The sequence below is a fragment of the Chenopodium quinoa genome, unplaced genomic scaffold (assembly GCF_001683475.1).
Source record: "Chenopodium quinoa cultivar QQ74 unplaced genomic scaffold, ASM168347v1, whole genome shotgun sequence".
NCBI classification, from domain to species: Eukaryota; Viridiplantae; Streptophyta; class Magnoliopsida; order Caryophyllales; family Amaranthaceae; genus Chenopodium; species Chenopodium quinoa.
In genome coordinates this window covers 789,906-861,994 of record NW_018744904.1, presented here as the reverse complement: position 1 = coordinate 861,994, position 72,089 = coordinate 789,906, and the positions used below count along the sequence as shown (strand labels likewise).

At 37.4% G+C, this 72,089-nt stretch overlaps 2 protein-coding genes across 3 annotated transcripts; one reads left to right on the top strand and one right to left on the bottom strand.

Moving 5' to 3' along the window:
- Positions 1–20,747: 20,747 nt before the first annotated feature.
- LOC110706139 (ERAD-associated E3 ubiquitin-protein ligase component HRD3A-like) lies at positions 20,748–26,937 on the bottom strand. Its single transcript, XM_021884047.1, has 6 exons — positions 26,292–26,937; positions 25,333–25,824; positions 23,592–23,807; positions 22,027–22,350; positions 21,656–21,898; positions 20,748–21,275 (listed from the first exon to the last, which is right to left on the bottom strand). Exons 1-6 carry the CDS (start codon positions 26,829–26,831, stop codon positions 21,057–21,059), a joined length of 2,034 nt encoding a protein of 677 aa, XP_021739739.1. The 5' UTR covers positions 26,832–26,937; the 3' UTR covers positions 20,748–21,056.
- A 17,271-nt stretch (positions 26,938–44,208) lies between these two features.
- On the top strand, positions 44,209–71,308 carry LOC110706138 (transforming growth factor-beta receptor-associated protein 1-like). 2 transcript variants are annotated; one of them, XM_021884046.1, is made up of 14 exons: positions 44,209–45,632; positions 48,527–48,802; positions 50,832–51,028; positions 54,090–54,231; positions 56,527–56,799; positions 56,872–56,944; positions 61,220–61,268; positions 62,011–62,296; positions 62,911–62,966; positions 64,745–64,813; positions 64,925–65,036; positions 65,546–65,635; positions 67,393–67,563; positions 70,995–71,308. In XM_021884046.1, exons 1-14 carry the CDS (start codon positions 44,400–44,402, stop codon positions 71,085–71,087), a joined length of 3,120 nt encoding a protein of 1,039 aa, XP_021739738.1. In that variant the 5' UTR covers positions 44,209–44,399; the 3' UTR covers positions 71,088–71,308. The 2 variants fall into 2 exon arrangements, with proteins under 2 accessions (XP_021739738.1, XP_021739737.1); XM_021884045.1 differs by having other exon boundaries at positions 62,011–62,344.
- Positions 71,309–72,089: the final 781 nt, after the last annotated feature.

Here is a 72,089-nt window from a genome sequence, read left to right as displayed (position 1 = left end):
ACACGATTCATGCACCGAAAGCCTGCCTAATTGAGTCCATAGACCTGCAAAACATGGACAAACACAAACCAAGAGGGGGGGAAAGCCGAGACAAAACATTTTCATTCAAAATTGGGTTAGAAAGAGGGGAAATGATCGCAAAATCGGGTTTAAATTTACACAATAAGTGGTCAAATAAACCACTTATCAAAACACAAATCAATTCCATGGACCTTGTGAGTCTATGATGTTAGAGAAATGTTTGTATATAATCAAGCATCCTTGACTCATGGCTTAAACAATCATGCCATTCAAAAAACCAACAACTATTGCTATTTTACTTTGAATGTGAGTCTTTCTATGTGTAAACGAATCGTTTGCTGATTAAGGAACACAATAACCATTATTTGTTCCAGCCTTAGCTTCAAAAGTTCTTTAAACAAAGAAGATGACCTTACAGCTGATGTAGCACCACTTGCTTCATTCCAAGCTCGTAAGTCAATTACTTACCTTAACTTCAATTGTTTGAGGTCACTTTACAGTGGAACGCTCAAGCAGTATTTGATACTTGCGAAGATAAATTTCTATGTTAACCATGATAACATGAACTCTTAGGTAGAATTGGAATCTCTTATTCCTCTTATATGTTCCTAGTTTCCTATATTTCTTATCATACATCATCTCGCAACTTTAAGAACTATTTCTTTAAGTATTTGACTTTTATACTTTGTTAGGCATATTTAAGCACCTAATGCGCCATTTTACAAAGTTCTTTTCCTTTACTTCTTACTTGAATTACTACATCAATAATGAGTCCTACTCATTAGTGTATGAAGCGAAAAGATATGTTGGTTGTCCACCACTACTAGAAAAAGGCCGATTTCCGACAGAATCTTTTCGACGGACCTCAAATTCCGTCGGAAAATTCAAGTTGATGAGTTGTTTCCCCAACAACATCACATATTCCACCATTCATCCTCAGCATCGACACCCCAGGGACGACCCGGGTAGTGGCGGAGCAGGTTAGGGTACCTCGGCGATTGTTTAGCATAACTTTTGTTTATGTAATATGGACATGTACTTAATTTGGATTATGTTTTATGCCTGCACACAATCTATAAAAATATTTTCGTAATTCAATCATGAATTAAGTGCAGGAGGTATAGGTTTCGAATGATGTTAATTCAAAAAAAAAACACAAAATTTGTTAAATCAGCAGGAAAATTTCAGACGGAATTTCTGATGCAATTATCCGTTGGAGAAAGGAACTTTGCGACGGAAATTAAATACGTTGGAAGATTGCAACAAAATTTCCCTTACACAAATCCGTCGGAAATACATAAATTCTGAGGGAATAAATATCCGTCAAAAATTTGCGATGGAAAAATGCATCGCAAATTTGCGACGGAATACTTATCCTTTAGAAAATTACTTCTTTACGATGGAATATGTCCGTAGGAAACTGGTTCATTTACGACGGATTATTTCGTCGGAAGAGGTATATAACGATGGAATTAAATCCGTTGGAACTTTTGCCAGAAATTCAATTTAAGTCCATCTAAACTACGACAGATGTAATTTTGTCGGAAATCACCTTTCCGATGGATTTTCCCTCGGAAATCACCTTTCTGACGGAATTTCCCTTAGAAAATGTCAAATTTCCTATAAAATGATTTGCGACGGATTTTTGTCGGCAAAGTGATTTCCGACGGATTTCCATATGTTTCCGATGAATTTTTTCCGTCGGAAAAAGGTTGTTTTCTTGTAGTGAACCTTTGACAAATTGAGTTTTCAACTCAATAATTCATGTTTATCAAAACTACCTAGTATTTTGAATACATGATGTCCAACCGTCCTTTCGGACTTAGCTATAAAAGTCATTTATTAATATTTATATTTTAGAAATGCCTTTTCTTTTCTTTGAGAACCATTCTCAAAATATTTCCTTTTACCAATCATTGGAAACAGTATAATTAGAATACTACAAATATAAGTGCAAAGTATAACCATTTATTAAGACAACATAATAAGTTTGAAATACATGCAAAAATAGTAATTTCAATCACGTTTTATTAACACACATTTAAAGTTTGTCCCATTTAAGCGAGAATAAAACAATTCCAAGATCGCAAAAATCAATAAATGATTAAGCACGCTTTATCTTGTCTTAATACTTAATATTTTAAGATAAGCAATCTAATTGCTAATAGCTCTAAGCTATTCTTGGTTCGATAAATCGTCGCATCTAGTACTTTCTTGACTATTATCTCCTTTGCCACGACGTCTAAGGACTCCTTTTAGCAAACCCATCAACATACCTTACCCCTAGGAAAGTATTAATGTCTTGCTTTGGCATAGCCCATTACAATTCTCATTAGTTCGGTAAGTGTCATTTTGGAGTGACAATTTTAACTCAATATTCTTTTGGACTTAGGGTTTCTATGTTAGTTGATTTATGTAAACTAAATTAATCATTCAACATTCGAAATCTTAAACATGCATCTAATATCGCAATTATATATAAGTAAAATATAAGAGGCATAAATAAAGATGCTTTGGAAAACTAGCATGACCCCTTGAAACTTGAATCTTCAAATCTTCAAGGGCCTTCATTGCATCTTCTTGGCTTTGTCTTCTTTAGAAACTCCGTCTTTGAGACATCACCACCAATTATGCAACTACTTAAAATACTAGGACTAATCTTAATGATTATAGTACAAAAATACTTAACGGCACGCAGCTCATATTTAGATTTACAAAAATACTAAACGGAACGCAGTCCGTATTTACTATCCTAGTCGGGCCTTAATAATTGCCATTTTGTAAAAACTGTATTTGAACATCTATTCCATTCATCCATTCACTTCTAAAGTGAATGGGCCATGCATATTACAAAAATTCAAGCAACAATACAATACATTGTATCAAAAAAAGCGCATACTAGTTACTAACTTAGGTGAATAATCCGAATAACTCGCCTAACTAAAACTAGTCAAGTGTTTATCCGATTATGTGAATTAATGCAATAAAAGCACAATCAAGTCTAAATAAAGCTCAAAACGGTTAACGAAGCTCCCACTAAATTCCACATCCAACTTAATTAAAATTAATCCAATTAAAATTAATTAAGCTGATTAAACAAAATTTTGTCAAAAATTGCAAGTATGTGAAAAACCGAGGCCTAGCCTCGCAAAAATTTCAAGCACAAAATAATGTCAAACACCCAAGCCATCGAAGGCCTGGTGTTGCTAGGCCGCCTAGCCAAGCACCCATGCTGGCGCAAGGGCAAGAGCTGCCTAGCAGCCCCAAGGCTTTGGTGTTGGGTGCTTAGCAATCCAGCCACGCCGCACTAAACAAGGGCCATATCGCAACATAGCCCCGCAGCGTTTGCTTGTGTGCAGGGGTTTGCCTAGCAGCCCCGCACCGTGGCCCTACGCATGTGCTGCTGGTGCTGGGCACTGCCTAGCAGCCCTAAGCCACGCAGCACGCGCTGGCTATGTGCGCACTCCCAGTGCTTCGGCAGCACATGGCCGAGCATGGTGCTTGAGGTTGCAAGCCTCAATTTTTGCGTGTTCTTGGGATTAAAAAAAATTTATGTGTGACATTTATTAATTCCAAACTGATTTTAGAATTAATACTTGAGCAATTTTGAATTAAAACAAGTCTAACTTTATTAGATTCAATTTTAGTGTACAAACAAAAATTAATTCAAGAACCATTCTTTTAATTATTTTTGCCTCAACTTGATGCAACAAAAATTGAGGGCTAGTCTCACAATTAATTTAACCAACGTAAATTAATAATGAGATTTGACAAAAATAGTTGAACAAATAAACAATCATCTAATGAAACAATTTATCCAACTCTTACTTATGCGTATTTGAATATTACAACCTTCCAATATGAAGAACAATAATATTTGAAGCACAAGTATGAACATTTAAGATTTTAATCAACTTCCAAAATGGTTAAACCAAAATTTGTTCATTATGGATTTTAGTAAGTTTAAGATTCAACTATTTAAACCATTAAAGATTGAATCTTTAACATTTTCAATGGCTTCAAAAATCATATTCACCATAAACTTTCACACTGCAAGCAATTTATTTGCAAAAATGAGAAATTCCAAGTTTATGTGAAATTAAGATCTAATCAAAGTAAGCAACCATTATACATCATAAACATGCTTAATAAGGAGTTAAATTGTAGAATATTAATGGTATAATCAAACACATGCTCCAAAAATTGCATGCCATAATTAATCAAGGTTTAAAGATTTAAAATTTTTTGTTCCAAACAAAAAACCCCTCGAAAAACGACTTTCTAGAAGGATTTTGGCTTCTAGAAGGTCATTTTTAACCACTTGTGACTTTATGGATAAAGAATGATTTAGAAAATTGATTCAACCCAAAAAAAACACTATTTTTGGGTCAAAATCAGGGTTTGTAGGCCAAAATTAGCAAAATACAATTTAAATCTAATTAAAAACGAGGTCCTAATCTAATTAGGTTGCTAATCTAGAAATTTAAATCCATTTAAATCACCTTAATTAATTTTAAGCTGTAAAAATTAAATGCAAGAGGCTCTGATACCACTGTTGGGTTTAGCGGTGTTCGACACTATGCGGAAACAAAACCCGCAAAATGGATCACATGCATAATAATTACAACATAACAAAATAGCATGCAATTAAGGAAAGCATAAACACATATAGAGAAGAGAGATAAAGAAGCTCACTCTTGACGCATGTTTCGCTCGTAGCTCGAGCTAGGACTTGGAAAACTTCAAGCCCCGCGAATGTAAGACCTCCAACGTCTCACACCCTCGAATACCGAACCGGCCCCTACCCCGTAGCTTAGACGGGGCTAGACCAAAATACAAGAGTTTTACAAACTTAAGGCTTTCTGACATATTAGGAGATTCCTTTTGAGTTCTACTCAAGTGAGTATTCCCATTCCCCAAGGTGGGTATTTATAGGGAAATGCTCCCAAGAGTTTCCATCAACTTCCCATGTGGGATAGTTGGTGAAATGAGAAAATGAATGAATTGATTTAATTCTAAATAAAATTAAAAGGCATGTACAACAATCAAATGACAAGTGTCAACACATAAGAGAGAGTAGGTGGGATGACCACCTTGACCTTGGAGAACAAGGCAAAGGGCTACCCCCAACCTACTCGGTCAGCAAGGGCAGCAAGGCTTGCCACGATGCCAGCCTTGCGCCATAAGGCTAGGCCTGCTGGCCCCTTGCCGCAAGCCCAGCAGTAGAAGCGTGGCCCTAGCACCGCAAGCGCCAGCCTTGCTGCTGGCCCAGCTAGGGTAGCGTTGGTGCCCAGGCCACTAGGCCGCCCTAGCCAGGCCGCACGCAAAGTCAGCCTAGCTGGACCTTGCGATGGCTGCTGTGGCTCGGTGGTTTAGTGCTTGCGACCCCTACGAGGCGTCACTAGGCCTCGTGCTATGCTTGTAATTTTTTAGCACGATATGTCCTTTGATTATTTTCTCATCTTGTCAACTCCTAGAGTCGTCTCTACTTTCGACGCTCGGCTTCGATGCTCTGAGCTCGATATCCGACGTCTTAGTTCATAAAATCTCTATCGACTTATTTAATTTTTCGGATTAGTTCGTCGTCTTAGTTCGATTACGCAATAGGGGGTGACCAGAAGGGGTTTTGTAATACCCTAGAAATTCCTTTCCTTTAATAATCTTGTTTTTCCCTTTTTGAAATACAAAATAGGAAAATCTAAGACATTACCGCCACCGTGAAAATGGCTAAGGCAAATATCAAAGACACACAGCGGAAGACTTTCATTAAAACCATTCAAAATAAGCCAACTTAAAAGTCAAACCAAACGAAATTAAAGTCAAACAAAGTCAACCTATAGTTTGGAACCATTTTAGGCCCTTAAAACCAAACAATACTGAAAAAACCTTTACGTTACTCTCATGAGCATTATAAAATAAATAATATTCAAAGCAAAAAAAACACATCATATTCCTATGGAAACTAAGTATGATTCGCTCTTCACTCATGCCCATCATGAAAATGCTTCATAACCTGAAAAACTTCTCTCTACTTGTCCCCACTACTCGCCATTAAAAATGAGTCGTCGTAGGGCCAAGGTAAAGACAAGGCCAAACAAACATACAACACACAATCAGCAATGCTGAGTACATAAGCGTAATAACACACTATCGTGCTTTCATACTATCATCACACAACTTACCTTGTTACACCTGTAAACAAGCATAAAAGACATTCAACACTTAACTAGACAAATACCAATGTCCATTTAGTTTGATTACGCATCGAATGGGTTTCCCCCCTAACCTGCCCCAATAAAGGGGTACTAGCACGGGAGCTAACCGTGACAGTATAAAAGAACCACTCGTAAGTGGCGGAATTCCTGCACATAATAAGTGGCTGTATTCCAAGTAAAAGTTATGGTCAAATATAAAGTCGCATAATTCCCCCCCCCCCCCCATATGTTCATGCTCAAGGTATATACGTTCCAAGAGTTTTGGTGCGTAATCTCTTTCACTTTACGTTGCTTTACATATTATTATACTTGGTGATGACTCTCAAATCATAACACAATCAAACATTATAATTCATTTCAAGCAACCCAGCATAACAATTTCATTCTTGAATAATTAGTAACCACATAAATTTAATGTTTAATCCTTTTTAAACTATTTCGGTGTTAAATAACACCTTAAGAGCATAAAGCACCACAAATCCTAATCCTCGGTGTTTAGAACACCTTAAGTGCACGTAGGCACCACAATATAATTTAATCCTCGTGTACATAGACACTTAAATAGCTCCTTCCTTATGCTTATAGCATCAATAAAAATTATATAAATCATAATAAAAATTTCTTTCAATATTCCAAACTCAATTAAACATTTAGTTTAATTATACATGCTCTCTATCATGCCAACAATAAAAGTGTGGTTCATAATCATCATTCCAACATAATTAATTCCAATCACCAATTCATCATAAATAATTCATACATCACAAATCATTCACCAACATCAATCATACAACAAATTCCAACCAACATCTATCGTGATACTAGTTGGAATTAATTAAACAAAGCCTAGCATGCTTCTACATATTCAAATAATTACCAAGTACGTGAACATACCATGAATATGATCTCAAATTCGCCACGACTAAATAAAATCACTTACTTGGAAACCTCCTACAAACCAAAATTACGAAAAGGCATTAATACCTATTCCACACAAATTTCAAACAATGTATACACTCTTTAAATCACTCATAAACCCTCTAAAATAAGCTACAATTTAATTTAAAACCCTTACTTTTATTCCCAATTAATGGGTAATTAAAAATCCTTTCAAGAAACATAATTATAGTTTATATATAAAAATTTCAGCTTTATTAAATCATCTAAAATTGTTGTAATTGTGTTTTAAAACACTTATTTCAATAATTTAAATCACCCATAAACAATTTCCATCAATATACATAAACTTAGGGTTTATAATTTAGGGCTTTTTAATTCAAAACCAAATCTGAAAATTTATATACATCAAACTTAAAATCAAACATCATAAAAATCATTTCAAAACTCAAAAACAATAATTAGATTAAGGGTGGATTTAATTTAAAATCAAAAGAAGAATTTTTTTTAATTTTTTTCACAAAACACACGCACGCACAAAGAGGGAAGGGAGGGTGGTTGGCTCCACCACCCACGGCTGATGTTGCTGCCGGCCCTATGCTGGTTGCGGCCGGCCGGCTGTGGTGGTTGTGGCAGTCGACCACCGTAGTCTGTGTGGTGGTGGTGGTGGTGAAAAAAACTAAAATTAAAATAAAGGGGAAGGGGAAAAATTAAGGGGAAAAAAATAAGAGAGAGAGAGTGAGTGTTTACCTTTCGGTATTCTCCACCTTGGGTAAAGTTTGATTTTGCTCATATAATGGGTATTTAAACCCTCTCTCAATAACCCTCCTACTTAAAACTCCTTTACTGCCCTTAATGATCCCTTTATTCAAACTAGTATCTTGACTTTCCTTAAATACCATTGACCTTAAAAATTACCTTTTTATAAAATAATATGCCCCAATATTTCCAAATCATGAAATAAAATATTTTCAAGATTGTTAAATAATTAATAATAAACTTTTAATTAAAATAATTCTTTTTAAATTAATGAAACATCATAAATAATTCATTTTGAATTATGTAAATATTTTAAGAAATACTTATTTAAGTTAATATATGTATTAAAATACGGGGTATTACAGTCTACCCCCCTTAAAAGAAGTTTCATCCCGAAACTTGGGTAACAAAATTCAAAAAATTTCCTCACTTTGTATAATATTGTTGTACACTTTTGTCATACTTTAGCCTTTAATGTCTCTTTGAAATAAAAATTACTCAAAATAACTGTTAAAAATGTGCAAAAAGCACAAAAATAACTGAAAATATAAAAATACAAAAATGTGCAAATCTCGATACTCGAAACTCAATGCGTAATCTTAGCATTCAATGTGTATTCCTGGATAATCTCATTTTTCAATTATTCAACTATTTCATTTTACCAAGTTCAATGTTAGCCCGATTAGTCAACATTATATGTTTCGATACAACAACAAGATGCTATTTGTAACAAGTAGTTTTGTTGGTTGGTTAATTGGTCATATTTTATTCATGAAATGGGTTGGATTGGTATTAGTCTGGATACAACATCATTCTATTAGATCTAATAAGTACCTTGTGTCAGAATTGAGAAATTCTATGGCTCGAATCTTTAGTATTCTCTTCTTTATTACATGTGTCTACTATTTAGGCAGAATGTCGTCACCTATTTTTACTAAGAAACTGAACGAAACTCCAGAAACGAAAGAAAGTGAGGAAGAAACAGATGTAGAAATAGAAAATACTTCCGAAACGAAGGAGACTAAACAGGAAGAAGAGGGATTCATCGAAGAAGATCCTTCTCCTTCCCTTTTTTCGGAAGAAAAGAAGGATCCGGACAAAATCAAAATGGATGAAATGGGAAAGATTCGAGTGAATGTAAAGGACAAAACAAAGGATGAATTTCACTTGCACTAAAAAGAAGCATACTATTAAAATAACCCAACTTCTTATTCTGGGAATCAAGATATTTCAAAGTTCGAAATACTTAAAGAAGAAAATAAAAACCTATTCTAGTTTAAAAAACCCCTTCTTTTTCTTCTTTTCGACTATAAACGTTGGAATCGTCCAACGCAATATATAAAAATCAATCGGTTTGAAAATGCGGTAAGAAATGAAATGTCACTATATTTTTTTTATACATGTCAATATGATGGAAAACAAAGAATTTCTTTTACATATCCACCTAGTTTATCCATTTTCTGGGAAATGATAAAAAGAAAGATTTCTTTGGCTACAACAGAAAAATTCTTATATGATGATGAACTATACAATTATTGGATTTATACTAACAAACAAAAAAAAAAAAAAAAAAAAAAAAAAAAAAAAAAAAACAGCTTAAGCAATGAATCTGCTAATAGAATTACAGTTCTAGACAAAGGACTTTTTTATATAGATGTACTCGATAAAAAAAACTAGATTATGCAATGATAAAACTAAAAATAAAATTGAATATTTGCAAAAAAAAAAAAAAAAAAAAACAAAATTGATACATAAAAAAATACCAAAAAAGATAAGAGGAGATTCGCCCACCCCTTACATATTTGATACCCTCACCTACAAAAAAGCTTGTAACACCAAAACCATTCGGAATTCCATCAATTATTCGTTTATCAAAAAATGAAACTAGTTTAGCCAAACCTCTTACACCCTAAATTAAAAATTTTGCGTAAAAAGCATCGATATAACCACGGTTAGCAGACCAATTATATGTAATATTTATCAGCTTGTCCCCCAAAATTCTTTTTTGCCCTCTTTTATCAAATAAATTTATTAAGTCAAAATTTTTTAACGATGAATAAGCGAGTTTATAAAAGAAAAATGCTATAAATATTCCAAAAAAAGCTATACTAACAGACAAAGTTGCATTTATCAAAAATTCATACCAGTCAACAGAATTTTCAGAATTTGAATCTAAAAGATTCATAAATGAGGTTAACCATTTCGTTAATATATCCAAAGCTATTCCTTCTTGATTGAATGGAATTCCTATGATTCCAATGAAGAAAGTAAACAGAATCAATAAAATCAGAGGAAATAACATAGTATTATCAGATTCATGAGGATAGGCAGAAATATTCTTATTGTCAAAATCAATAATAGTAATAAAAGATCGAAGCTTTTTTCTTAAATTTCCATTAATTTGATTTTGATATGGTTTTTTTCGAAAAAAAAAAAAAAAAAGATACCCTTTCCTTCTTATTCATTGTTAATAAGGTTATAAAAGAAATTTTTGATTAATGCTTTTCAATCCTTCTTGACCCCATAAAGATATTGAATAAAAAGAACTGCTTCTTTTTCCACTATAATTTTTTTTAAAAAGCGTTTAAATGTCCTTCAAACGTAAGTAAATAGATTTTAAACATATAAAAAGCGGTTAATCCGGCTGTGAAATAAGCTAATATTGCAAAAATTGGTGAATATATCCAACTATCATTAAGAATTTCGTCTTTGGACCAAAAACAAGCAAGAGACAGAATACCACAAAGCAAAAGTGTACCTATTAAAAAAGAGGTTTTTGTAATTGGTACATGTTTTGTTAAACCCCCCATAAGAACCATATTCTGACTTTTATTCGGAGAATATCCAACAACAGTTTCCATTGAATGAATAAGAGATCCAGATCCTAAAAACAATAATGCTTCTGAATAAGCATGAGTAATCAAATGAAATAAAGCAGCTTGATAAGAACCCATACCTAGAGCTAACATCATATAACCCAATAGAGACATTGTAGAATAAACTAAACTTATCTTAATGTCTTTTTGATAAAGAGCTAAGGTTCCTCCTAGTAGTACTGTTATTATACCTATAAAAGAAATTCCATACATTATGGAAGGTAGAATTAGGAAAAGAGGCAGCAGTCGAGCAACTAAAAAATTCCTGCGGCGACCATGGTAGCAGCATGGATGAGAGCTAAAATAGAAGTAGGCTCCTCCATAGCATCAAATAACCATACATGAAGGGGAAATTGGGTCGATTTAGCAACTGCACCGGCAAATAACAAGAAAGCACATAAAATACAAAATAAGGAATTCACCTCGTTAATATTAATTAAATTTTTAAATATTTCAAACAAATCTCAAAACTCGAAACTGCCTGTTATCAGTTTCGAGTTCACAAACAAGAGAACATCTGAACCGCCTGGGTATTTTTCAGATAACTGCCTCCTTTTTCAAGTAGATATAGTCGGTCTACCGTCTGTGCATCTCATAAATAGGAGAACATCTGAACCGCCTGGGTACCTTCCAGACAATTCTCTTGCTTTCCTAGTGGTTACATCCGGTCAACGCTTGACTCTTTCAGAAGCATCTTAGAGGTATCGCCTCTCCCTTTCGTAACTCTTTCAAGCTTTTTACCGTCTGTATATATTGCATTGAATAATGGACTCACCCACAACACACACGGCACAGTCTAGGACAGTAGTCAGCCGGTCTCCTGGTACGAATGAGTCTAGAACTGGGGGTGCTGCCTGGGGGTGTTTGGACCACCCTTGCTCCTCCTCGAATCCGACTGTCTCTGTGCATGTGCAGGACAATATGGCTCGGACGAAGCAGACGGCATTTGACCAAGATTATAGATCAGACGGCTCAGCTGAGGCGCCACCTGACAGAGAATATGACTATCCTCTAGGTGCCCCCAGCACTCCGAGTGACGACATTTTAGAGGACTCTGATCAAGGAGACGGTGTTGAGGCCTTCCAACGATCCGACTGAGAGAAGTCGACCTCACAGCAGGCGGATGCCGTTAGTGAGGAGGATGAGGCGCACAAGTGGTCGTCTATAACCAACCCCACTGAGGCGCATATGTCCGCCAGGGATATAGTCACCCTATCAGCAAGCTTCCCCGCCTTTGTAGAGAAATTCCTAGTGGGAGATAGGTGGGAAATAATTGTGCCGCTTGCTGATGCGTCAGTCATCGTGGATGACGATATTGAATATGCTGACAATTATTTCGGCTGTTATGAGGCGGCATTCAAAGCTGGCCTCCGGTTCCCCCTTCATGACGCAATCAAAGCCATCTTAAGAGGCTATGATCTTGGCGTATGGCAACTCACCCCCAATTCCTGGGTGAACATCATTAGCTATATCGTCGCCTGCGAGATGCTGGACATAACGCCCAGCTAGGAGGCGTTTGCACATATGCACTACTTAAGTCGTGCCCCAAGCGGCTGAAAGGCGTGGTGCACTTTAACCACGCATCCGGAGTACATGATGACGCTAGATAAACCGTCTAAGTGGAGCAACTGGAAAAGCAAGTTCTACTTGGTTTCTTGTCCATCCAAACGTCTAAACCGTCTCCTCTACCAGTACAATAAGAAGCCGACTCTCTTGGGGAAAAAGTGTGCCCTTCCGCGTATCCCTAAGGAGCTGATTCTTGGGCACAGATTATAGAGCCAGGGCTTTTCAAGACGACCAACCTTCCTCTGGATGATGGCACTAAGATAATTGTACCCAAGAACTGGGTACCCCATCCGGATTGGCTCAAGGATGAGGCTTTCCTCTCCGCCTGTGGTCTTAGTACCTTTTTTGATAGGGTACGTTGACCACTTATCGGCACTTTTGTGCCGCCTCTATGGTTCTATGATTTGTTTTATATTTAACCAACCGGTTTTCCTTTTGCCGAAAAAGGTCTAGATATGATTGACTCTGCAAAGAAGCCTGTCAGGTCAGCAGCCCAGATCCGGAAGGATCAACTTGAAAATAAAAGGGCCCAACTGGCGTCCAAGGATGATAGGGTAAGCTCTGGTTGTGTTATTTAACTTGTAAACATTTATTGGCATCAGACGGCTTTTAACCGGCTGTGACCCTTGTGTTTGACTTTCAGGATGGAAGTAAGATCGTTCCATGTTCCATCTCCAAGATGCTCAAACGGAAGGCTGGTGAACCTTCCAAAGCTCCCTCCAAGGTAGGAAAGCCCCGCCTGCCCAGACGACATCATCAAGGCCGCCTGTACAGGGCAAACCAACTTCTGCAGGCAAAAGCTTAAAGGATCTTGGTCTAAGTACTGAGCCAGCTGGCAAAGAGTCGGGCGTCACTAAGACGCCGAAGGGTGGCATGCCACTCGATGCTGCATCCGGTTCTGTAGCGGCTGGGGGGTGGGGTGACCCCTTAGTCAGAACCTTAAGGTATGACTTACAGCTTTGATTCCCCATGGCCGCTTGGGCCTACGCGAGTCAAATCTCAGGTTACCCAATCAGGGGATTCCTCTAGCAGCCGGCACGATATAGGTGTCGCCTATGCTGCTATCTCACCACATCATTCTATTGGTGCAGATGCCTATCCAAGGTGGCCTGACCTCCAGCAATATTCTAGGCGGACGCTAAGGTGCCTCACCCGGTCTGAGAAGGACTCGATCCCGAGGGTGGATCAGGTCAACATGGACCGCATCAACACCTTGCTTGCTGAGGTAACTTAACTTTTTACCGGATGTGTTAACTGAGCTAAATTAACTTTTTGCCGGCTGAGGTAACTGAGATAAATTAACTTTTTGCCGACTGTGTTAACTAAGCTAAATTAACTTTTTGCCGGTTAAGTTTTGCAGGTAATGCTGAGAGTAGATGGACTCAAAGCCCCATTTAAAAATAAACAAGAGGAGGTAAGAGACGCCAATAAATGGGTGGCTGATACCCTTGATGTTGCTCAATACCAACATACTATGAATGATATTAAGTCTAAAGCCCAAGAGATGAAACAGGAGGAGCTGGTTAAGTAGCTCACGGCTGATGTGGAGACAGCCAATAATAAGGTTTCTAACCTTGAGCTTGAGCTTAATGATGCCGAGTCAGATCTCAAGGCACTGGAAGACGCCGACAAAGAGAATACCCAGCTTAAGGCAGACGTCTCTCGGCTAAAGGATGAGATGGTCCAGATACAAATGATAAGGAAAGAAACACATCGTCAGTTTCCCTAAATCAAATACAATTTATAACACTCAACTAACCTAATACAAGTATATGGCAAGAAGAGGAGTCAAACCACAGGGAGAAGCTAAGCACTACGATCACAACCAACAATTAAGCTATCTCGAAAAGGGAGAACGAAGTAGTCTTAGATATTAAAACTAAGAGTGAAATGAATTAGAAACAATTCAATGAAAACACCAAGGGAAGTGGGTAGATGTAGGCTTCACTTGAACACACATAGACATGGAAATAAAAAATTAATTATGAACTAAACATGCTTGAATATCGATATAAGGTCCAATCTAGCCACCTATCGGGGTCAATTGGCTTGTCCTAACATAGTCTCTATGTTATCACATTAGAACCATATATTGGGAGGTTGAATCAAGTAACAATTGATATAAATGAATCTGGCTAGCTTAACTATCGCATCACTTAGCATAAATTCACCCTCAATCAACTAGCAACGTGCACTTTGCAAGAGGATCAAAGAACGTCAAGCAAATAAAGGCTTTAATCACAATCAACTTGAATTCAAAACCAAAGCATGAACAAAATCCAACTACGTCATCCCCATACCCTTAGCTAAAGAACTACTCATTATCCATGGCAATTAACAAGTTAATCATGAAATCAACAAACAAAGGCATGATTAATGAGTAATCAACAAAACAAATGCCGACTAAAGCAAAATCAAATAGCAAGATAAAGAGAAAAGAGTAAGGAAATGCTCATTGATTGAAGTTGGAGGTCTACAAAGAGGTTGATTAAGCTTCTTATTCAAAATCCAAGCTCAACAATGGAGAAATCCACACTTTCTCTCTTTAAAAAGCTAAACTAAGGGTGTTTTGTTGGGTTTCGTAGTGTCCGACACTACGGAGAAGAGAAACCCGCCCAAGACCCGCCCACTAATTAAAGCAACTAAACATGCAATCACGTAATTAACATCATAAGAGAGAGAAAAAGAAAAGAAATTCTTACCCTCGACGCGTGCTTCGCTCGTTTCACGAGCTCTTACTTGAAAGCTTAACCTCGCAAGTGCGAAGGCCTCCTATGGTTCGCACCCTCGACCCGACCCGAGCGATCTTAATCCCGAAGGTTAGTCGGGACTTGACCAAATAAAACTAGAGTATTACGAACTTAAAGGTTTTCTCACTAATGATGAGATGCCTTATTGAGTTCAACTCAAGTGATTTTTCCCCAACCCAAAACTTGGGTATTTATAGGGAAAGGAGACTTGATCTCCCTTCTCCCATCAATGTGGGAGATTTGCATTTTTCCTCAACTTTATTTTAATAAAAAAAAACAAAATAAAATGCAAGGCAATCAACAAGCTCCAAGTGTCACATGGAGGGAGAAGGTTGGTGAGGACCACCAAAGGGGGGGACCAAAACACCTTGCTCCCTAAGCCAAACACCAAGCAAATGGTCCCCTCCCTTGACGGGGCTTGACCACACCACCTGGCTGGCTGGCAGCCTGCCTTGGCTGCCAAGGCTACCAGGTGGCGCCTAGCACCAAGGCTGGGTAGCCGAGCAAGCCAGCACACAGCCAGCGTTGTTGCGATGTTGTTGCTTGGTGCGTGATGTTGCTTGGTGCTGCTACGCTAGCACGCTTAGCCTAGCCAGCTTGTACCCGCATGCGTGCAGCAAGTAGGCCACTCATGCGGGCTGGTGCGCATGAAAAAAATTCGGACACCCCAAAATAAAAATAAAAAATAAAAAATTCAGATGTCCTTAAAAAAATTTGGATTTTCTACAATAATAAAAAAAAAATTAGATCTTTTAAAAAATAATGAATAAATTTTTCAGTTTCCAAAAATTAAAATAAGTGAAAATAACTTAATTAAATAAGCTTTTGGCCAAGTTTAAAACAAAACACTTTAAAACACGTTTTTGGCTTTAGTGGTAATAAAAATCTCAACCTAAGCTTCCAGATACCACTTTTTAACACCCTTTTTCTTTTAAAATATCTCTTTTGCCCTTTTTGAAATACAAAATAGGAATAAGACATTACCGCCACCGTGAAAACGGCTAAGGCAAATATCAAAGCCACACAGAGGAAGACTTTCTTTAAAACTATTCAAAACAAGTCAACTTAATAGTCAAACCAAATGAAAGTAAAGTCAAACAAAGTCAACCTACAGCTTGGAACCATTGTAGGCCCTTAAAACCACACAATACTAAAAACCTTTACGTTAGTCTCATGAGCAGGACAAAATAAATAATATCCAAAGCAAATAAAGCACATCATATTCCTACAGAAACTAAGCATGATTCGCTCTTCACTCATGCCCATGCATCATGAAATTGTTTCATCACCTGATAAACTTCTCTCTACTTGTCCCCACTACTCGGCATTAGAAATGGGTTGTCGTAGGGCCAAGGTAAAGACAAGACCAAACAAACATACAACACACAATTAGAAATGTTGAGTACATAAGCGTAATAACACACTATCGTGCTTTCATCCTATCATCACACAACTTACCTTGTTGCACCTGTAAACAAGCATACAAGACATTCAACACTTAACTAGACAAATAACAATGTCCATTTGATTTCATTACGCATCGAACGGATTTCCCCCTAACCTTTCCCAATAAGGGGGTACTAGCACGGGAGCTAACCGTGTCAGTATAAAAGAACCACTCGTAAGTGGCGGAATTCCTGCGCATAATAAAAAGGAATATACATCGTCCTGTACTCCGAGTAAAAGTTATGGTCAAATATAAAGTCGCATAACTCCCCCCCCCCCATATGTTCATACTTAAGGTATATACGTTCTAAGAGTTTTGATGCATAATCTCTTTCACTTTACGTTGCTTTACATATAATTATACTTGGTGATGACTCTCAAACCATAACACAATCAAACATTATAATTCATTTCAAGCAATCAAGCATACCAATTTAATTCTTGAATAATTAGTGACCACATAAATTTAATGTTGAATCCTTTTAAAACTATCTCGGTGTTAAATAACACCTTTAAGCGCATAAAGCACCACAAATCCTATCCCTCGGTGTTTAGAATATCTTAAGTGCACTTAGGCACCATAATATAATTTAATCCTTTTGTACATAGAAACTTAAATAGCTCCTTCCTTACGCTTATAGCATCAATAAAAATTATATGAACCATAATAAAATTCCTTTCAATATTCCAAACTCAATTAAACATTTAGTTTAATTAAACATGCTCTCTATCATGCCAACAATAAAAGTGTGGTTCATAATCAACATGCCAACATAATTAATTCCAATCACCAATTCATCATAAATAATTCATACATTGATGTGGATTTAAACCCCTTAACTTAATAAAGAATCTAAAATCACACAAGTAACACAAGCCCTTCGAATTTCCTAAGAAAATCGAACAACTTAAGAATAACGAATCGGATATGACTTTGAAAACGACCACTCCTGGAACGAATTCAACGCCTCTCAAATTACCTAGACCACTCCTGGAACTAAGTACTTTGATGAAAAAATCTTAGACTACTCCTAGAAATAAGAATTGAACGTTCTAATTATCAAAACAGCTCCTTGAATTGAAAACTAGCAAAAGAATTTGTAAACAATTAAGCAAAACAAACAATTAATTTTATTTGATTTTCTGGTTGTGTGGAACAAAGCCACGAAAAATCCCTTATTTATAGACTAAAACTAACTATTCCTAAGTCTATTCTAACTAAGAAAAAACCCTAGCCTTGATCCCCAAGTATCCTAGATAGAATAGGAGAACCAATTCCACCTAAACTAGGAAACTAGTAATAAGACTAATTCTACTTAACCTAAAACCCCTTAATACAATTCCTAATTAACTTAGAAATTCTTTTAAACTAAAATAACATAAACTAAAACTTATCCTAAGTGCTTAAACCAAGAAAAACCCTTTCAAATGAAAGGTAAAAACTTGCAAGCAAAAACTCTAGAAAAAATAAATAAATAAATAAAATAAATAAATAAATAAATAAAAAATAAGGATGGAAAATCATCCTTTTCGTATTGCCGCCGCCAGACCACTTCACGCGCCGCCTTAAGGAACACGCGCTTAACCGGCGTGTAGCTGGGCTCAAGGTGATTCCGGAAAGGTGGCGTGCGTGGCCATCGTGCTCCTCGCCGGAAGTGAACTGCTCCATTTCTTCTTCTTTGCAAATCATGCTTCCTTCTTTCCCTAGTGAACTATTGGACCTTTCTTTGTTTATTTCTTTGTTTGGGCAGCCCATAATGAAGCTAATTGGACCTTTTAAAAGTGTCTAGGACCCTTCAAAAGAACTAGCCTCTTGATTCACATCATACATTACAAATCATTCACCAACATCAATCATACAACAAATTCCAACCAACACCTATCATGATACTACTTGGAATTAATTAAACAAAGCCTAGCATGCTTCTACATATTCAAATAATTACCAAGTACATGAACGTACCTTGAATATGATCTCAAAATCGCCACGACTAAACAAAATCACTTACTTGGAAACATTCTACAAACCAAAATTACAAAGAGGCATTAATACCTATTCCACACAAATTACAGCAATATATACGCTCTTTAAATCACTCATAAACCCTCTAAAACAAGCTAAAATTGAAGTTAAAACCCTTGCTTTTATTCCCAATTAATGGGTAATAAAAATCCTTTCAAGAAACATAATTATAGCTTATATATAAAACTTTCAGTTTTATTAAATCATCTAAAAATTGTTGTAATTGTGTTTTAAAAACACTTATTTCAATAATTTAAATCACCCATAAACAATTTCCATCAATATACATAAACTTAGAAACCTAGGGTTTATAATTTGGGGTTTTTTAATTCAATACCAAATCTGAAAATTTATATACATCAAACTTAAAATCAAACATCATAAAAATCATCACAAAACTCAAAAATAATAATTAGATTAAGGATGAATTTAATTAAAAATCAAAAGAAGAAATATTTTTTTTTTACAAAACACACGCACGCACAAGGGGGGAGGGTGGCTAGCGCCACCTCCCACGGTTGTTGCTGCTGCTGCCGACCCTGTGCTGGCGGCGGCGGCCGACTTTGGTGGTGGTGGCAGCCGGCCATTGTGGTGTGTGTGGTGGTGGTGGTGAAAAAAATTAAAGGGGAAGGGGAAAAATTAAGGGGAAAGAAAATAAGAGGAGACAGAGAGAGTTTACCTTTGGGTATTCTCCACCTTGGGCAAAGTTTGATTTTTCTCATTTGATGGGTATTTATACCCTCTCTCAATAACCCTCCTACTTAAAATTTCTTTACTACCCTTAATGATCTCTTTCCTATTCAAACTAGTATCTTGACTTTCCTTAAATACCATTGACCTTAAAAATTACCTTTTTATAAAATAATATGCCCCAATATTTCCAAATCATGAAATAAAATATTTTCAAGAATGTTAAATAATTAAAAATAAACTTTTAATTAAAATAATTCTTTTTAAATTAATGAAATACCATAAATAATTCATTTCGAATTTCTTAAATACTTTAAAAAATAATTATTTAAGTTAAAATACGTATAAAAATATGGGTTATTACAGGTTCAGTCAAGAGCAAGCTATAATGTTAATTATACATTAATATTACTGATTGAAAGCGGCCTCTAGCTAGGCATTCCGATCACTTGACCTCACTGAATAATTAGCTTTCCTAATTAGTTTCGAACCCTCTACCGGAATAACACACTTGTTCGAAGGACACCATTCCTTTCACATTTACCCTTGTTTGTTTAGCTTGAAACTAATCACTAACTCTATGTTCTAATTTACTTGGTCAATCAGGTCAAAGTCAAGAAAAAGTTCAATAAAAGTCAAAATTTTGATTTTTGGGTGTAACAATCGTCATCGTAATAGATTATATGTTTTACGTGTTTGATGGAGTTTTTTTTATTGTTGATTATTTTATATTTTTGACATTTCATTTACTTAGGGTTGTAAAGATATCTTTACTGTAATAGATCATATGTTCTATGTGTTTGATGAAATGATTTTTCGATTTTTGGACTTGAAATTTTGATTGTTGATTATTTTATATTTTTGAAATTTCATTTTTCTTAGTTAAGGTTTGAAGATATCGTCACTATAATAGAGGATATGTTTTAGGAGTTTGCTGAAATCATTTGTCCACTTATGATTTTTGAATTCTTTGTGAATATATGCTCCCTGTAATAGAGGTTATACTTTAGCGTTTAGATGACTTGATATTCCCTATAATAGAGGATATATTTCTAACATCTCAACTATCTGCACTTTCTGAAGCCAGAAAAGTTACTACAAAACGAAAATCAAATTCAGAATCTTGGCATGTTTTTAACAGAAAAACAAAAGTATGATGTTCAAGAAATGGGACTTAATTAGGTGGATTATTGAAGATGTATCTGTCTAAAGATCTAAATAGATCGTGTACCTTGCTCTCAATTACCATCCTACTGCAATGATTTCGGTAGTTGGAGATCAAAAAGATCTCATTCAACAGTGTTAATCTGCATAATGTGGTTGAGATTATTTCTCACACTTCAATTCCTATCATTTGAGCTGTCTAGAATGAAGTCTTCTAATTCTAATCCAAATAAGCATATATAATGAAGGAATGGAGAGATTATAATGGGTTAGATCCTACTGAGGAAACCAAACATATTAAGCACTGGAAAAAGTTCAGTTTTGCATTTGGATCAACTGATTTGAAATTTTACTATGCGGCAATGCTGATAGCTACTTTTTCGCATTAGCCACTTTAGTATTGTCATAAAAACTATCACATGTAATGGGAGAATAGTGTATTTTTTGGTTAATAAAATTCGATACACTTCTTTACCGATTAACAGCAGAAAAATACCAAAGATCAAATCAGCTAACATAAGAGGCTAACAATTGCTCTCCAAAACAAGGCTGCTGTAGAGTTACAGATGTACAACAGCTTCAACAAAGGGAAAGGAATTAGCTCATGACATACAATCCTTTGGGCCCTAAACTACACATACATGGCAGGTCAATGTGGTGCTTGGATGAGCTGATCGTTCAGCTGTTGTGCAGCATCATCAGCCTGTGGAACAACAGCATGTCTACGTTGCCACTCACGAAGGTAAAGAACCGCCAGCAGGCAAGCAAAAAGAGTAAGTATTGTTGCATTTCCTTCCTCCATGATGATGTTTTCAACCCATGCTTCAAGTTTTGGATAGGCTTCTGGCAGAGAATCAATTGTGTGCACCTGTAATAAACTACTACATTAGCATTGCTGCCAACTATTATAATAACAAGGGCTTACATGGTATGATTAAGTAATGAGTAGTCAAGGATTAGGTTTTAATGGGAAAACAATTACCAGGGAGCTAAATCAGGGGGACAATTGTTCATGGCTATTGTTTATATGTTTTATGAGGTTGTAATAATACACTCGTTATTCAATCTGTTACAAAATTTTGAAGGAACTTTGATGGGAGAACAATACCTGCTTGACATTTGTCACGTCATATGCAGATCAAATTCAAATGTATCATTTGCATCTTGATAAATTAAATTTCAATGTATCATTCAATTAATGACTTGTGGATAGTATTTCAGTGAAAGCAAACAACTGATTAAACTCACCAGAAAACTGTTGGCGTAATTTTTCCGAACCCATAGGCTTGTAAGTGCAAGGGTGACAGGTAATTTTGCTGCAGAATCAATCTCCAGAGCTTGATCATAGTAGCGTTTTGCAAGATGAAGATCATAAGGAAGTCCTTGACCATGCTCATGCATGTACCCAAGATTAAATATTGCCTGTGGATTAGACTGAGATTTTGCATGCATATATGCCTCAGCAGCACGTTCATAATCTCTGTCCGTACCCTAAAAAGAAATTAAGATAACAATGATCAGCAATGAAAATTTTCAAACATAGACAACCTCCCAAAATTTAAAACTAAAAATTCACTCTTCCAATGCACAGAAAAATAGATTTGCTTAGAGATACATACCCTACCATAATAGTATGCATCTCCTATCAACAACGCTGCATGTTCATTACCCTGCTCAGAAGCCTGCCACCATAAAGAGTGTGCACGTTGATGCCTTTCAGCATCTATGCATAGCCCAGAAGCTCCAATACACATGCTACGTTCCCCAAATTTATCAAGAATCCATGCAGCATTACTTTGTGCTACCTCATAACCCAGTTCTGCCATCCTGGAGTACAAGAGTAATGCTTTACCTACATCACCTTTCAAGTATGCCTCTAATGCCCACCTAGATAAGGAATTCCATGGTCCCCGTTCAGCAACTACCTTGAACAATGCAGTGGCCTGAAAATCAAATTAACCCAACATTAAACCAAATTAAGTTAAAATTATTTTAAGTGCAACCTGCACCTAAAATTATGCAGAAAAGAATATCGTAGAAACCAAAATGTACACAATACAGTTTTAGTAGGCAAAATTAGGCATAGAAGTCAATATTCTTTACTATCCTAAGAAATACATATGGAGATAATCCTAATTGAAGTACAATTTCATCAGAATTCTGTCGGAGACATTGATACTAATTGGACCTCTGTAAATTTGAAACTCCCTATGTCCTATATAGATATGCCCGTTTTTTTTGGGTGTCCCAAAAAATTGTGCTCATTTGTGAATTATTTCATTTTTGGGGTGTGGTTAGGACAATTATACCCTTAAAGCAAGACCTATTATGCAACTCGAAAGGTAACTCCTGACTCGAGGGGGTTAACACTATAATAAAGAGAATGTTGTGTTTTTTCGATTTTGCACCATTTCACATTTTCACATTCATTCAAACCATGTAACGTGTTAATATTGCAATTGCATAAAATTTAATACTATACTAACCAGATCTTGCCACCTTCACCTCATGAAAATATTCATCTACTTCATGAGCTTATGAATCACACTCACACTAACCGAATTAATGGTGATCAAGTATTTCGATGGACGGATCAATTACAAGATTCACTTACCTGTAACCCTACTCTCACAACTCTCACTAGCTCACTTAACATTGGCAGCGGCACCTTTAACTTGGACTAAGACAAGGGGCCCTCACAGCCCACAGCAAGTGGTTGCAGTAAAGAGACTGAGGGGGAGGGCGAGAGAAAGAGGAAAAAAAAAAAGGTGAGGTACCAGTAAACGAATCAAGGTGACTAAAGTTGAGCAGTGATGAGGTTGGAGACAGCAGGAAGGAGTGGTTGGAATGGGGAGAACAGAGTGTGAGTAGAAGCAGGAGAGGAGGAGAGAATAGGGAGGCGGTTAATTAAAAAAAAAAAAAAGAAAAAAAAAAAGGAAATATGGGAAGAACTGAAGGATTGGATGAAAGTGACTAATAAGCCAAACCCTTGAATTTTGAAATAGGGTTCTAGAGCCAATGATTCCATCTCCCTTTATGACACACTTTGCATGATAACAAAAACTCATAACACCCCTCAAATAGAACCAAACACAGATCGGAAGTGTAATGAAAAGTGACGAAGAGAACAGCTTAAAAAGTCATGTCATGTCAACAATTAAGAAAGCAAGCTAAATCAGCTTACCATTTGAAGATTCCTCTTCAGACCCACACCAGTATGAAACATCTTTGCTAACTGATAAAAAGCCTTCGGTTGACCAGCATTTGAAGCCATTATAAAATATTTGCAAGCCAGCTTCACATCTTTCTTTACCCCCATCCCTTTGAGATACAATACCCCGAGATTATAGAAGCCACCAGAGTCATCATTATAAGCCGCTTTTTCAAATAACTCCTTTGCCTGTCAAGAGAAAGCCTTTGCCTAAGACAACTGAAATTCTTAATATAAAAACAGAACAAATAAATACCAACACTATCTAAGCAAAATCATGAGAATTAGAAAAGAGATGCAGGTACCTGGCAAATTTTTACACTTGCAAATAAATAAATTGTTAAGATCATTAAAACTTGTTCAACAAATTTATATAGCTTTCATAATTTAAATCCCTAATCCAAAATGCAGAAACTAATTGCTGAAACATCTTTCACATGATCCAGACCAAGTAGGATGGGAATTCTCAGAGTCTGTCTCCCTTTCTTTCTTTTTTCTTTCTCTTTTTTTTTTTTTTTTTTTTTTTGGTGTTAATCTGGGCTTCGATATGGTTACTTGAGTAGTTTTCACACAAAATAGTTACCAAGCAGTTTTGGTTTCTACTTTCAAATATAGAGGCCTTGAAAGGACCATAAGGTGTCTAGGCTCTAGAGATTTAGGTTACCTATAATGAATCTAGGCACATAATGGCAGCTTATAGTGGCCTGGAAATGTTCTTATAGTCAAGCACTGCTGGACGGTAGGAATAGCAATGGATCAGATTCGGATTTTGCATCCAATCCGAATCTGACCCACAAGCTGTCAGATTTTTAATCTGCCTCTGACTCTGATATCCGATTCCGAGAATCTGCTCTGATTCGAGTAAAAACCCAGCATCCGACTTCGACCGGACTTTCAATTTTATTTTGACCCAATTATCAATAGCAACAAAATATATAATCAATGCCAAAGACCTATAAATCCATAAATAGAATAATAAAAATATATAAGTACAAGTACATATAAAAGTCGGAGTCGGATCGGATAAGTTGGATTCTAAGTAGAATCCGACTCCAACCCTCCTCCGACTTGGAGTCGGATTTTTTAAAACAGAGTCGGATTCGGATTATTATTTTTCGGATTCGGCTCAGATTTTCTTTCTTCGAACAGATCAGATAAGGGTTAGATCCAGACTATATTGTCATCTTTACTAGACAGTACTTGCGGGAATGCAATTGCTCAATGGCTAGCTGAAAAAACCACAATATAAAAGCTACTTGACAGCATAAAAAGCTAGAGCTATCGTGCACACATGAGCATGCATGTTATGCCCCAGTGGCAGTTCTCTTTTGCACTCACGTCTGTTAACTATACTTTAAGCTACTCAATGTAATCCAAATAAGATACTAAACACCCCCCCCCCCCGGGCTGTGGAAGAGAATTCAACCATGCTGGTATGGATTATATAGAGACCTTCAACTATGGACACATACAGATAACTCTCAGCTAGTAAGATAAAAAAAAGCTAATGTGAGTGAATTTGGGTTTTCTACAACTCAACAGACACAGTACGCACTTTTCCAACCACACTATACTCTGATCTAAAACAATTGAGCCACTAAATGCAATTAATTTAAATGGACTGACAGCTCAGAATAAAAAACCAGTTAGCAGCAAAGTTAAAAACCAAAAGTAGGTTCATGACAACACGCAGCTCATGGCAAGAAGATCTTACCTTTGTATAATTCTTCTTCTCCACCCCATAACCTTTGACATACAAATATCCAATGCCATTATAAGCTGAGTAAAGCTGTTGTTTAGCTGCAAGAGTAAGCCATTCCAGAGCTTTTGTATAATTCCTGTCCACCCCACTTCCCCTTACATATATCTCCCCGAGAAGCTCCATGGACTTGGGTTCTCCTTTCTCGGCTGCTTTCAAGAACCAGGATAATGCCTTGGGAATATCACGACGCAATCCCCTGAGTCCAAAATAATAGAATATGCCAATCTTGTACATTGCCGCAGCATTGCCCTTTTGTGCCTGGTATTCCAATATCTGAAAATCTTCATCATCTTCCCCTCGCGACTTCCTTAAGGCTTCCTTGTTTTCCTCGGCTCCAACATGAATCCTTATTGACTCAACAACAGGCGAATCCTTAGATATCAAAAAACTATTCACCGCCACTTCAGCTAATTCACCATATAGTTTAGCTGCTTTGTCATACATCTGCAGCAACGAGACCACAATTAATCACTAGACAACACGAAAGACATGCAAATTCAACCAAATACAAGCAAACAACTCCATACAAGTTACTCACCACAAATTACAGTAATATCAGAAACATGCAAATTGACTCCACCATATAAACATTTGATAAAGACCCAAATTAAACAGCAAATTCGACATTCTATAGCGGTGCATGTAGTGGCTCTAAACGAAACTATAACCCATGTTTCCCCAATAAATTATGAACATTTTCTTTGTAATAGGAATACCAAAGCATTATAACAAATGCAACCCAGTTTCAAAATCATCATCAAAACAATATACTACCTCCGTTTCTTATTAGTCGCAACAAAGGGTATTATTTGTGAGCCATAAAAAAATTCATTTGTCGCAACTAATAAATTCATTCAATGTCAATAACATGCAAAATCGAAAATCAAAGATTAAGCAAGACAAACCCTTACATCTTGGCGAGCATAGAAATTAGCAAGAGCCATCTTAGACTGCAAATTACCCCCATTAGCAGCAAAATAATGGTACAAAAACGCCTTAGCTTTATTCCTCTCTCTACCAATACCCATATGATACAAAAACCCAAGAACAGACCTAGCATGAGGATCACCACTCTTAGCAGCAGCCTCAATTTCCGATGAAGCTTCCTCCATCAATCTCAATTCACCCGAACTTGCAGCACCCACCATCTTCGAAACCCCTGAGTAATACAATGATACATCTTGATGTCTCCCCGCTTCGTCGTGTTCAAGAATAAACCGCCATGACCCAGAGTCGAGTTCGTCTTCGGATTTTGGTTCAATTCCACCAAACTCGTCCCAGTCGGATGAGTCGGGATCAGAGTCAAGATTGGGGTGTTCTTCGGTTGGATTGTTGACGGATTCTTTGAGATCATCTTGAGTGAGAACGAGGACGTAAGGCCGGCAAAGGTAACTCAGAGGGAGGAGAGAGAAAATCACAATGAAGATCAGGTGCCTGAATAGTTGCCGCATTTTTTGCCGTCGATAGGTGGTTGAATTTGTTTTTCAATTCTTTGATTTTGATTAGTGTTGTTATGTGTGAGTTCATCCTGTTATGTTACCAATACTGCTATATTGTTGAATCTTAAATTTTTTTTTTTTTTTTTTTTTTTTTTTGGTTGTTCGTTGTTTTTCGTACATTGGCGATTTGGCGTGGCGTATCCAATCAATTTTCGCCACCATAGCTAACAAACAAAACTGCGACTTTTCTAGCCAACCTTTATTTCGTAATAATCACAACGCTATCATTTTACGTATGTTTCATCGTAATTGCAACACCTCTATACATAAAAGGGACTCACTATTATTTTATTATTTCTCTTTCTCACTAACCTCACTTTCATAAGTACTTCCTCCGTTTTTAATACTTACAACACACTTTTTCACGATATTTAAGAAAATTAGGTCTCACATGATGTAAAAAAAATAAAAATAAAAATAGGGATGAGAGATTATTAGGATAGTGGGGCCATGAGCTTTAAATAAGACTAAGGTCCTAGTCACTTCACCTAATTTATTTCAGTTTAGTAAAAATAAGTTTAATTTGATTTCAGTTTAGTAATAATCAGTAACTTCAAAGAATAAATATAATTAAAAATCTGTAAAAATAATTTTAGTTTAGTATAATTAATTTCAGGTTAGTAAATATAATTTCAGTTAAGTAAAAATATTTCATTTCATCAAAAATAAGGTGAAGTGAACATGGCCTAATAGTACAACTTCCAACAAGAAAAAAACTTTCCAATTTTAGTGTGTTGCAAATATTATGACATTTCCATTTTAGGAAAGTGTAGCAAGTATTAAAAAAATGAAGGAAAAAATTTATTATTATTTTCTATCCTATCAACCCCACTTACTGTTTAGGGTAAAAAATACCTCATCACATGGTCCAATCCTATAGTGACACGTGTCCTAGTAAAAGGGCGACACGTGTCCCAGTAGGAAGGCAACATGTGGCAAAATTGTTGGGTTTTGCGGTGTCCGACACTGCGCGGAAACAAAACCCGCAAAATGGATCGCATGCATAATAATTACAACATGACACGCAATTAAGGAAAGCATAAACACATAAAGGGAAGAGAGAGAAAGTAAGGATGAGAATCGCTCACCCTTGACGCGTGCTTCGCTCGTATCACGAGCTCGGACTTGGAAAACCTCGAGACTTGCAAATGCAAGACCTCCAACGTCTCTCACCCTTGTTCCCCGAACCGGCCCCTACCCCGTAGCTTAGACGGGGCTAGACAAAATTACTAGACTTTTACGAACTTAATGTTGGGTTTCGAAGTGTTCGACACTACGTGGAAGAGAAACCCTCCCAAGACCCGCACACTAATTAAGGTAACTAAACATGCAATCACATAATTAAACAACAAAAGAGAAGTGGCATTCTTACCCTCGACGTGTGCTTCACTCAAATACGAGCTCTTACTTGAAAGATCTAGCCTCGCAAGTGCGTAGGCCTTTACCCGACCCGAGCGGTCTTTATCCCGAAGGTTAGTTGGGACTTGACCAAAGAACTTAAAGGTTTTCTCACTTTCAAGGAGAAGCCTTATTGAGTTCAACTCAAGTGATTTTTCCCAAACCTAAAACTTGGGTATTTATAGGGAAGGGAGCCTTGATCTCTCTTTTCCCATCAATGTGGGAGAATTGCATTTTTCCTCAATTTATTTTAATCAAAAACAAATTAAAATGCAAAGCAATCAACAAACTCTAAGTGGCATTTGGAGAGCATAGGTAGGTGAGGACCACCAAGGGGGGGGACCAAAACCCCAAGCAAGGCCATAAGACCTGTCCCCACTTTTGACCGGGATGACCACACACACATGGCTGGCTGGCAGCCTGCCTTGGCTACCAAGGCTGCCCAGCTTACGCCTAGCACCAGGGCTGGGTTGCCCAGCCAGCTCGCACACGCATGCGTGCAGCAAGCAGGCCATGCACGCAATGTGAGCTGCTGCTGCGATGCGTGCTGTTGTGTGATGCTGCGATGCTCGTGCTAGCGAGGCCCAGCAAGCACTTGCGTGCTGCTAGCCTTGCGATGTTGAGGCTGGTGCTGCTATGCTAGCAAGCACGCACAACCACAACACATGCACGCATAGCTTGCAATGCTGCGAGTTATGCTGTGCGATGCCCAGCATGCTGCGATGGCTGGTGCGTCTATGCTAGCAAGCACGCATAGCCATGCACGCATAGCCACAACACACACATGCATGGCACGCAACTTGCGATGCTCGTGTTGTGCGATGAGCGAATGTTGGGCAATGCTTGGCACGCTAACACGCATGCGGTTTGGGACCTCGCCTAGCCTAGCACTCGCATGGCTAGGCCAATGAGATACTACGACTTGGCTCGTACTTGTCGCTTGCTTGATTCCACGTCTCGTCGAATTCCGAATTCGACTCAACTTATGACGCTCGGTTTCGACGCTTTAAATTCGATATCCGACGTCTTTGTTCGTAATACTCTAATGACTCATCTAATCCTTCGGATTAATTCGTTGTCTCATATCGGTTATTCGATTAGGGTGCGACCCGAAGGGTTCAGTCAAGATTAAGCCGTAATATTAATTACACATTAATATTACTGATCGAAAGCGGCCTCCACTTAGGCATTCCGATCACTTGACCTCACTGAAGAATTAGCTCTCTAATAATTTCGAACCTTCTAACGGAATAATACACTTGTTGGAAGGACACCATTGCTTTCAATCTCCCACTTTTCCTTTCGGGCAATTCAAGTGTGCAATTAGTGTACAACCCATTTCCTATTTCACTTAATGTCTCTTCATGAACTATAAGGTAAGATTCTTCGTCATCCTTATTGCGTCCAAAAGTGCTTCTCGATTTCCGAGTTCGACTGTCAATACGTAGATGATTTCTGAATCCATCTGAGCATGGCTATGCATTTTCACAATCTTGCTCTTCGAGAGGCCTTGTAAACAACAAAGACATGTTCCCTATTGTTAATAGGGGGACATTCCCAGTCTTGCATTGTTAACTTCCCTTACTAAGAGGACCTAGCCGCCTGAGTGTTGCCGTTATAATCCCCATTTACGGTAGACATTTGACAACATCAAAACGGACTAGTACTCAAACAAGAGAACTTACAATACTCATGGTCGAGGAAAGAGGTTCCGATAGCAATAATGAGAAATATACTTATGACGATTTTTAGACCTCTTAAAGTATTCTCATAGGTTGATCCGGTATAGTTCTAAACCAATACCCGTGCAAATGATTTATGACAATCATGTTCTCATAGTGAAAGGAATGGTGTCCTTCCAACAAGTGTATCATTCCGATAGAGGGTTCAGAATTATTAGAAAGCTAATTCTTCAGTGAGGTCAAGTGATCGGAATGTCTAGGTGGAGGCCGCTTCCGATTAGTAATATTAATGTGTAATTAATATTAGAAATTAATCTTGACTGAACCCTTCGGGTCTCACCCAATCGAGTAACTGATCCGAGACGAAGAATTAATCTGAAGGATTAAATGAGTCGTTAGAGTATTACAAATAAAGACGTCGGATATCGAGCTTAGAGCGTCGAGACCGAGCGTCGCAAGTCGAGTCGAATTTAGAATTCGACGAGACGAATTCGACGAGACGTGGAATCAAGCAAACGACAAGTTTGAGCCTATTCATATCCTCAAATTGGCCTAGCCATGCGAGTGCTAGGCTAGGCGAGGTCACCAACCTATGTGTGCCTAGCATCGCCTAGCACACGCACATCGCATGGCCCAAGCATTGCAAGATGCGTGCCATGCGTGTGTGCGTGCTGTGGCTGTGCAAGCATGGATGGGCGTGCTTACTAGCATAGCAGCACCAGCTATCGCAACATGCTGGGCATGGCTAAGCACAACCCCGCAAGCATCACAAGGCCAGCAGCACGCGAGTGCTTGCTAGGCAGCGCTACCGCAAGCAGGCAGTACATAGCACATGCACCGCAGTACGCTATGCGTGCTTGTGCTATGGGTTATGCGTGCTAGGCAGCGGCACACACCAAGCACCCTAGGCCTCGCCTATCGCACAACATCACACACCAAGCAGCAGCTGCTAGGCATGATAGGTTGTGCGTGTTTGTGCTAGCAAGCCGCACCAAGCAACATCGTGTTGGGCATGCTGGGATGTGCGTGTGTGCTAGCGAGCAGCACCAAGCACCACGCCACTCGCACAACATCACGCAACAAGCAACAGCGCATGCGTGTGCTGGCTGGCTGCAAAGGTGCGTGGGCAAGCTTGCCAGCAGCCCAGCCTTGGCAGCCAAGGCAGGCTGCCAGCTAGCCAAGTGGCGAGGTGGTCCTGTTTTGTGTGGGGAACTAGGGTTGGTACTTGGCTTGGGGAGCAATGTTATTTGGGTCCCCCCCCCCCTTTGGTGGTCCTCACCTACTCTCTCCCTCTATGTGACACTTGGGGCTTGTTGATTGCCTTGCATTTTTATTTTATTTTTGATTAAAATAAAATAGAGGAAAATTCAAATCTCCCACATTGATGGGAGAAGGGAGATACAGATTTTTCATGATATACCACTGAGTTTTTCAAAAATTCACCATATACCACACAAAATTTTTTAATACTCCAAATACCACTGAGTTTTTGGTAAATGTCACAACATACCATTTCCGTTAACGGTGTTAGTCATTAACATTAGTTATGCCACGTGGCAGCTTGTAATTGGTGATTATTAATGTTATTTACTTAATTAACTAACTTTAAAAAAAATTAAAGTGAAATTAATAGAAAAAAAGGGGGAAAAAAACCAAGCCAACACCAGCTCACAACCACTGGTGGTGGCACTCCCCTCCCTGGCCCTCTTTGAACCACCCCCTCCCTAACCGGCTCTCTCCACCCCCTAAACCTCCCCTAAAACCGCTCCACCTCCACAAAACTGGCTCTCTCCACCCCCGAAACCACCTGTAACACTAACCTCCCTCGCCTCCCTCCACCCCCGAAACCATATACCGAAATCGTCCCCCTCGCCTCCCTCCACCCCCGAAACCACCTGTAACACTTTAGAGAGGATTTTAGGGGTTTCGGCAGCCGAAAATAGGAAGGGGAAGGGTTTTGTGGGATGGTGGGTTGGCCGGAAATAGTCGAAAAGGGATGGGGAAGGGGGTTTTGGGTGAAGTGGCTGGAATCGAAAAGGGGAGGGCAAGGGGGTTTTGGGTGGGTGGCCGGAATCGAAAAGGGTAGGGGAAGGGGGTTTTGGGTGGGTGGCCGGAATCGAAAAGGGGAGGGGAAGGGGGTTTTGGGTGGGTGGCCGGAAACGAAAAGGGGAGGGGAAGGGGTTTTTGGGTGGGGTGGCCGGAATCAAAAAGGGGAGGGGAAGGGGGTTTTGTGTGGGGTGACCAGAATCGAAAAGGGGAGGGAAGGGGTGGAAAGCCGCTGGCCTCCGGCGTGCCTGTCATTTCTGGCCTCGGCGGCAAGGGGTTTGGCGGTGAGGTGGCCGGAATGGGCTGGATGGTGGTGGTGGTGGGCTGGTGGCAAACTGGCAGCAGGTTTTGTTTTTTTTATTTTTTTATAATAATTTTTGTTACTTTTTATTATTTTTTGTTATTTTTTGGTTTTTATTTTTTTTATTTGATAATTAATTAAATAATTATTCTAAAATTAAATAATTTAGAAGGGAACCAATCACAAGCTGCCACGTGGCATTATTATCCTTAATGACTAACGGTGTTAACGTCCATTAGTCATTAATGGTATGTTGTGACGTTTACCAAAAACTCAGTGGTATTTGGTGTATTAAAAAATTTTGTGTGGTATATGGTGAATTTTCGAAAAACTCAGTGGTATTTCATGAAAAATCCAATTCCCTATAAATACCCAAGTTTTGGGTTTGGGAAGAATCACTTGAGTTGAACTCAATAAGGCATCTCCCTATTGGTGAGAAAACCTTTATGTTCGTAATACTCTAGTCTTTTCTTGGTCTACCTCGACTAACCTTCGGGGTAGAGGCCGTTCGGTTCGAGTCTCGAGGGTGGACTCCATCGGAGGCTCTCGCGCTTGCGGAGCTATGGCTTTGAAGTCCGACCTCTATAGGAGCGAAGCACACGTCGAGGGTAATAATGTCATTTCCCTTTCTCTTTCTTTTGTTGTTTAATTATGTGATTAAATGCTTAGTTACTTTAATTAGTGAGCGGGTCTTGGACGGGTTTCTCTTTGCGTAGCGTTGGACGCTACGAAACCCAACACGTAGCACAAGAAACGGTGCTATAAATCATACTACACACTAATCTCAAGTGGTCATTAATCGTCCATCATTTAAATGACCTTAATTAGGAATAATTTTTGATTGAAATATTCAATGTTCACTTAACAGGTTTTTCTTTATCCAAGATATGGGTTGATACCCTATTATCAATATTCTCAAGAATCGAATGGACTCAATATTTAATTCTAAACCACAATTAAATAGAAATGGACTCATAATAAATTTGCAAAAAATTTAATTGCTCCAAAAACCGAATGGTTCAACATAGTGTTTTACATTAAGACATCAAGTTTAATTAAAACACATATACAGGGAAATCAAAGCCAATCTCCAACATGCTTGATTCCCATTGCCTCAACGTGCTTGTTATGCTTCACTTGAGGCAAAGGTTTAGTCAATGGATCGGCTACATTGTCGTCCGTTCCAATCTTACAAATTCTGATTTCACCCTTGGACTTCCATTCCCTTATCATGTGAAATCGCCGCTTGACATGTTTAACCTTCTAATGTTCCCTTGGCTCCATGGCCCGAGCAATAGCTCTATTGTTATCATAATAGAGGACTATCAGACCCTTGATTGAGGGTACAACATCAAGTTCACTAATGAACTTACGAATCCAAACTACCTCCTTAGTTGCTTCCGAAGCTGCCAAGTATTCGATTTCAGTTGTAGAATCTGTAGTGGTGCTTTTCTTAGCACTCTTCCAACTAAACGCTCCTTCATTTAGGCAGAATATGTACCCTGACTGCGACTTAGGGTCGTCTTTGTCAGTATGGAAGCTTGCGTCGGTATAACCTCTAACAACCAAATCATCACTACCACCATAGACCAGAAACTTATCCTTGTTTCTTTTTAGGTACTTTAGGATATTCTTGGCCGTAGTCCAACGCGCCTCTCTTGGGTTTGATTGGTATCGGCTCGTAGCACTCAAGGCATATGATACATCCGGCTTAGTATATATCATGGCATACATGATCGATCCAATAAGCAAAGCATATGGAATCTGATTAATCCTCTCTCGCTAATCAGGTGTCTGTGGACGCTGCTTCTTGCTGAGAGTTATGCCATGAGACATGGGTAGGTTCCCTCTTTTGGCCCCTTCCATGTTGAATGGTGCCAGTATCTTATCAATATAAGTACTTGGCTCAATCCAATCATCCTTTTAGATCTATCCCTATAGATCTTGATTCCCAATATGTAGTGTGCCTCACCCAAGTCCTTCATTGAAAAAACACTTTCCAAGCCAGCCCTTCACGGACTTTAACAGTCTAGTGCTGTTTCCAATGAGTAATATGTCATCGACATATAAGGCGAGGAATGCGATGTCACTCCCACTGACCTTCTTGTAAACACAAGATTCATCTGGATTCTTGATAAAACCAAACTTACTAATGGCTTCATCGATTCGCAGATTCCAACTTCTGCTTGCCTGCTTCAATCCATAAATGGACTTCTTAAGCTTGCATACCTTTCGAGCATTGCTTGGATAAAAATAACCTTTTGACTGTGTCATATACACAGTTTCTTCCAAAATCCCATTAAGGAAGGCGATTTTGACATCCATTTGCCATATTTCATAATCATAATATGTGGCAATTTTCTAGGATGATCCGAACGGACTTAAGCATGGCGACTGGCAAAAAGGTTTCATCATAATCAATGCCGTGAATTTGCCTGTAACCTTTTGCCACCAATCTAGCTTTGTATATAGATACATTTCCATCTTTGTCGGTTTTAAACTTGAAAATTCATCTTGCAACCGATAGGTGTGTAGCCTTCGGGCAAATCAACCAAGTCCCAGACTTGATTTTCAAACATGGATTCCATCTCGAACTTCATGGCCTCTTGCCATTTTGCAGAGTCAGGGCTCGTCATAGCTTGTTTGTACGTCGCTGGCTCATCTCTATCCATAACTAGGATGTCTTGATCTTCGGTTAAGACAACACCGAGGTATCTGTCTGTTTGAGATCTTTGTCGTTGCAACCTATGTAGGGTAATAGGTTGAGCATTTACATTGTCAGTTTGACTTTGCACATTGTTGGTTTGACTCTGACCAATGTCAACAGTTGCTTCTAAAGCACATTGATGGTCAATTTTGTCAGCTTGACTTTGTTTCTCGTCCTCTCGAACTTCATTGAGTTCGATTTTCCTCCCACTTGTCATTTTGGAAAGGCGTTCCTTCTCCAAAAAGACAACATGACGAGCAACAAACACTTTGTTCTCGGATTTGTTGTAGAAGTAATACCCCTTAGTTTCTTTTGGGTATCCCATAAAGAAACACTTGTCTGATTTAGGGTGAAGTTTTTCAGAAATAAATCTCTTGACATATGCTTTGCAACCCCAAATCTTAAGAAAAGACAACCTTGGAGGTTTCTTCATCCATAATTCATATGGAGTCTTTTCGACAGCTTTTGACAGAGCTAAATTTAGTGTTAGTGCCCCGGTTAGAAGTGTGTGTCCCCAAAAAGAGATAGGAAGTTCACTAAGACCCATCATTGATTGGACTATGTCTAACAAGGTTCAATTCCTCCTTTTGGACACTCCGTTCCATTGTGGAGTTCCGGGAGGTGTCAGCTCTGAAAGAATACCATTTCCTTTCAAATGATCGTCGAATTCGTAGCTCAAATACTCGGCACCTCGATCCGATCGAAGTTCTTTGATTTTCCACTTCACTCTGAAACCCTTTGAATTTTTCAAAAGATTCAGATTTGTTCGACATAAGGTAGACATAGCCAAATCTACTATAGTCGTTGGTGAAGGTGATGAAATATCGATAACCTTGCCTTGCGGGTGTACTCATTGGTCCACATACATCCGTATGTATTAGACCCAATAAGTCACTAGCCCTTTCCCCCAACTTGGAGAATGGTTGCTTTATCATCTTGCCTAATAAACATCCTTCGCAATTTTCAAATGACTCTAAGTCGAATGAGTCAAGAATACCTTCATGAAGAAGTTTCTTGATGCGTTTGATGTTAATGTGGACAAGACGACAATGCCACAAGTAGGTTTGATTTGACTCGATGGTCTTAGATCTTTTGTTGGTATTGTTAACATTATAAACTTGTTTGTCTAATCATATGTAAATTATGCAATTTTCATTGAACATATAAGCAAGACATTTCAAAACATCCATTGTTATAGTCTTGTGATCAATGTAACCCGGTGTCCAACACCATAAATCAAAGTATGTTCAAAAGCATGATAAACAAAGATTAGTTAATTACAAGTCATAGACAAAAATGTGCCTACAAGCATGACCGAAAGACCATCTTTATTGTCCGCTCGTAGTTGCACATCCACTTGTGAAGCCCTCTCACTTGGTCCTTGAAATGGGAGCATAAAGTGAGTTAAACATGGTATCCAATACCTATGAATAGCTTTTATACACAAGTATAATGAAGATATCTAAGGTAGATGAAACATTCCTCTCCACCTCATCCTTTCGGAAGATCTTGCATTCCCTCTTGTAGTGGCCTTGCCCACCACAATAGAAGCATCGCATCTTCGCTTTGTTCTTGAACTCCCTCTTCCTTACTCTTAAGGGCCTTTCGGTTACTCCATAGGAGGTGTCTCGGTGAAGCAGCTGCACCACCTCTCTTAAAGAACGTGTCTCCTTTCCCGCAGTTATATGCACTCTAAGTGCATCATAGCTCGAGTGGAGTGAAGCAAGCAAGATATGACCCGCTATCTCATCCTCTAATGAGATTCCGAGAAGCTCCATGTGCTTGAAGAGTCTAGTCATTCTAAGCACATGAGGTCGGAGGGGCATACCGGGTCTCAATTTGGTATTGTAGACCCTTGACCAAACTGGCACCTCTCCTTAGCAAGACAACCTTCTTCTAGTGGCTTTATCTTCATGTTCAAGAGTGACCTAGTCACATCAAACACGAGTCCGTCATAGTTGTCATTGAGACTCTTGGTGACTCTCACATTGGCAACGTCCTCAAGTGCTTTGAGGAACATGTTCGGAAAATAGAAGGAGAGCTTTTCTTTCCATTATTCCGAGATGGAATTAGCCATTAGTCGTGAGACTTTCTTGCAATCGGAAGACCATGCATCATGAGCCTCATCGCTCATGATTCCCGAAGCTTGGAATGGGAGTATCAAGTGTGTACACCAAGGAACAATTCCGAAGAGTTTTCCTGAGTTCCTCTTCCCATTCCTTGAAGTTGGCCAAGTTAAGGCTAAAAGCCAACTTGTCGGGGAGTTTCGGGCACATGGAGTTGTTGTTTGAGTTATTTGCAGACAATGTTTCTACAATTGAAAGAATTTGAAATGAAAAAAACCATTCATAAACCAATAAGTTTGAAATTTAAAGCATACATGCAAATTCAATCTTATTGAGCGTTTTATCCACGCATTAATATTAGTCCCTTTTAAACGAGAATAAAACGATTCCAAGATCCCAAAAATAAAAAAGTGATTAAGCATGCTTTGGCTTGTCTTAACACTTTATATTTTAAGGTAAGCAATCAAAAAGTGATTCCAAGTTCAGTAAGTGTTATTCTTGGAATGGCAAATTTTAGCTCAATTTTATAAAGACCTAGGGTTTCTATATTGGTTGATTTAAGAACTTAATTAATCATAGCAACATTTGAAATCCTAAACATGCATCTATCATACCATTCAATTATATATAAACACAATTATATATATAGAACAAAAGTAAAAGATGCATTTGGCAACTAGCATGACCCCTTTAGTTTTCAAATCCCCATGGGTCTTTGATGCAACTTCTTGGCTTGTCTTCTTAGAAACGCCATTTTCGAGACATCTCCACTAAATATGCATATGACTAGGATTAATCTAAATATTAAGGTACAAAAATACGCAACGGTATGCATACCATATTTAAGTTTACAAAAATACATAACGGATCGCAGTCTGTATTTACTATCCTAGTCGGACCCCACTAGTTGCCATTTTCACAAAACCTGTGATAGAATATACATTCCATTCATCCATTCACTATATATGAATGACCCATGCATTTTACAACGAAAAACAAGTAACAATGCATAACACGCGTAAACTAGTAACTAACTTAGGTGGTTAATCCGATTAATGTGCCTAATTAAACCTAGTCAAAGTTGTTAACCGATTATGTGATTAAAACACAATAAATTAGCTCAAGTTATTAAAAAAGCTCCCACTAAATTCCACATCCAACTTAATTAATCCAATTAATTAAGACAGTTAACCCAAATTTGCCAATTATTTTGCAAGTGCCGGCAAAACCGAGGCCTAGCCTCGTTAAAATAAATAAATGTTAAAATAAATAAATAAAATAATTAAAACCGGCCCAATAAACGCAAAAAGGTAGCCCACCAAATGGACAAGTGCCAAGCCTTCAACAAACTCATCTCAGACGACATTAAGAAGAAAATTGAAAGGGCTGGCGGTTTATGGGCAGATGAGTTGCCTAATTTACTATGGGCCATCAGAATAACTGAAAAAGGGGCAGCTGGTGAAACTCCGTTTCTCATGACATACGGTACAAAAGCTGTCCTGCCTATTGAGCATTATGAACCAACTCTTCGAATCATGCTCCGTGATGAAGAGGCAAATTGGGAGGCCATGCGGTTAACATTGGACTCACTTCCTGAACGCAGGGGCAATGTCACCTTGCGTCATGAGATTTACCGTCTGAGAATGACAAGAGCCTACAACAGAAGAGTACACAAACGACCCTTGAAAGTGGGGGACTTTGTGTTACGAAAAATGGAGGCAACCGGTAGGGCCAATGAGCAAGGAAAGTTAACTCCCAACTGGAAAGGCCTCTACCGGATTTATGAAGAAGTAAGAGGCGGCAGCTACCGCTTGGAAACTCCAGAAGGTAGACAGCTAAACAGAACTTGGAACGTAGACAACTTGAAAAAGTACTACTTCTGAGACTTGTAAATTTTTTGTAAATAAAGTTTATTAATGAAAAGAAGCTTTATTTTCACTTGTTTGTTGCTTTCTGCATATTTACCGTATGTACAATGTACAGATGGACTTATATAAATTCTTAATGTTTGCTCCAACATGAGCAGGCAACCGGCGACGCCCATTCTTCGTCGAGGAGAGCATCTCCCATTTGGGTTGTACATTGTTCTATAAACTATAATACAAACGTCGCTACCGATTGTCTTGATTTAAGATAACTCGCAGTTGTTTGAATAATCAATTGAGATCTGGATATAACCGGTTATTGCTCAAAGGCAATACAAACGGTAACTAATATCTTGGTTGGATATAACCGGTCATTGTAAAGTAGCAATATAAACGGTTATCATAATTGAAGATTTACGTTAAGTCAAAACCTTAGCAGCTAAAACGTAACTTGGTTAAGACACCTGCACACGGTCAATGACCGCTTGCTATTAAACAGCTGGCAAAGATTGACTAACCCAAGGGGTAAGTCACAGCCGGTTTATTCAAAAAATTCAAGTTGGAACCATGACACCATAGAGAAAACTGCTTGTTATTCTAACTTAGAATTAAAAATTGAGAATTGTTTCAGAGACGGTCAATGACCGCTTGACGTCCACCAGACGTTTATTGGACGACTGCACGCTTGGGTTGGGACAATTACCAAGCAAACATCCGTCCAGGGGCAAATTAGCCTGGTGCAACCAGTTAACCGCATGCACTCTGGTACTTAACATAAAATGCTAAAAAATAAAAACCCGCATGCGTTCAGATACTTAGCAAAATTGCAAGAATTGAAAGATTGAAGCACGATTGGACAAATGCCGACACTTCAGCCGGTAGAAAATTTCATTAAAAGCCGGCTAAAAGGCCGGGAGAAAAATTGTTAACCGGATCCCCATCCGGTGAAAAGACATAAAATACACGGCACGCAGGCCGGAAGTACAAGTAGCTTAATTACTGAGTCGGGGTAGAGGCAACATCCTTGGCAGGCGGGACCGGAGCAGAGGTCTCTTGGACTTCCTCGTGATCCTCTTCCTCCCTCTCAGAGTCCGCCTCCTCCTCCTCCTCGATGGCTGCGGCTTCCTTCTTCAGCCAGTCCTGGAAGGGCTCGGGCTGGTTCTCTTCCTTAGCCAAAATAGCGAGATCAGCATATTTGTATGCAAGTTCCCAGGTGTTGTACTCCGCCTTTGGACTCAAAGGAGGACCAAGCTATCCTCATGTGGTTTTCACAGTCGTGCTCATTCACCTCGATGAGCCGGCTCTAATCAGCCTCCAATGTGGCCCTGAAGTTTTTCTCAGCGGTGGCCCTTTCCTTCAGTAGGCGGTCATTATCAGCTTTTAAAGAGGTATTCTCCTTCTTGGTTTCATCCAAGGACTTGAGAGCATCATCTTTCTTTTTTAGCTCGAGCTCAGCATTGTCAACTGCCGCCTGCAGAATATGGATTTTGGTGTTGGCCTCATCGAGGGATTTTTGAAGCCGCTTGAGAGATTCCGCCTGTTACAAAAGCATAGACTTAGTCTCGAGGTCATGAATAATCATTTGATACTAAGCAACATCAGACGTGTCGATATCGGCTCTTTTTGCCCGCCTTACCTCTTCCTATTTCCGGGCATACGACTTCTTCAGCCCCTCCACCCGCAGCATCGTCTGTATATTAAAAGCGTTAAAGTGCAGTCGGCAAATACTAAGAAGTCAGTAAAACTGTAAGTGAAACATTCATACCTCAGCCAGTTGGGCCAGGATGCGGTCAACGTTGAACGCATGTATACCCGGGATGGCCTGCTTCTCTTCCTTGGAGACGACCTTCAGTATGTCCTTGGAAAACTACTGTACATCCGGCCATCGAGGATACATATCTGCACTAGAAAGAGATGGTCAGAAAGCAGCATAACTGCCTCCAATAGATTGCCGGCTGCCAGAGGAACCTTCTGACTGAAGACGAGAATGTGACTTGACCCGCATGGGTCAGCCAAGCTCAAGGGAGTTGTAGAATTCAGCAATACCTTGGTGAGGCGGTTGAAGGCTCAAATCGCCTGCAGCCCTAGGGGGCGGGACACTAGATGGCACCGCAGCAGCATCCGGCTGGGAGGCAAGGTCTACGCATATTTATAGACTCTTTCCTCCAACAGTCGCCCGAGAGGCTGTCTGAGCAGACGAGGTCTTCCTGGACTTGTTGCCAGAAGTCTCCTCACCAGACCTTGGTCTGATGACCCTGAAAAAGGATCTAGGAGCCCTGTCTCCCTCCTAGAAAACAAGTCAGAAATTAGACATAAAGCTGGGACCAGGCACAAACTAAACAAACGGTTTATCACCGTCTGTACACCAAGAAGTAAAGCAGTAAATTAGAAGTTAAGTCAGGCGGTTAATACCTTATTTTTAGCCGCCTGCACGGCTCTCTTCTTCTCCGCATTCTCCCTCAAAAACTCAAAAGCGGACAAAAACGCCTCGTCCCTCAAAAACTCGTGTTTAGGTACCAAGTTTTTGGGTACACTAATTATCCGGTTGAGAGGGTGGTGGTTATAAGCTCAAAAAACCCCGCCTCTATTATTTTTTTGTAATCCTCATCCGGGATTTGAGGCAACTTGCACTTCTGTCCTAGAAGGTCTGGTTTCCAGTTGTATGTGCGAAGTTCAAAGTTTTCTCGCTTAATGGTAGCAGAAACCAGATAGAAGCGGGTTTTCCATCTCTGACCACTTAGACGGTTTGTTTAGGGTCATCAAGTATTTTGGGTAAGTGGTTAAGGTGTACCATGCCCTCCACTCGCCTGGACTTCGGCTTAGATAGTGCATCTTGGCAAAGGCCTCCCAGCTGGGATGGAGACCCTGCATCTCGCAGGCGGTGATGTAGCCCAAATGTTAACCTAGGAGTTTGGGGTTAACTGCCACAAACCTAGGCCATATCCTCTAAGGATAGCCTTTATTGCATTATGAAGGAGGAAGCGGAGCCCCACCAAAAATGCTGCCTCATAGCAGCCAAAATATTTATTGGCGCCTGACTGGTCGTCATTCCAGGCTATGGTCCCAAACTTAGGCGGCACCCAGATGGTGTAACCCGCATCTAGAGGACGCTTGAGTTTAACCGTCTCTAGGTGCCTCTCCATATTTGCCCTGTCTTTGGCTGAAATATAGATGTGAAGTGGATCCCCTTTATTATTCCATGTTGGCCTCTCCTCCTCCTCACTATCCACATCCGGAGTTAGAGAGTTGCTTGAGGCTACAAAGCGAGAACTAGAGGCGGATCCACTCCCGTCTCTCTCAGAGGCACTCTTATCCGCCTCCTCCTGACCAGAAATGGAGGCGACCTCTCCTCCGTCTCCATTCTCGGACTCTAAAATCCCATCACTGGGTGTGCTAGGTGTGCCCATGGAGGATCCTCTTGCCATCTCAGCCTGATCTCCCTCAGGTGACTTTTCTTCGATGCTCTCCTCCCTATACTCCGGATCTACAACCGTCTTCCTAGTCCTAGCCATAGTGTCCTGCACAGACATGGAGACGGTCGGATTGGGAGATGAGCAAGAGTGATCCAGGCACCCAGAGGCAATACCCCCAGTTCTAGACTCGGCCGTACCAGGGGACCGGTTGTCCTCTAAACTACGCTGTGCCGTGTGTGCTATTGGTGAATCCATTAATGGAACAAATGTACACAAATAGAAATATATAAAAGAGTTGAGAAGAGGTGAAGCGGTACCTATGAGTTGAGTTGCGAAGTAGTCAAGCGGTGACGGGCTGAATTAGCAGGCGGAAACTGAACAATGGCTTGCAAGATGCTCAAGCGGGGGATCGGTTGTACCCACTTGAAATGCCAAAGCTTGCTTGAAGGGTACACAGGCGGTTCTAAAGAATAGATAACCGGATGTACCCCTTTGAAAAAGAATAACTTTTTGCAAACTACCCAGACGGTGTACCGACTGTGAGTAGTGAAATGAAAGCAATTGCTTGCAAGGTATACAAGCGGTTGACAGAGTTTATCTCTCTAAAAAACGGATGTCTCTCTCTAAGTTTTGGAAACATCAAAAAGGGAGGGGTAAAAAAATCTATTTATAGAAGGGTAATTCAGGGGGCATCCCCGTAATTTCCCTAGAAGACCAACGGTTAAAAACCGCCCACCAACGGCCGCCTGACAGGTGTCACTGGTGCCACGTGGCATGCCACATGACACTCGTGAGGGGCAAATGTTTTAGGCATTTTTACCCAATACACATGGTCCAATAGAAAGGTGACACATGTCACCTCAGGAGAGGGTCCTAGAGAACCAATCCTCTACTGACACGTGGCATTCTCAATGATTGGGAAAAATGGCGGCCTTTATGGCACAATTCCCGAGGAAGACAACCATTCCTAGGTTTCCGTAACCTAGGATGGCGACACGCATTTTGAGACCCAATAAATAGGGAGATGTTCCCATCATGGGACGCATTTAGAAAAATTCACAAAAAATAGAGCAATCATTAATTGCAGATATTCTCTCGGAATCCGAGAAAATACTTTACTTTCCGCGCTCTTTACAGACTCTTTACACGTTCTAACTTGATCGTCGGAGGCGGACTCCACTCAACTGGAGTCTTCGTTGTTTTGTAGGTACAGGCGTTCAGAGACCAGTCTTGGAATTGTAACTCTCCCGCAGGACATAAAAAAACCTCGAAACAGGTGTGGTGCCTGCAATTTGCAGGCTGGGTGTTGCAGGTAAAAAGGCCAAGCAGGCTGACACTTTATGGCTGAGAGTAAAATGCCAACCAGCATGGTGTTTTTACCTTGGCCATCAGTTAGAGTAAAAACGCCACCCTAGATGACACTTTTGCTTTGACTGAAATTTTAAGACTGAAATTTTTGTAAAAAATAGCCATGATAAAAACGCCAGCCTGATTGGCGTTTTACCCTAAAAACTTAGTTTGGTAAATAATTTTGCCACCCGTTTACTTTGAAAGGCTGGGTGTTGCAGGTAAAAAGGCCAAGCAGGCTGACACTTTATGGCTGAGAGTAAAATGCCAACCAGCATGGTGTTTTTACCTTGGCCATCAGTTAGAGTAAAAACGCCACCCTAGATGACACTTTTGCTTTGACTGAAATTTTAAGACTGAAATTTTTGTAAAAAATAGCCATGATAAAAACGCCAGCCTGATTGGCGTTTTACCCTAAAAACTTAGTTTGGTAAATAATTTTGCCACCCGTTTACTTTGAAAAATTGTTTCCGTAAAAGCTTACTTTGGCAATTTTTCCGTTAAATTTCCCTTTCATTTATTGTGTTCTCCCGAGCATTCCCTTTACGTCTCTCTCCTCCGTTGAACCGTACTCTAAAGTCTGAATCCTCCATTGAAGCAACTTCAAAGCTTCCAATCCTCCATTGAAGCAACTTCAAAGCTTCCAATCCTCCATTGAAATACCTTCCAAGGTAAGATTTAGCTCTGCCCCTTCTATGTTAGGAAGGAACAATGAAAACGGACCTCTTCTTCCTGGGTCAAGGGCTTCCGCCCCTTTTGCCCTGCCTCAGGGACGGAACTTGCCCTCAAATTGTAGGACAGTCCTAGAATCTCTGGCACACTTTGACCTCTCATCGACTTCATCGTCTTCCTCTTCTCTACATTCCTTCAACTGCGTCGCCATTGCTGTTATCGATGATTCTCAGCTTGTAATTTACTGTGGTACCAATTCCGGTGATCTTCTTTTGTTGACCATAAACCCTAATTGTGATCGATCATTGTCGGCGACAGTCGATGATGCCGACGATGGTAGGTTGAAGGTTGTAAGATGTGTTAATATCAGTCGTTCTGCTGTTAATTCAATTCATGTTGTTAATCAAATTAGTAGAATTTTGGTTCTTTCTGATGGGTTTTTGTATCTAGTTGATCTGCAATTGTTACAGCCTGTGAAAAAGTTAGGGATTCTGAAGGGTGTTAATATTGTTGCTAGAAGGGTTTGTAGTACTGAATCTGGAAATTCTAATTGGATTCTTGAGGATGGTGTTAGTAGTAGTGGTAGTACTGTAGGTGGGAGGCTTATGAAAAAGTTAGGTGGCGGCGTTAGATCGAATAGGGCGAGGGTTAAGGAATTCAGTTCTAGGGGAGTGGATAATGATGGTGCCTGCCTTTTTGTGGTGGCAATGGGGAAGAAAGTGCTGTTCATTGAGCTGAATTCGGGCAGTAGTAAGCATGATCGAGAGGTCGATGGGCAACGTGGGTTGTTCGTGATTTTGAAGGAAATGCCGTGTATTGATGGTGTGAAGACTATGGCTTGGCTTGATGATTCATTAATTTTAGGGACTGATAGTGCTTATAGTTTGATGTCCTGCATTACAGGGCATGTTAATTTGATATTTTCTCTTCCTGATACGGCTGCTATTCCTTGTCTCAAATTGTTGTCAAAAGATAAGAAGGTGCTTCTACTGGTTGATAATGCGGGCATTATCGTGGATCGTCATGGACAGCCTGTTGGTGGTACCCTGGTATTTGGTTGTGCTCCTTGTTCGATTGCTGAGTTATCTTCGTATGTGGTGGTTGCTTGTAATGGAAAGATGGAAATATATCATAAAATATCAGGAAATTGTGTTCAAGCTCTTTCTTTCAAGGGTAACGTTGGAACGAGTAATTGTTTTGTTGCTGATGAGGAGGATGTGAATGGAAGATTTGTTGTATTTGCTACATCATCTAAGGTAAAGTGCTGATTCTTTATTTTGTTTGCCCCCTATTATTTGCTTCTTAACTCGCTGTCTAGATCAGACATTCATTCTGCTTTTCCTGTTTTACTTCAGAGGTATCCACTATTTCATTGAATCATTGAATTCAGTTCAGAGAATTGATGGGTAATTTCATTGCTGGATATGACATTCCTGCCAAAAATCATGATAATTTAATTGCGAGAATTTGATGCCAGTGTAAAAGACATATGGCTCCCTTGAAAGATTATCCATTTGTTCTTTCTTTTGATATTGCAGCTTTGGCATGCATCAATAATAATCTCAACATAGTTTTACAAATCATCTTGTGTTTCCTATTTTTTGGGCAATTTTGGGTATAGAGAAAAAGTAGAAAGCTGACTAAAGGAAATAAGAAGTACAACTGATAAAACAAGCTGGACTACTTTGAGCTATTTTCTCTCATATACGAAAATACATGCTCTGTTAGTATCATCATCTGGGGGATACTAACTAGAAATATTATCTTTCCTCCATACCATGGATTTAGTGGCCTTACCTAATTAATTCCTAGTAAATCCATCAACTCTACATGGTCAAAGCATAGCTGAGAAAACGAAGGGAGGATTTAGGAATTTTTGGAGTGTCAAGTAAGTCAAAACAGTTGCTGCTGTACATGGAAACAATGGACTCTATGTCACTATCTTTCTTAATGCCCTTAACCTCCTCCAAGCTTGGAATGTTAACTGTTTGATCCTTGACCTTAGGAATCACCTTTCTAAAGACTTGTTTGCATCATTATAATTACCGGCTGTAGTAACAACAATCCTTCAAACATGTGAATATGGGAGATTGATCTATGCCATTTCCTCTCTTAGCAGCAGTTTAAATTTGATCAATTTACAAAAAAGATGTTTTTTTAATTTGTAATTTTTTTTTATTTTTTTAAACAGGAAAAATATATTTTTATTTTATTAATTTTTTTTTGGAAAACTGGAAATAAATAATCCCACCTTTGCTCCATCCTTCCAAAATAATCCTACATTTCAATTATTCTAAAATAATCCAACCTTTGACAGATGTCTTCTTTTAACGATCCCTTAGCGATTGGTAATCGTTTTTCTTAGGTTTTTTTCCACGTGTTGGCTTTTAATAGGTCTATTTTATTTTTTAACAATTAAAAAAACAAAAATGATTTTAAATAAACCTACAACCCCAGCAATGCATGAACGATCACTCTGCCGTGGCTAGGGGTGGGGTTTTCGGGGGTGGAGGTTGGGTTTTCGGGCTGTTTAATGGATTTTTAGGGTTGGGGTGGGGGTTTTCGTGGCTAGGGTTAGGTTTTTGGGGTGGTAAGGGAGTTTTCGGGTTGGGGTTGGGTTTTAGTTGTGGTTAGAGGGTTTTTCGGGGTGCCTGGGGGGTTTCGTGGTGGGTGGGGGTGGCCATGGTAGTGTTGCAGTTCTTGGGGCAAGTGTGTTTTCAGGGTGGTGTTATGGTGGTGGACTAGTGGCCATGGTAGGAGGAGATAAACTTAGGAAAAAAAAAATATTTAATAGGTCAAAGAGATTGTTGAAAGAAGATCCCAGTAAAAGGGGTTGTTTTGGGAACGATGGAGCATAGGTGGGATTATTTATTTCCATTTTTTTTTAATAATGTTTTATTATTAAACTCAAGGTGGCCTTCCACTACTTGTATTAGCATTTGTGATTAAACATGCATAAACAACAATTGGTGCATTCATTTGTGGTCAATCCAAATGGTACAATCAGTATCCATGAACACCTCATTGTACTGACAACCTAGTCTAACCTTATTGTCAAACTACTCTCATATTATCCCTGATCCACTTGTTGCGAAGTCGACTCATTCGGATGGTTAACAGAACCTTTATGTACATCTTTGAGTCCATCAAACAGACTTCCCCAAAGGTCTTTCCCTTCTAGAGCTATAATTTAACAAGCTCTCTACATTCTGCAAATCTCTTAATACATCTTGATTTGCAGGTTAATCTTCAGTAGCTGTAACAAGTTCTTTTTTTGACTGAAATTAAAATATTAGATTACACAATTCCTTTAAAGCTAAGCCATTAAGGCTCCCTTATATATGCCCTTAGCATTCTCAGGATAGTCTAGCACCAATGGACACATCTTGATCACTTGGCTAAACTTATGAAGTTATGAAGAACAAAGAATAACATTGAGGTTTAAGAAAAACACTAGACTGTGAAACAATGCTTATAACTTCAAACTCATTGGCTTGCTAAAAAAGAGTATATTACTACCTTTATCACTATTGGAATAATTAAAATCAAACTTATCATTCTTAAGAATTCTCTTATTCTTTCTAGATTTTATATCAAAAAAAGACCTCCTCAGGGCTGACTGGCTGAGGGCTGATCTAACATGCTTGGTGACTGGAGTCCCCTCATCAATCAACTCATCTTCTAAATGAGATGAGAGGAAGACACAATATATAACCAGCAAAACTTTATACGCGTAAGCTCTTGAGCAAATTTATAGTTTATTAAGCAGCAGCCAATGAGTCAAAAAGAGGAAAACAAGAACTATACACAGCACCAAATATCAGAAGAACGCAAGTCTCACCAGTGACCTATAGTGCTGCTAGCCCTACCAATATACTTAAGGAGGAAAGGGGAGAAAACAGTGTTATAAGGAGATGTCTGAATTATTAAGAAAAGACTTTCTTATGTAATTAAATAATAGGTTTAAAAAAATGTAATGAAATTTTAGTTTTTTAAGATCTTGGAGAATTTGTTAATTTTTGGAGGGACTTTTATTTCACTATCTATTGTTTTGTTGTCCTATTGGCAAGGTCTGCTTGGTTAAATAAGTATAATTTATTGGATGCTTAGAGATAATCGTTTGCTGTTCTTTTTGATACTCATTTGGCAGGTGTTTTGTTACCGTAAAATACCATCTGAAGAACAAATTAAAGATTTGTTAAGGAAGAAGAATTACAAGGAAGCGATCTCCTTAGTGGAGGAGCTTGAGGTTGATGGTGACCTTTCTAGAGAAATGGTGTCTTTTGTCCATGCTCAAGTGGGGTTTCTTTTACTGTTTGACTTGCGTTTTGAGGAAGCGATTGAACATTTCTTATTGTCAGAAACCATGGAGCCATCAGAAATATTTCCATTTGTTATACGAGACCCTAATCGATGGTCTTTGCTGGTAATACAACACCCCCCCCCTCTTTTTAATTAGTGATGAATTGGTGTTGCAATACATTCTTCTTAAGCAATTAGTATATATAATTGCCTTGTTTGATTACTAGCTGATTCTCTTACAAAAAAAATTGTTAATTTAACTAGCTGGTTATATTAATTTGTACTGATATGCTTGGTAAAACTAGCTAATAACTTGTAGGTTTTTGCTATTTGAACATGTAAAACGACAAATCAGCACTAGAAGACATAAGAAGTAAGGCTGGTAGGGATGTAAATTATAGTAACTTTTGGACAAAGTTGCTATTTTGTTACAGCTAACCTAACTTCATTTGTCGACTTTAAGAAGTTAGAGGCTTGAGTACAACAAGCTCATTCAATAAGCGCTTTATCATGCGATAAAAATTGCGGATTTATGAAGTGAAACCTTCAAATTGGTCTCCTCATTTTTTGTTAAAACTCTCTTTACCAATCAAGTCTATTTTACCTTTGAAGTTACCTTTTTGTTTTTTGTTTCCTCAAGAGGAAAAATCAGCTTCAAGTGTTGTTCTCTTATTGATCCCTATGAAATTTTTTTCTTTCACATCTTTTATTTAATGGAAGTCCAAATATCCTTTCACATCTCCCCTTTTCACCAATTCATTGTTTCTTAAATTGTAAAGCCTGCCTCTTTGCTTTTGCTGTCTTTCTTTGTTTTGTAGGTGCATATGTTTGTGGTTTGGGAGGAGAGAGAAGGGGGGCGGGGGGTGGGGGGGAGGAAGGATTTGTGGAGGGTTTTGTTTGTCAGTTGAGGAGATGGGATAGGTTGTCATCTTTGAGCTCTCTTCTCCTCCCATTTGTTTTTGTGATCTTGAAAAACTTTTTACATTTCGATAATTTAAACTGGTATTGATTGTGGAAATTAAGCTAAAGCTTTGTGCTTGTATTTTGTTAAATTTTTTAAAGTTGATTATGTGTTTGGAAGATAGTGATAAAAGGAGGGGTGGGGGTGAGGGGGGGGGGGATGAGAGAAGTTTACACTATTTTGAATGTGCACAATGTAGAAATGGAAAGAGAAATAAAAATATATAAATGCAATCCAGTTCTAGTCCCTGAAATACTTAATCACTTAGCATCATTTTCTTTTGTGTGATTGGAGTGTTACAGTATCACCAGCGCAAGTATTTTATTCACTCACATACCTTAAGCTACTAAGGCAATCTACAATACTCAAGAGAAAAAAGACAAAAGTGGTTAGTAGATAATTTATTGGCTGTTATAAAACAAGTGACATCAACAAATTTACCTAGCAATAGAAATGTTACCTTCTACCTCATATTGATTTTTGTGAAGGATATGAGGCACTATACTACATTTTTTGATTTTCATATTGTGATTTTCATCATTTTATTTATAACTAGATGAATCTCGTGTGATGCATGGTTTGTTTGTATTTTTAAAATCAAATATTTTATATATTTATTTGATAAATTTTATGGTTATATTCATTTGTTATTTATTTGAATTTTTTATTAGGAAATACTAAATTTTAAATTTCTTGTCTCATGTTTAGATAAATTCCTAATATAAAAAGATAATATTTTATTTTTTATAATTAATTTAAACTATCAATTTTTTTTATACTTAGGCAGTTACGTGACACTTGAATTTAAAATCTTAAATCTAATTCGTTTACTTTGCTTATGTGGCAATTGAATTTTTTTAATTCTAAAAGACATTGCAATTCTCTTTTTTCATGGGCTAAAATATTTCATTTTCCTATGTGGCGCTCTAAAATCTCCGTAGCACTCAGAGACGAAAAGTACTAGGTTATGTGGTCTGGCAAAGGGATTCTTGTAAAACTACTTGCCTCTTCCCTGAATTTAGCTCTGATGGGCATCATTTGGCTAGGCACTAAGTACATGCCTAACGTTACAGGAACCTTGATAACACAAGCCAAGTCCATGTTATTCTTTCAATATTTAAGTCAATTCATATATATTCTGTCTTATAGTATGTATGTCTTTAGGGTACATTAACTATTTGGTATTCTGCAGGTACCCAGGAATAGGTATTGGGGTTTGCATCCACCTCCCGTACATGTTGAGGATGTTGTAGAAGATGGCCTGTTGGCTATCCAAAGAGCAGCTTTTTTGAAGAAAGCTGGAGTAGAAAGTGCTGTCGACAATGAGTTTCTTTTGAATCCACCAACTAGGGCTGATCTTTTGGATTCAGCATTTAGGAATTTAATTAGGTGAGATGCTTATTGTACAATTTATATGTTAATTGCTAGCAGCATCTTGGTGATATCAGCTGTGTGTTTGTGAGTTCACTAAAGACACTACCTTGTAAGATCTTATCAGTAACACAAAACTGTGAAATAAGTACGGACATGCAAATTATGTACAGTATTTGTTAGTTGTTATCATCCACCTTTTTTGGACAATTGCATGTAGCTTTTCCCTATTTATGTTACCACCTTAAGGAGCACACACCAGAAAATGTCTTTCTCACTAGCTATACACTATGGACATAGAGGCAAAAGCACCTAATTTAGCCTTTGAACTTGCAGTCTTTCACTAGTGTTAAGCTTCTCTAAGGTAGCTGCTTATTTAAATGGTTCATTAGCTCATTTGCTTGTGGACCTGACTCTCCCAAAGAACTAAGAAATAGGAGAAGGCTTAGCATTAGGTTCCCCACCCCCCACCCCCCTTCCTTTTTTTTTTTTTGCTTTATGATGGCAGCACTAAGAATGGCAGACGAAAAAACCCGAAGAAAGGAAGAATGTAGACTCTAGGTAAACTGGCAAGGTTATAAACATATTAAATTCCTACTCATGAGAAACAGAATTCCGTAAAGAATTAATCTTATGACTCTTCTTAGAAATTGGAGTACGAAGTATGACATGGATCAATATAGAAAATGCTTGGTCAGCCCCTCCTTTTCTAGAACTATGAATTCAGAGTTTGTCATTGAATTCTCTTGGTTAGCCCCTCCTTTTCTACAACTATGTTGATCTTTTTTATAATCTATAGGCCAATGAAAAAATTAAGCTCCATTCATTGGTTTAGTTCTTGGTCTGTTAGCAAGAGAGATTAGCTCTATGCTGCCACGAGGTTTAGTGGGAGGGTAGAAGGGTGACAAATGAAAAGATATTAAAGGGTAGGAAAGGGATAAACAATGGCTAGCAATGCGAGCAGTAAAAATGTAATAAAAGGGGAGGGAGCGTGGGGTAGAAAAAATGATCATGATTGGGAATAAAGAATTTCATACTCTAATTGCCCTGTATTGGTGATGTTTATTTCCTTGCTATCTGTTGCCTTAAGACCAACATGCATGTGTGCACCCAACTTAAACTTGCATTCAGAATTTCAGATGGGGATGGGTGTACTTATGAATATGTTACATACTCCTCTGTTCCCCAATAGTTGTACCATTGCAAATCTGGAACATTTATTAGGAGGTAAAATGACACTTTTACCCCTGATCCTCACATTCAGGAATAACCAAACCATCACCACCCACCCTCAAATGAGTTTGACTACCCAACGACAAACACCCTGTTCCAGAATGTGGAAGCCACCACCATCACCATTCCATCTGTTGACTTAGCCGCATCATCACCTTTCCACCTGCCTATGGATCTAGATGCTCAATGCCACCTGCTTGGACCCTTGCTGCCACAGTGCCACTGATACCATTTGCTCGGACCCTCACTGCCATCAATACCATTTGCTTAGACCCTCACCTAATATTTTCACAAACAGACTTTGTAACCATGCTCAATTACATCACAAACACTCATCGAACACCACCAGCGCCAACCCTCACCCACTACTTCATCCTTCACTACCACCCTCACCCACTTCGATTAATTTTGGGACTAAGGCTTTGTTGTTGTTGTTATTGTAGTTGTAGTTGTAGTTGTTAGAATTGTCCATTAAGGTTTTCCATTTGAGGTTGCCGCAGCTAGTTTGGATGGGGATGTACAATTAATGATTGGCTAGCAATGCCGATGGCTAAGGGAATTAATGATTTTGTAAGTGGTGTTGACAGGGTAGAATAGGTGATGGTGGACTGGAAGTGTAGCAGGGTTGGGCTGGTAGTTGTGACTCATTGGAGTCATGGTTGGATTTTTCTGGGGAAGAATGGAGAGGGTTAGAAGATAGACTGAGAGAGTAAAGATGGGAAGGGTGATATTATCAGGAAGTGGCACTGGCTATTTTGACATCAGAACAGACCAATTTGGGATGCTCTGAAAAATTAAATGTGGTGCAATGTGGAACAGAGAATTTATAGCTCAGTTCCTGTATGCTTCAATTGGCTTTGATGCTTGGATTTGTTAAATAACTGTGCCGTTTGACACAATCAAACCTCGACAGGTGAGGACATAGATTATTGGGTAAGGTGAGAAAGTGGACCCGGTGAGAGAGATAATGGAGCATAGGAGGAAGGAAAATTGAGAGTTTTCTACCTTGCTTCTTAACTCTTTTTCCTCCTTTCTACAGCAACTTCCCATCCACACCCTCCCTTTTTTTTTTGTTTGTTTGTATTTATTCTTACTTCCTCCTTTTCTTTTTAGTTGCATCACTTTAAAAATTGCGTACTCCTAGGCAATTTTTGGAGATGAGAGAGATAGAGAAAGAAATAAGTAGATCCATGTGATAGGTGAGAGATAGAGAGAGTTTATTAATTAAAAAGGAAAGTGATGCGTCTAAAAAAAAACGGAGGAAGTATATTCTGTGAGGTGATGAGTGTCTGGTAAGTTCTATGATGCATGTATAGTTGTAATTCAGCTCCTAGAGGATCAACTCATTCAAATTTATGAACTTCATTTACATTATTTCTTGTTCCCAAAAGATTGTCAGTGCCCCCCCTGTTCAAATCCAATTTTCAGATCCTTTTATAATGTGTCTAGGTACTCTGATCTGTACTTTTATTCTTGTTCTTGCATCATAGATGGGTTATACTCTATTAGCTGCTCTAAAGCAATTAAATTAAACTTTGTTTTAGAAGTCCAAATATTATATCCTGTGAGAGAATATGAAACAATGGTCTCTTCACTTCACGTTGATTTCTCATTTTCAACCTTGTTCCTAAGCATTTTCTTTCTCCTGCAATATTTAATAACCAGTATTTTTATGTAACTCAATAACTCATTCCCTCATAAAAACAAGATATACCATGAAGTTGAGGGAATAAATTATACATGTTTATCCTAGCTAAAGATTGGTATTTTATGTATGTTCATTTTTCACATATTATTTCTTTGCATCACACTCTTTGTGTTTATGTATGTTTTATGTCTCTCTTAGGTATCTCCTGGTAATGCGGCATAAAGATCTTATTCAGCCAGTGAAGGAAGGAGTTGACACAGTTCTAATGTACCTATACAGAATACTTAATTGCACTGAAGATATGGAGAACCTTGCATCTTCTGAAAATAGCTGTGTTGTAGTACGCAATCTTTTTCCTTGAACCTCTTTTCTTTTTTACCTTAATGATTGAATCGGAGTTTTCTTTTGCTTTTACATAGGTATTTCTTTTATATTGGTGGTTCTTATTAGTATGTTTTGATGACTGGGTCAATTGGCCTCTAAAACACTGTACATATGACCATGTAGAGGTCAATTCATGTAGAGGTCAATTCATGTGCAATGCTGCTGTTGAATTTGGTGATTACCAAACATCGTTGAGCTGTAAACGCAAATTATATCCCCCACCCTCTGATTATACATTCCAGCCTTTTTGGAACTTCTGAAGCCTTTTGTTAGCGAATCTATTTAATTATCAGCTATACCCAACTCATCTATATTTCCTTAGAGCTTTAGAATATTTTCTTGCATCACCTTGCAATGTAGTCTTGGCCATGAGCATATATTAAAGCTTGGCTTTTAATATTCTGTGCTGCTTGTTTCATAAATATTTTGTAATATTGCTTTGAAGAAGGTCATGCCAATTAGCTTTATTCTTATTCATTATAAATCTATCAGGTGATTTTCTTTGTGATAAGAGCCTTACTTCATGAGGAGCAAGGAATGTATTATGCTGAAATTTTATCGAGCACCATTTCATATAATTTTGTACTAGAATTTGACGTCAAAGAGTCTTCTTCCAAGACATTATTCTCATAACTATTTGGAAGAAACTGGTCAAAAAGTATTCTAGAAAAATTGATGACCTCTTGCTTTAGATCTTACATTATGAATATTGCAAGATATTGGCTTCCAGTGTCTGATTAGAAAGTTGAATTCGAATTATTATAAAATAAGTATACCAGTTACCCAGATTGATACATAAAAATAATATTAAATGTAGTACTATTATTTAGAATTCCTGAGAACTGAAAGCTTTATTGCATTGAGCTCTTTAATTTATGTGTCTCATCCCCTCGTGTGACTGTAGAGGATTTTATTGATCTGTACTTCATTGATTTTCTTGTCTACAATATAATTTCTTTTGTAAAGTATGCAATACATGACAAGTGTAAGTTAATGCTCCTTTATATGTGTTGATCCAATATGGCCCAAGAATCAATTATAGTTAAACTGAGTACATACCCTCTCCTATCAGTCTTATCTTAACCAAGCATATTGATAGGAAGCTGCAAGGAACCAGCCCAATCAGCCCAAGCCTGTGATCACATATGCTTGAAGGAAAGCAAAATGGGTGCAACAGCTACCTGAGTGCTGAAGTGGAAAATCAGTTATGAATTTGTACTGTTTTGGGGCAATAAAGTAATTTGTGGCTTAAGTTGTTATTCTCTATTAGCTGGATAGACTTTGTTAGTTTGTTATTCAAGATGCTTGTAATAAATAGAAGGAATGTAGGAGGGAAGAGGTATCCAGAAAATTGAGAAGCAAACACTAGGGAGAGAATCCTTCCTCTCGAAAGGAGTTGTATTGTTGATTTCTCTGGTCATCAATACAAACACTATTTGGGGCTATTTGATTACTCTATTTTGTTGTTTGGAATTCTCTGTTCTAATACCATCTACAGCTTCTCTTTCCTAAGCATTTTCCCTCTCTTTCCCCTAAATTTTCAATTCTTCGCCTATAGTATCTCCTATAGTCCTAGTTTCTTAACCCCTCTTTGTTAATCTGTCTTTTAATGTGCAATTTCACTGCAGTTTTAGTTTACAACAGAAATTAGAAGTTGGAGAAGATAGAAGAGTTATTGTTTTAATTTGGACATGAATTGCTGTTTTCCAAAACATCTTATTTTTGGGAACAAAAGCAATAACCTAATGTGAATAAAATCGGTAGGAGTTGGTTTTTGAACCTTGTTATTACTTGAAGAATTAGATAGCACATGCTAAATGTTGGAACCTATATAGAGGTGGCCTAAATAAATTGAATTCTTCTCTGCACCTGGTCATTTCTGTATTCAACGTTCTGCTTTGCCTATTGTCACTGGAATTAGAATGAACCTAACTAAGATAGAGCGCAGCCAATTCTTGCTACAGAGTAGTATTTTTTATTTTTCTTTTTTCTTTTTTCAAAAATTAAATTGAGAGGCTTTTGCCCTTCCCCTACCTGTGCGGCCATGGCATTGTAATACACTTGTCAGCTGGTCTGAATTTTTATGAGAGGATTTTTGTTGGTCTATTATTTTTGTTGGCTAGATTAATATTTGTGCTCCAAGAAAGCTTACATTATGCAGTCTTGGTGTTTGTCAGAAACTCAGAATCTTGAAAGCTTTCTTTAAAAGCCTGTTTGATGTATGACTATAAATGTTGCATGTTCAGTGCAGGAGGAATTGGAATCTTTACTAGAAGAATCTGGGCATTTGAGGACCCTTGCTTTTCTATATGTGAATAAAGGAATGAGCTCTAATGCGTTAGCTATTTGGCGTGTTTTAGCTAGAAATTATCCGCTTGGCACTCACCAAGATGTTGCTGATTCATACAACGTGAGTGATTCAAATTCAATACCAGTTTCCAGCAGGGAAACTGCATCCATTGAAGCGTCTAAAATACTTGAGGAGTCTGCTGACGTTGAGTCGATTCTGCAGCATCTTGGATGGGTATGTATTCGTGTAAAGTTCAATTGACGATTATATATTTGGTGTCCAACAGTGTATTTTATTCATGTCTAGATTTCAGAAGTTAATGAGGAACTTGCCGTTCGCGCTTTAACATCTCAAAAACGTACCAGCCAACTTCCACCTGGTAGGATTTCTGCTTCATATAGGCAACTTTTATTTGTTTTGGTCATGTAGATTTACGACTTTAAGTTGCATATTTTGCCCACTCTTGCATGAAGTCATGACTTGTATACATGGAGAAGATCATTGAAATGAGTTCTTTTAGGGTAAAGATACCAATTGTAGATTGCATGGGTAAGTTGTAATTTTGCTTCTTGTTTTTTTGCATTTTATATTCACTTCATTCATCTGCATATTGTCCTTTAAACTTTGGAATGAATGTGTGTATACTTTGGTATTTCTCCTTGACATTTTATTATTCCCTTTGTCTCTGTCTAATAAGTTGACACACCTTGGTCAGTACAAATTTTTTGTCTTATTTTATTGTGTGATAGTTGATAGTGGGGTAATTATAGTTATTAGGTAGTAGGGTATTTTTTTTATTATAGTTGGTGGGCAGTAGGTAAAGAGTAAGGTGAGAGAAATATTTTAAAAATGAGTGGGTCCTTGCCATTTATGGAAAGAAAGGTTGTGTCAACTAAATAGGGATAACTTTTATACGGAAAATGTATCAACTAAATAGGGACAGGGAAGTACTTGACAATTGCTTGCTGTCGAAGTCTCGCAAAAGCATGTCAGTACTTTTGGCAAGTACCCTGACACCCCAAGCACCCTAGAAGAACATCTAGTATGAAATATTTGACTATAATCTCATTATTTAGGTAATATTCCAATGTGGTTGGACACACCATCACTAACTAGACTTGATTATTTCACAATCATATACATATTAATGTGGAAACTACCCATAGGAATATAGGATTACCAAATTCACTTAATGCATTTCATATACTCGTAGTGCACCATTTCCCTAAAATGAAAAATAGTTGCATCACTTCCTTATTATATATTTTTTTTCTCAATATTCTCTCTATAGGATCACCTATAACCCCCACTTTTAGTGTAGGGGGCCAATTTCCCCTTAATTCATGTAATCTTCCATGCTTACAGGACTTTTACATGCTTTTTCTTCTAAATTATTTTTGAAAAAAAAAAAAGAGATATAAACTAGATTATAGATTAATAAATTCAAGAGCCCCATAAAAAAAAAAAAAAAAAAAAAAAACCCTTATAAGTGAGATGGAGAAGTTTATATAAATTAAAAACATATATTATCATTTGATATTTGGGAGTTTTATCCTACTATCTAAGGAATTTGAAAATTGATTTACAATTAATTTTATATTCAAAAGTTTTAAGTGCCACATAAGTAATGTTTAACGAATAAGATTGCATATTGTTATTTAATTTTTTAAAAAGGTTTTTATGAAGGAATATTTTAGGTTTTATTATTATTAATTTATTTAATAATTTTTATTTTTATTTTTTGATTTTAGTGGTAGGTAATTGAAAAGTATATATAATTGAAATAAATTAAACGTGGGAGGGTAATTTTTTTTATTTTTTTAGATAGGCAGAGGTGTTGTTGAATTGGTTTTATAAAATGCTTATGTGATTGTTTTAATTCTCCTCCAACCTATTAAACAATATACTCCCTCCGTTTATTTTTTGATGCTATACACAATTTGAAGGAATTTTCTTAATTATTATCAATTTATTAGGAAAAGGAAAAAATTGTCATCGCATGAGTGCATCAAGAATATTTACTTTTTAAATCTTTACTAATAAGTAATTAGAGAATAGAGATATTAATGGTTAAAGATATGAGATAAATTATCTAGGCAATGAGATTAAGTAATTACAATTTGTTGTAAACTAAAATATTGTAGCGTCAAATAAGTAAATGGTAAAAGTGAGATAAAGCAATTATCTTTAGCAAATGGGGGAGATCGAAGAATTTAAATTATTATTATGATAAAAATAAGTATGCAGTCACTTGAGTAAATAATTGTCTCTTTTTCTAAGAGAAACTAGATTGGACCCGTGCTTATTAGCACGTGATATATTCCTTGCAAGTTGTAATACTGGGGTTTCTTAAAAAAAAAAAAAAGCTCATAGCTTATATATGTATTCTGAAAAATATATATATATATTAAGTATAATAATGGGTAGTTATCAAGTAAATGGGTAGTTATTAGCTAATTTTACCAAAACAAAAAAAAATTAAAAAATATAGAAAGACTAGAAATGAAAGGATGAGACTTTGGATTGCTCTTAAAGAACGTTGAATTTTTTTTTTGTTAAATTAGTATATAGACTAGAACATGCCCGTGCTAATGCACGAGATATGTTATTTGCAAAAGAAAACAACACAAAGCAAAATGTTGATAGTTATTGGAGTCCCTTGAAAAAATACTAGGTAAATTCGTGGTAGGTAGGTAGGGTTTTTTTTTTTTTTTTTTTAAATTTAATAAAAATATGAAGTGCATAGGATTTGAATATTGGGGTTCTAGAGGATTGTGGTGAAATGTCATAAAAATGACTCTGCAATTATGATATAGATATGTATTTTTGTAAGGTTTTAAGGAGAAAAGTACGATGTATTTTAAGAAAAACAACCAAAAAATAAACCATAGAGACCTTATACAACATGTTACATAAAAAACCGATCACATAGGCTTAAATCTAGTAAAACCTTAATGTAGAGTGTAGAACTTGGGCTTTAAGAACCAATATTTTTTTGGTTATAAGAAAATCCAATAGTAGTTTGGGCTCATGGCTATAAATCACTTAATTACCTAGTCTACTGCATGCTTGTTGTTTTTTTTATTTTCAATGTTAATTGTAAATGTTGGTTGCTTCTCATGACTCATGGTTATTTTTTATTTGGTTGGAGCCATCTGTTTACTTATGTGTAATTGTAAATTGTCAAGTTTAATTGTATATATGCAATTCGTCAATTTATATCAGGAATTTAGTCGTGCAAATTTAATAGGATTTATAATGTGTACAATAGATTAACATGTCTCTGCCTCTATACTTAATGCAGAGTGGAGCTATAGGTAATAACATATCAGAGGTGATGTTTGGCTGATAAAAAAATTAATATTGGGCTAGCCTAGTTACATGTTTTGGGATAAAATGCTTGGTCTTGACTTCACATAAATAAACGGCAATGTGTTCAAGCCAATTCTTTGGCCTAAACCTGTTCTAGATTTTGGCCTGTTGGGCTCTTAGGCCTGGTTGGATTTGACCTTTTCTGCAGTGTACTATGGTGCTTAAAATTCCTTCTAATAGAAGACTTGCCTTCATGCTTGAGCCTGCCCTTGCTTCACAAACTTGAAAATTTATAAGCAGATTGCAAGTATGCAACAGTTGTGTAACTTATGCAACTTGATTCATCATTGCAGTTAAAGAGATGACTATCAAGTTGTTAATCCCTTGAGATTGAATTCCATGAACATTTACCGTTTCATTTTCCTTTCCTCATATTGCTGTGAAATTTTGTTGCTATTAAGATTTACAGCCTTTGCTTTTCACAATCTCATTATTGAATCATGTATATTTTTAAACCATTCCTATACTAACTTAAACCATGTTTGTTTACTACTTCCTCCGCTCCCTTAATATTGCAACAATTACCATTTTAGAAAGTTTCACAAATGTTGCAACTTTTCCTTATTTGTACATGTTTTCTCTCTTTCTTTCTCTTCATCACATTGGTCCCTATCTTTATTCCTCTCTATCTCTCTCATCCTCTTAAAATCCGTGTCCAACCTCTATGTTGCAATATTATGGGAACGGAGGAAGTAATTTATAAATTGATATATTATTTTAATTATTGTTGAATATATGTTAATGTATATTTTCAAAATATGTGCTTTTATTTTTTTTTTTAACTTTTATATAAAGCATAATTAAAGCTATTAATTGTCAAGGTAGTGTGTTTGCTAGCATGTCTAGTTAAGATGACACAACTATCAAGAAATGGAGGAAGCATTAGTCATCAGTTCTTATTTCTAAAGACTTTGTATACTATTTCCTCTGTCCCATAATATAGTGCATAGGCGTCATAATTTATAAACTTTGACAAAAAATTCTCATTAATATTTACAAAAGATGTAGTCATGAAAAATATCGTAAGATTTATGTCAATATGTTGTATTATCATATCAACTTTTTATAATTTTTTGTTAATATGCAATTAATGATATTGATGATCAAAAGTATGTCTTGAAGATTGTGGACAATGAAATTAGTATATTTGTGATAATTTCTCATGACTTTGTTGAGTGTTCACTATGGAGTGTGGTTTCATGCATTTGCTGTACAATAGATTACTGTCCTTGGAAGGAAATTTTTGGTTACTCATTATTTCTACATGTGTTTCTTAATGCAGATGATGTAATTGCCGCTATTGATCCAAGAAAAATAGAGATCCTTCAAAGGTATGAAGCTATTGTAATTAGTGCTACATGTTTATTATTGCTCCAAAAAAAAAAAAAAAAAAGTGATGCATGTTTGTGTCCAGTTCTCTTGGACATAGCAGTAATTATTCCTTTTTGTGGCACTAGTACATGTTGGTGTATAAAATATAATAAAAAGAGGGTTTGATGTTCAAAGAAACACTTTAGATAAGAAGGAATATAGAGTTTTATTTAAGATAGGCTATTACCTTTATTTTGATCAAAGTAAATCTAACTTTTGTGTGTATGAATATATAAGTTCCATATAAGTTAGCTATGTACATGGGGTTATCCTAAAGTAATTTATTTTGGGTTGTGTGTGGTATATTCGGGTTAGATAAATAGGCTTGAAGACTTTATATCTAGTGTTGGATAGAGAATTTTTGTAGAGAAATTTAGGTGTCCTTTCCTTCATGATATGCACTTCTTTTTGGGAAGTTGCAAAATAATTGCAATATTGTTTTATTTGACTGATGGTTCTCTCTCTCTCTCTCCTCTAAAATTCATAGATATGTTCCTGTTTCACACAAAAAGTCTGCTATACCCACTCTTTCTTCAAAGGCTTACAGCTCCTTTTTTCAAAAAAATTATATTTTTATATAAATTATTATTTATTCATTTTTCAATTAAAAGTTTAAAACGTAAGGTGTGCTTTTTATTAGTTATTCTTTTACCTTGGGATGTTTTTACCATAATTTGAACTTCCAGGCCTCTTATGGTGCAGATATCTGCAGTGGTTGATTGAAGATCAAGACTCTAGTGATACTCATTTTCATACATTATATGCTCTTTCCCTTGCCAAAACTGCTTTTGAAAGTCTGGAAACAAATGCTACTCTGAATGCTACTAACAAAAGCATGAGGGAACCAAATACATGTATACCTGGAAGAAATTTGTCATCTGAAAATCCTGTTAGGGAAAGACTACAAATCTTTCTTCATTCTTCCGATCTGTATGATGCAGAAGAAGTTCTTGAGTTAATTGAAGGCTCAGACTTATGGCTAGAGAAGGTGACACATAATGTTTTCAGTTTTGGATTTATGTGGAAAAATTCTCTGGTAAATAAGTTAATGTACTCATTATGATTGTGTTTTTTTTTTTGTTTAGTTTGGTGGGAAAATTTCCGATTTGGTAAATAAGTTAATGTACTCATTATGATTGGTTTTTTTTTTTGTTTAGTTTGGTGGGAAAATTTCCGATTTGGGATGGTTTTTGGATAGTGGGAGTTTGTGTGTTTGTTTGGTGTGTGTGTGTGGGGGGGGGGGGGGGGGCGTGGGGCACTTCTTACACTAATAATACTCTGATATCAATAATGGTTCAGCTGATAAGTATTTATGCCTTTTCCTATGAATCAATGATAGGCTTTGTTCTCTTATATCTTATTTGCTGGACTAGGTTTTTTTATTTAATTTTTTTGTTTTTGTGATTGTGATAATTATTTTTTTAATAGTTTTCTCTCATATACAGTTAATGATTAAAACTGAAGTTGACTGATGAGACTCAATTTTAATTTCACTTAATAAAGCTGACATTCACTGAAGATTATCTTTTTTAAGTTGTAGAAAATGTGCCCTCAGTCTTCTTCTTTCAGTATGATGATCAAGTATCTATTCCTGTGTGACAGGCTATTTTATACAGGAAATTAGGACAGGAAACATTGGTTCTTCAAATATTGGCACTGTGAGTATATTTAAAACAATTATCTTTTCCCTCAAAGTCTACTAATAATGTATTGATTGTATATTATCAAGGCCTGGGTATATCTTAAATGTCTGTTTTGCATTTGGTGGCTTAAAGATTTTTTACTATATTATCGGAGGGGTGTGTTTAAAGAGATGGAGAATAATGTAAGGAATTTTCAAAACAATAACTGCATATGGCTTGAATTGCATCTGAGAAACCAAGAATTGTTGTAGTATTGGTTATGGTGGAGCATGCATAGCATAAGTTGTGGTGATTCCTTTCTGCTGGATAAGTGGCTGGCATAGGTGGTCAATGAGTTAAAAAGCCTTTCATATATATATATATACAATCATGCTTGCATGCACACATAAGTGTGCACTTGCCTTCATTTCACGTGCTTGTGTTTATTTTGTAGTGTCCAAAACGGTGCTATTTGCTTCTCGAATGTAGTTTTGTAGTGGAAAAAATAAACTTAGCTTTATGCAAGATAACAAGAATTATTCCAATGTAAAGGGTATTGATGGAAGTTCAAGGCTTAAAACGAAAAGCATTTGAAAGGATTTTTTTTGTAGACTTCTTGGAGAGAAGAATAGGAAAACTAGCTGCATTAAAGTCCAGATAGAAATGCTGTTGGGTAAAACATTCAATTAGTAATCTATAATAAAGTATACAAAGAATGCATTGTAGTCAATTAGTAGGTGTCTATGTTAATAAAGTATTCAAAGAAAGCTTAACCAACTTAAAAACATTAAAATTTCAACAGCAAAATCAACTATACTATACATCAATTAATAATAAGATTAAGCATTAATGAAGATGATCACTAATTACTAAAGCAATAAATCATTAAGTAATCACACAAAACTACCAAGGAAAGCAAGTAAATAGAGGAAAAGTGCAAGAAATTACTGAAAATTGGAGAACTTGTATTGAAAGCTTGATTGTATAACAATGGTGATCCACTTCTCTCTCTACTTAGTCTAGCGTCAAAGCTAGAAATATTAAACTTTGGATATCTTCTAATTACATGAGATTTTCGTGTAAATACCCCTTAAAATTCCCCAAATATAAAGCTAGAAACAAAGATTAAAGCTAGACCAATACAACATGCACTCTGCTGGTCAGGAGCAGGTGCTCCTCTTCTGAAGCACAAATTCCTTCAAAACCTGGAGCAGGCTCTCCATAGGCCAGAGCGTTGCTCCAGGCCTTCTTCTCAAAGGGGTCTTCACCAATATGAAGCGGGTGCTCCACTCCTTAGAGTGTCCGTTCCTCCCCTGTTTTACTCCTTGCTTTGGTCTTCCTTGCTAAGGGCCTTCGGGTGGTTCCCATCATCATGATACCTTGCAGTACAAAGTTCCCAAAGCAACCTACAATAAGATCTTGCGCAACAATATAACCTAAAAGGGTATACAAAGGAAATGGAAGAAAAAAAAGGGTATGAATTTCAACTAATCATGTAAAATAGAGCATGCTAAGAGCATGATAAGGAAACTGAAGAAGAAATACTAAAAATGCCTTGAATGGGGTATAAACATAAGGAGAAAGGGACCAAAATAAGGGGATATTAAGGTAGAAAAGTGGTCCAATAGACCACTTATCATAGAATAACATAAAAGGAAAACATACAAAGTAGTGTCTTATTTTGTTGGATGACGTTATTTGGGACTTAACTTATGTTGCTAAATTCTATTTCATATGCATGCTCACAAAGTTCCTTGAAGTGTTTTTTTGGTCAAATATTTCTGATCACTGATAATTTGTCGTAAATCTATCAGGAAGCTAGAAGATAGTGAGGCTGCTGAACAATATTGTGTAGAACTTGGCAGACCAGATGCCTACATGCAGTTAGTTTTCCATACACTGTATCCTATGTCTATAGCTAATTATCTTAAAGAATGTGTCTATAGTGTTTTGTAATTTTCTTCTAATTGATTTTATAATATCATGAATATCAGGTTGCTTGATATGTATTTAGATCCACAGAACGGTAAGGAGCCAATGTTTAATGCTGCAGTCCGTCTACTTCATAATCATGGAGAATCACTTGATCCTCTGCAAGTCCTAGAGGTATTTGATCAAGACCCCCTGTTCCAAAGCAAAACTAAACGCCGAAAATATGAACATCCATATAGGAAAGTCAATTATTAATTTTTTTATTTTAAAAATGGAAAGGCACACGGATACTAGCTATCCCCCTATCGTAGGGAAGACTGCTAGAATCTAAGTCTCACTATATCAGGGAAAGACTAATAGACAAAAAATATAGAAAGTACTGAGAATAAAAATACATAAAAGAAAATAATATAACACCTAAAGTAAAATAACATAGCTTCTTTATGAAGCTTAAGCAAAGCTTCTCTAAGAAGATATCCAATTATTAATATGTTATGATAGTCTTTTTAATCTTTGGGATTGGGGGAGGGGGGGGGGGACTGTTTGGCCATTGGTAGCCTGTACGGTGAATGTGTTGGGGAGGACACATTTTTGTAGATGTTTAGATGAAGGATAGGAATGCATATCTTATTTTTACTTCAGGAGTATATTTATTCAGCTTTGATTTTTTGTCTCCTCCGCAGAGATTATCACCAGATATGCCACTCCAGCTTGCATCAGAAACGATATTAAGAATGCTGAGAGCTCGACTTCATCATTATCATCAAGGAAAAGTATGTTGTCCTCTTCATTTTGTATACGCATGCTGTATATATGATACTACAGATTTGAGTGATTTAAAAATGTTAGAGAAATATTCATCTACATATATTTATTTGTAGTTCTGTGTTTTGGTAGTTGTTAATCTTTGCTGATTATGCTTTTTTAGCACTCAGCTGATTCTATTAGCTTGTTTAATTAGCTGATTATATTAGCTGGTGACTAGTAGATGATTGTATTAGTTATTCTTATATATGTGTTTGGCAAGTAGCTAATAGTTAGTGTAAATTGTAAAATGACTCCTTTTAAAACGGAATACAAGGTTATCATTTGTGGACGGAGAGAGTACAATCTTGCTTATGTGATAAACCTATAGTACCACTTTGATCACCAAAAAAAAACTAAAAAAAAAAAAAAAGCTAATGATGTTTAGATTAGGCAGTTAGGCTCATTTGTGGCAATTCTCCAAGAACTTCATCTCACCAAACAAACAGAAATTAATGAAGAATGTTGTTAACATTTACCATCTCTAATAAGTAGTAACCTACCATATTTCCTTTTGTTTAACCCTTTTCCTCTTTCCTTAATTGATCTAATTGAGTTTGATATACTCCCAACCATGTTGAGATGTAATTTGATAAAAATATTTACTACCAGTTGCAATGTTTCTTCACAATTCATTACCATGATTGGAAACTCTCAAGTCTCAACTTGATGCATGCATACATATTTAGATCTGGGATTTTGATGAAGCTAGAAGGATTTTCCTCTTTTTTGGGGCTTTGGGTGATGAGGTTACCAATATCAATTAACAACCAAAAATGGAAGTTGAATTGCAGTTGCAAATGGACTTGATGGGGTTGAGTACTGAGTAGAGGAGGCAGTTAGGATGCATGTGGAATATAGCTTGGGGCAAACATGTCTTTTTATGTCCTATATCTTGAACTGCTAATTAATAATGCTGCTCTTTCGTGCTTTTAGGAAATTAGATATTTGGGACCAAACTGCTCTTTGAATCCAGCCTCTACCAAACACATAAATTAGTGGTTTGGAGTGGTCAAACCTCTAAAAGGTCTCCAGTCTGCTGTTTACCAAAGTGCCACAATGAATCTTAAATGGTTGCATGATCTGTACACTACCACAAAGACTAGTAGGAGGAGCAGTACTGCAGCAACACTCCATTTTGTTTAGTTTTTTTACATAGCTTATTGCGCTGAGCTCGAATACAAAATCCACTAACAACTTTCATGCCAATTTCAAGATGGCCTTGATCCAGCTCAAACTTTGTGAAATAAGTTCAACTGAGTCGAGCCATGATCAAGAGCTGTGTATCTTGACACGATCAAGGCTCCTTATGGGTTTCCAAAACCTGCTTTTGTAACATGCCACTTTTAAGAAAGTTATAGTAATCCTCTTCACTTTGGTTTTTATTGGACTGATTCAAAGGCCAACATATTGCATATGGGGGATCTAAACTCCTTGTAATTATTGAGATAACCCTTAATCTTCACATTTGACTAAAGTACTCTCGGCTCAAACATAACCTGCTTATATTGTATTGTATATTCTATTTCAAGGAACTGAACTGATTGGGACTGGAACTGGAACTGAACTGAAATAAATTAGCAAACGAAAAGAACTGAACTGAACTGATTGGAGCTGAACTGAACTGAACTGAAATTAAGCTGAACAGAACAGGCCCTTAATTGCTTACTATTACATGTTTACCATTAAGTTCCCTGCAGATCTAACATAACGTGTTTTTTCCCAGATTGTGCATAGTCTTTCGCGTGCAGTCGATGTTGATGCTAGGCTTGCTAGACTTGAGGAGAGAGCACGGAATGTGCAGCTTAATGATGAGAGCTTATGTGATTCTTGCCATGCCCGTCTTGGAACCAAGCTGTTTGCTATGTACCCTGATGATTCTATCGTCTGTTACAAGGTTGGTAATTTTGTATGTGATAAATTCAGCAGTAGGTAAATGGTGTTTTTGTAGTCTTGTCATCTCTTTTGGTGTTGCAGTGGCATCGTGTACTTCATTCTGGCAGATATTTAGCTAGATTCTGAGAATAAACTCTGCTCTAGAGAATTTTATAAGTTGTTAATAGACCCACAAGCTCCCTCTGTTTCCCTGTAGAGATGGATGACGGTAAATTAGTAACCAAATACCTGCCCTATGTTTATATTATGTATACATCTGTTAGATTTTTTACCTCTTTGCCAATCTAACTGTCCTATTTATAAAGGATTTTAAAACAAGAATCACTTTATCTAATCACTTTATCAACCTTATTCCATCAACTCATACGGTCATACCCTTTCATTTAGTCAGTATTGTCAAACCTTAAGTTTAATTAAGTTCTAAAATGTTTCTAATATACCCTGTTCATTGGTTCAATACTCAATTAAGTCTCCAATCAATCTCTAACTTAATTGGAAAATAATTTTTTTTTTAAAAAAAATCCCCCCCCCCTCTTTTTTCTCTTTTCCATAGCGTCCAACAACACTGAAACCTTCCTTTTTACCATCATTATAGCTTTCTCTTTGTTCCTCTTTAACTCGGCCTAAATTTTTCTCTCTACCTCTTTGCCACCAGGTTGGGAAGGCACCACTAAATTTACCCCCCACTCACCCTCTCTCCTCTTGGTCAACACCTCATCCTCCCTGCCTCCTCCACCGCTCCTTATTTATGCAATTAATTTTCATGTTCAAAATGATAGGAGAACCAGCAGTGTCTTGAACTTAATCTTGTTTAGTTGATCTGCCTATTGTGGTATTTGTATATGCACTGTCAACCATAGCAGAGAAAAAACTCCATCTGCCTTCTGTTGCTAATCTATTTTGCACAGTTAGCCATGCCCCTCCATTACAGCACATTGAGAGTCTATGGGAGGCTTCCTGGTTTAAAATAAACCATATGTGAAATTTCTATATTGATTGCCATTGCCTCACTTGAAACTGTTAAAGCTCAATCATCTAATTTTAGCTATTACGATGTTGAATTCAGAAGAACTGACCAGATTAAATCATGTGTCCACCCAGCAAAAGTACATCTGTACATATAGGCTGGACCAGTGATGTGGGGGTATGCGGCAGGGAAGAGGAAAGGCTGTATTTTTTTTTTTTTGTTTGACAAAGATTTCATATAACGAAAGGCATAAATTACAACCTATAAGAGCTAAACAGAACTACTTTACAACCAAAAACATCAAACCACACGCATAAACAGCAAAAGGAAGAACTTATGAACTGTAGCTGAGGCAAGAGGCGTAACTCGTCCCATAAACAGGGCTTGCCATGACCACCATTGGAGGACAACTGAAATGACTGAAAACTCACATAATGCTGTGCTTCATACCTGTTACTTTGGAGCCTGAAAAACCACGAAAAACTTACCAAATCCTTACCGTTACCTGTGTTTTGCCACCTTTGCCGAAAAACTTGAAATGAACGATGATTGCGGGTTGATATTAGGGAAGGGAACTGAAACTTGCAAAACCACAAATGCAAGTTCTTGATAGAAGAAGTTGAGAGTTGACACAACCAAAAGATGACTGCATCCTGTTGACGAAATAAACCTTGACACCATTCCACTCCTAGGGATCGGAAAGCATAGCAACTTCCTAAGAGTCTAGGAATAAAACCAATAGTCATTGTTTTTTATGACTCTGACATGAGAAACTGCACACCCAAATGTGGTTCCTCTTCTTGCAACTCTACTAACAAAGAGAGCAAGAGATTGGAGGACTTTGCTCACCCCAAACATTAAAGATGGGGAGCCTCCGTCTAGATTTAGATTAACAGCAATGATGGACAATGTCATCACAAAGACTAACAAAGGGATGAAAGCAACTGAAAGGATACCTAAATCACCCCGTAACCAAGACACAACAGGAAACGCAAAAACACCTTCCCCCTCCTGCAAACTCCAAATACAGGGTAAACAAACCCCCTGCACTAACAACAGTACCTCCTAGAAAACAACTAGAAGCACCATCTCTCCAACAACCAAGAAGTTACTTAACCTTGCTTCCCCTAAAACCAAGGGCAAAAATGACCAACCAGACTCCAAACACCACATCACTTCAACCTCCATAACTAGAGCTACCATAAGAAGTTCCAATTAAGACAAAAAACCAGAGCAAGATAAACATCCTTACAACCGAACATCCAGTTGAACAAACTGACCCAAGAAAACATAAATAAAACAAGACAAACTAGGAACAACAAACTAAAAGTTACTGACCAAAGCAGAGGAAATACTCACAAAGCTAATTGTGAGACAACTAAGAGAAGATTACAAGAAAGATACCTCACCGCTACACTCAGAACCAACCACAACGACCAGCCGTCAAAGGCCAACGCAAGAAGAACTGCCTCACCTGAATTTAATTTTGAATTAGGGGAGGAAAACCCTAACCTTAACTTCACCTTTACCACCGGGAAAACAAGTAACAAGATTCCTTTCGACGGTGGCGTTAAGACTAGCCTTGGCTTCTTGTTTCGTTGGTTGATTGAATTACACAGATGACAGCCGTATCTAAATCAAGATATTGACGGATAACGGCGATCTCCCTTGTCTTCTTTATTGGGAAAAACTAAAAGAAATTCTAAAAGGGGAAAGGTATGAGAAAAACAGCTCGCCGGCGATGGCAAGACGAAGAGCGCCGATCGCCGGCGAGCAAGGTGCTTGAGAAGGAAGCGGTGGAAGAGATAAGTTATGGGTTTTCTAGAGAGAGAATTGGAGAGTGATCTTACGGAGTATGTTGGTTCATTTTAAGCTATATGTTTGATTTGAGGAAAGGCTGGTTATATGGCGGTGATTACCCTTTTTTGTTAAAAAAAAAAAGGGTAAAACTTAGGACTAGGGGATTAAGTAACGGTTTTGGCATGTGAACCATTCAGGGGCAGCTTTTTGAATGTTTGGAATATAAGTTCATATTTGTATAATTTTGTACCATTCAACACAGGTATATGTAGTTTTTGTATCTACCCAGCATAAGTACATATAATTTTTGTATATTTTTCTAAGTTAGGGATGGTTTTGGGATTAAAGATCCTTCTTAGGGGTTGTTTTTAATCAGAAAAAAAATTATGTATATTTCTAAGTGGGGTGACTGTTTCTGTATCTTCTAGTTTAGAATTTCAGATACATTTTTAGAATCTAAAGGATACTTATTAAATGTTGAATGGATCTTTTGGGCGTAGAGCTGAGTGCTTATTCTGTACACTGATAATTGTTTTTCTTGTTTTGGTGGGAATGTTGTGGATTGATTTTTTCTGGTGTTCTTTTTATTGTTAAGAAACTGTTTTATACGAAATTATTTGATACCATTACTTTGGTCTCTCTTGTATATGGCATCTTTCATACAGTGTTTCCGTCGCCTTGGGGAATCTACATCTGTAGGGCGCCGTAATTTCAAGAAGGATGCATTAATTAAACCCGGTTGGCTCGTTTCTAGGTAGTGTATTGAGAGACATCTGGAAGCAAATGGCTGCACATAGTAGCTCTTGGTAAAAAAAATAAAAATAGTTTTCTTTGGTTGCTTACTTTGTTTTGGGGTCCTTGCTGTTTAAGTTGTTAATTGATACTGATTGTGTTGTGGATAAATGATTAGTCAGTAAATTCTGAAATGTAGTCAGTGTATATTCAAAATTTGAATATAAATATTCATTTCTCGTAAGCATTGATTAGTCAGCCATATTTTATTTCCCAACTAGTTCATGAGCTCTTTTGATGAGATGCCTTTCAAAAAAATTTAAATTGCCAATTTTAATGCACTTTTTGATCGGCAGAAATCAAGAGGAAACAAAAGAAAGGAAAAATCTTATTTCTGTTGTTTGGTCCTAAAATATAAATGGGATATGATAGGAAATGCACAAAAATTCTTGATTAAGGTGGACTTTAATTAATTTATTGTAAAACGAGTTGAAATTACCCTTAAAGTATAAGGTTATTCTTATATATTACAAAAGTTACCTTTTATAACATAAATTTTACCTTTAAAAACACCTATGATATATTAGATTAATTATATTTATATAGTAGGAAATGAAGGGAGGTGGAAGGAAAGCTTTTTTCACTAAATTTTTAGTTTCCTTTCCTCCCAAAATTGGAGAAATTTGGAAGGAAAGAAAAAGTTCGATTTATCAATCTTAAAATTGTTATCCTTTACCTTCTTTTACTTTGTATTTGAATAAGTGCATCTATTTGATTGCAGTAACAATGCACAACTTTAATAATTTATATCTTTAATTTCTATTAGCAAAGTTAATAAATAGTTGATATTATGGATCTTTACATTATGGCTAATCCAGCAAAACTTATATAATAGTATTTGTCTTTATATAATAGCGTGTGAATAATGAAAAAGTCAAACTAGTTTAATCATACCAAAGATAGGATACCTATCACAACCTTGCATTAAATCAAACATTATTGGATAACATAGTTTCTTTGCTTTTTTT

What these genes read in the sequence shown, in the direction of transcription:
- LOC110706139 (XM_021884047.1), bottom strand. Translation starts at nt 26,831, where the DNA reads ATGCGGCAACTATTCAGGCACCTGATCTTCATTGTGATTTTCTCTCTC. An exon ending in ATTTCTATGCTCGCCAAGAT is followed by an intron (nt 25,825 to 26,291) that starts GTAAGGGTTTGT and finishes TCGTTGCTGCAG; the next exon opens with ATGTATGACAAAGCAGCTAA. An exon ending in ATTACGCCAACAGTTTTCTG is followed by an intron (nt 21,276 to 21,655) that starts GTGAGTTTAATC and finishes AGTTTATTACAG; the next exon opens with GTGCACACAATTGATTCTCT.
- LOC110706138 (XM_021884045.1), top strand. Translation starts at nt 44,400, where the DNA reads ATGTTAGGAAGGAACAATGAAAACGGACCTCTTCTTCCTGGGTCAAGG. An exon ending in TATTTGCTACATCATCTAAG is followed by an intron (nt 45,633 to 48,526) that starts GTAAAGTGCTGA and finishes CTCATTTGGCAG; the next exon opens with GTGTTTTGTTACCGTAAAAT. An exon ending in CTGAAAATAGCTGTGTTGTA is followed by an intron (nt 54,232 to 56,526) that starts GTACGCAATCTT and finishes TGTTCAGTGCAG; the next exon opens with GAGGAATTGGAATCTTTACT.